The 72,089-nt window shown below is 36.9% G+C and overlaps 1 protein-coding gene across 1 annotated transcript; it reads left to right on the top strand.

The window, feature by feature from the left end:
* Positions 1-20,704: 20,704 nt before the first annotated feature.
* On the top strand, positions 20,705-33,902 carry LOC139739178 (uncharacterized). The gene is made up of 6 exons (XM_071649793.1): positions 20,705-20,961; positions 27,624-27,935; positions 29,341-29,682; positions 30,383-30,514; positions 31,007-31,465; positions 32,344-33,902. The coding sequence occupies exons 1-6, from the start codon at positions 20,859-20,861 to the stop codon at positions 33,900-33,902; spliced, it is 2,907 nt and encodes a 968-aa protein (XP_071505894.1). The 5' UTR covers positions 20,705-20,858.
* Positions 33,903-72,089: the final 38,187 nt, after the last annotated feature.

Raw genomic sequence — 72,089 nt, 5'->3', positions numbered from 1 at the left:
AATATTTGTCCAGGTATAGATGATTAATTTGCTTTCTTTTATTTGTGTCTTTTTTGTTTCTGTTGTACTGATATTTTTGTTTGATGTTAGTTGTATGTAGTGTAATGCAAAATGATTTTCAATGCCAGAGTGGACTTCACCCTGTGACATGAAAGTTCACAAGAGGAGAAACTGTTGCATAATCAAAGACAGTGTACAGATGATAAAGAGGATACTTGAAAATTGATTCCTTCAGAAATTTGCTATGATTACTATGATACAATAACTGACGATGTTGATAAAAGAAGGGTTATTTGTTTTATGTACCAGATACACTCTGTATGTTACAGGAGTGAAAATAGAGAGTGAGAGAAAGCAAAGCAAAAGAAAAAAAGGAGAAAGATAACCGAATAAACTACCTAAGTTATTCTTTATCAAGCCTTGTGTATTATTGTGTATTTACTCCTCCTTGTATATCATGTCCTTGCGTAAAAAGGAAATTGATCTGTGTCACGTGCGTGTGATGAGCTATACAGTGGTTTGCCGAGGTGGTAAATATCAGTTTGGAACTTTAATGTACCATGTCAAGGGAATGTAACAGAAATGAAAATATATTATGGTAAAATGTACAAGTCTTTGTAGCAAGGAGTTTAACATTATGGGCATGCTTGTCCCTTATACATAGCACATAAAATTGAGGTCCCGTGTGTGAGAAAGTCACAACTCGTGCACGTAAAAGATCTCGCTTTATTCATTCATGGCAAAGAGCAGGTTGCATATCTCGGGGAAGGAGTCCCGCCTCACATTCAACTGGACCCCATGAAAGACCAGCTAGTGCAGCTAAATATGGGCTATCCAGCCATCTCAGATGGAAAATGAAACAAACAAACATTACATAGTATCTGGCTGTGTTTTGTTCTTAACGTTTCCTTCCAAACCAACGTGGAAAGATTGACAGAAGAAAAACGGAGAAAGAGAGACAATTATAGAGACAGATAGACAATTAAATATGAAGCAAACAACAAAACAAAATGCATTTCAGGAGATGAATGCCTATCGTCATTAGTCGTCATGTGTACGAGTGGCAATACAGTTACAGCTGTATCTAAAAGACACCCGATTGTGCGCTATTTCTGTTTTCGCTCTGCTAAAACTTGTGTTACAGTATAAAACTTTTTACAGACATATCTGCGATGTATGAAAGAATTCCTTTTGCTATGATTTTAGGAATACTTGACACATATTCGAAAGCATTTGAAACATGAAAGTACTGGGGAAAAATCATACTTTCATTTGTCACAAGTAGATTGTTATAAGGGCTTAATTTTCTGGTCTACCTAACAATATTAGATGAACTACAAGGCACAGAATGCATGTGCTACACTGCAAAAAGTTCGGTCTTAAATATGAAACACCGAGCTGGTGTTAAATTTCCGGTGCTCCTTCATGGTGTTAGATTAACACCTCTGGGTGCCATTTCAAAATATAAAACTGTTTTTTGAATAGTTTCTTAGTTACTGAACTTCTCGTTAATTTGGAACTTAGACAAGACGATAAAGATTTTTCCGATAAAGTACTTGATTTTTGAAAAAAAAAAATGTGTAAACACATTTACACCACAGTAACACCAGTTGGTGTGGTCTCCTATTGAAGCTGGACAGGTGTTATACCATTAAAATTAACACCACCAATATCAAATCAATACCATGCGGTGTCATTATTGAATTAACTCTAGCGCAGTGTCAAAAATATCACCAGCCACAGTGTCAAATTAACATCACAAAGTGCCAGGTGAACACTATTTAACACCATCACAATGCATTTTCTACACCTGTGGGTGTGGTCCTCTATTGAAACTTGATCGGTGTTAGATTATGTTTTTACAGTGTAGATTAGTTAGCGATTCTCGTCTTTCTCATTGACCATAACGTCAGTTTGTTACTTTTGAAACAGAGAACTTAAAACTTTAGTACACTGTATACAGTCAGTCTAGGGATCAGCCTTGCTGCGTGAAAATCCTCGCTTTTTGCGCGATTACTTTCCATTGCAAACATGGTGTATACAATGTAATTACATTTGCTGGTGTTTTTGTTCGCGACACTTAGCATGACATTTCATAATCATTGATGCATGCTTCGCTTTTGTGACGCCAATGTAGTGTTGATTCGTGTGTTCAGAGGATATTTCTTTATGGGTGTAATCTAAGGATTTAGGTCCTTTCCTGAAACTGTAATTCATCAAGTTGTTATTGTTCTGATTCTTTTTAGTACATGAACACTGGACTCTGCCCTACAAGCCGCTGCATGATTAGGCTATATTTTAAGAAATGACAGTGCGTGATATCTAACTTTCTCACAATCATGTTTTTATTACAGTGTGTCAGGCGTATTTTGAAGAGGGTTTGACATTCAGAAGCGAAACAAAACCACTTTACTTCGAAGGTTCCATCTCAAAAATTTTGCATTTTAAGCTTTGTATTACAAGTTTACTTTAGTAACAATGGCTGCAGAATAAATATCAGCGTTTAATAGGTCCTACTAATGGGCTTTGTACTTATCACAATGACCTTCACTAATGACCTTTGTAGCTATCACAATGACATTTAACGACACTATAATATTGTCTAGGAAAACAAAACTTGGTTGTGTTTGTAGATGCGAACGAGCTCTCTAGTTAAGTAGTTTTGTATGCTCGTTCTAGAGACCCAAGAATACAAAATAATTATCTATTGTCCTCTGCGACGAGATAGTCATGATAGTACGAGAATGGCGGAATAAGCCCTTGCGGTTTCTTTCCATCATTTTTTTGTTTTGTTTTGTTTTATTGTCAGCTGTTTGCAAGCTGTTTTGAGCACGCGAAGACTTACACAGAGTGTCATAAACGTAAACTCTTTCCAGAATGGGCAATGCCTATTCCGGTAAACAGAAGAGGACTGTTGTGGGGAAGAAGCATTTTCCGCTTCTTCCATTTTCGTCATGATTTAATCTATGCACAAATTAGGAGCGTATATGTATACTGGTAGGAGGAGTGTAATTCGTTAGTAAAGGGACTGCATATTTAGTCATTATCTTACTATGTTAGTAGTAATAAGCATGACGTATTCATTATTATTATGATTTCATTGCTTTCTTCACAAGCCTGTAATGGCATTTCTCCATTATTGCACACGATGAAAAAGCAACAAAAACAAAAATCTGTTGCTACAGATCATTTCAATATTCAATACCTTAACTTTGGAATCAGCTCCCCAATGATATCAGAGAATGTTCATCATTAGATCAGTTCAAGTCTTCACTGAAGTCTCATTTGTTTGTAAAGTAACCATTGTTCTGTAAATTGATTAATGATGTGTTTTAAGTTGATATATATGTACTTTTCTACTTTGTATTGTGCGTTCTTACACATGTGTAATCTGTCTTTTCTCATTTCTAAAAGCGCTTAGAGACTTGAATGTAATTTGCGCTCTATAAAAATGATTTATTATTATTATTCTTATTATTATTACAGAGGCATATTTTTCTTTATTTCTATTATCCCATATTTATTAATTTATTCATTAAATAATCTATTTATTAATCAATTAGGTAATTAATTTGTTTATTTATTTTCTCTCCATGTATTTATTTCTTTAGTTATTTATTGATTAATTACTTTATCTATTTATTTATTTACTTATTTCAGCGTTTAAATGCCTACGTATCTTGTAAGCGTGGTATGGAGGGCTCGACATTTGCGGAGACCCTGTGGGAATATGACACGTGCCTTCATAATTAATGTCCGTCACTATAATGCCAAAGAAATCCCAACAAGCCCACAATTTTATAATAATCACTTGGGGCCCTTAAATTCTTTGTAATTTATTGAAAATGTAAACGTTCTTCGAGTCTCATTATAGACCAAAAAAAAAATGTCATTTGTAGTATGAATTATTATTCTTTTTGAGGGGGGGGGGTCTTCTGTCTGGAGGAAGGGACTAGAGTGACAAATTTGATACTATTATGTAATCACAGCTTCTCCAATGAATTTTTATTGTTTCTGTAGATACATTTTATCATAACCTTTCGAAGTTTGCGAATATGTGTGTAAATTGTTTTACCAAGGCCTCTAGTGTTCTACTCACCAAATGAAGTCCACCGTGTGAAAATAAAACAATTTGATAGACTAATACATGAAATAAATATATTAAAAGAATGATTTTCAAAACTAATACTACTACATTCACTGTATAATGAAAAGTAAACTTGCTTTTCATCTCTGCTCAGAAATATAACAGACTTCTATCAGATCTTAGAAATATATTCTGCAATATATTCGATAGCATTGAATTTAAACGGTGTAAGGAATATTGTCTTAAACGGTTTCTTATCCAGACTTCTGATTATGAAGTTTACACATTTTATGGGAATTTTGAAGCAGCTGAGAATATGCTCGCAGAGGTCTTTGGAGCACGGACATTGCCCTTCGGGCTGGTGGCTTGGAATTTGTCCGCAATGGTCGTATGCTTAGCTGTTTACCTCCGATTTTGATAATTACGAAATAGTCAATATGAATCAACTTTAATATCTTGTCACTGAAGTAGTTCAACAGCTTTATCAGGATTTCTTTTTCTTCCTTTTAAGCATATCTCGGTATGAATACAACGCAGATGTGTATATTTGAACCACTAAGATTTTTTTTTTTCGAAGGTAGAATTTGCGGTAACATTCTGGAAATTATGGTCACATTTTGCAGGATAAATCATGTCAACTTTTAACATGGAGTTTATCTCTATGATGCTTAAATATTCTTGTCTCTAGGATATATATATTTGTTTTTTTGACAAATCAACGTTTGTATCCAAACAACACCAATTATTGATAAATGCATCAATGATCGAGATAAAAAATGAAAGAGAAAGGTTTAAAACATATGCAGGTGTATTGATAATTTGATAATGATTTGTTTAAGTTCATTACACCGGCACTAATCAAAATGAAAAACGAAGAAACAAAACACATTTGAATTATATACACGTACCACGGTTGGGATAAACTACAGTATAGAAAGCCTATATAAAAAATAAATATGAAAAAAAAAGATTTCTATGTGACGCTTTTTTATGTCGGGCGGCTAAATAACATATTTTGGATATCAACTTTTTAATTTAATGATTTTGGAGGCCAGAAAGAGCACCAAAGAAAAGGAAAAAGTGTATCTTTGTATGTGTGTATAGTGTGCATATATTAATTTTATGCATAACAAAGAGAACAAATTGCATGCATTGTTATTCATGGAGCATTAAATAAGGTAGACACACTGATATCTTTCTTATACACCTTATGAGATTTGAATGCAATTATGTAAACTGTTACACCAGAAGATTTCGTACTTTTCGTAAAGTTAATTAAATTCTATGATTATTGAAGATAAACCACACCATACAAATGTACATTCATAAGGCTACAGTACACACGCGAAATAGTTTACAATTGTCATGAGTTTGCTGGTGTATGGTGGGTTAGTATCAGCGATCAAGTCAAGATAGCTTCCGTCCAATACCCAATACAATACAATACGGAATGCTATTTAGACTTAATACATGCATGATTCCAATAAAACGATCATGTCAGATTCAGGCTTTGTATATTCAGTTCGTACGTTCAAGAACAAGAGGTTATTTCTGCAACTCTACGAGTCAGAGTTCTAGTGTTGGCAACATTTGGGAGTGAAAATTGAAAGATGCGGGGTTGAAAGCTTTGTATGAAAACGTAAACAATCATCTCTTTGCTACCACCAGGTGTGTTGGGGACTGCAGAATATCCATCTTCTCGGATTCTTTTACAGTTTTACCGATGTACTTCCAATGGACATTGCTTCTTATCCGATTAATAATATTCCTTGTTCGGATCACGCAAGTTTGTTACATCATTGGATTCGTAGAGTGGGTTGACGACCACTTCGTCGTCCTCGGCGAAAAAGTCGTAGTCGTACAAGTGAAGATCGATGTCATCAAGCTCTTTATCCTCGTCCCCAAATGATGTTTCCTGCGATTGATGCGGGATTCTTTCGTAAAGGTGAGGGTACTGCACTGATTTAAACTGCTCTGTGTCATCTAGGAGTGCTGCTCCCGGTGAATGAGCAGGGATCGTTTCGTAGAGGTGACCCTGTTGATTAAGAGATCCACTCGCCGCTGCTCCATCGCCCAATGGACTTCTCTGATTCCTACCACCTTTGATTCGGCATGCGTGTTTCATGATCTTGTGTCTGCTAATCAGGCAAACAAGGACCACTAAGATTAATATCACGCTACCGATGATGACTCCAATTGAAGTAGCGGGAACTGGTGAAGTACCAGGAAAAGGCGAAGTACCCAAAAATTGCGAATTAGCGGGAAATGACGAAGTACCCGGATTTGGGGATGTAGATGGAAATGGCGATGGTGGTGATGGTAATGAAAGTATATCACACCAGATTGGAGTGGCGTTCGAAAAGGGATCAAGTGTAATTCCTAATGAACGATATGTCGAAAACTCTTGTCTCATTGAAACCATAAATGACCCAGCAGACAAATTCATGTTTACTTCGTGATGCAGTCTAACTGTCCAGTCATACTCTTCACTTCGTAACCCAGTAATGTTACAATTTACGGCGTCGATTTTCAGGTGTTTGTGGCCGGAGCGTCCATCAAAGAAACAAGTGCATTCAAACACACGAACATGAAACGTTTTCGTCGTTGCATATCCCATGCTTTTCAATGATATTGAACATGTGTAGTTACTGGAGTCACTGTAGGAGATATGAGTGAAAGATAAGTACAGGGAACCAGTTCCGTTCACATCTTCTACGTATGTGCTGATGGTATGGTCATTCATCCTTTCTCGCTTTGGCAAGTTTTCGTCTAACTTGGAGTAAAACGCGAAATAGTCGTCGTCTTCGGTATTATCCATTTGGTGTTCTGTTTTGGAAAATCGAAAGCTGTCTGTTCCTTCATAGCCATTGCATTCCAACGTCAAATTACTGCCTGCGTTGACAGGTATATGGACAACGTCCTCTCCATTGCACAACATGCAGACCTGAGAGAACACCAGAGATAATACCACAAGAAGAAAAATATTCCAATATAACTTGCGGATGACATTAAGGGACTTCATCATGCCGTTTCATTTCTCTGTGCGACTGATACAAACAAGGCCAATATAGTTCAGTCTTGGTGAGTACAATTTTTCTCATCCAATGAATGTACAGGGCATTAAGTCGAACGATTCATCACGACGCTATAATTCCTAGTACGAGAATATAATACAAATCTTGGAGTATTTCCTTTTTTGTTTCTGTCCGTAGCAATATCTCAAAGAAACGCAACAGCAAATATTACTTATGAGGTTTGTGATAAGATGTCAGCGAGTCTTGATCGTGAGCTCCTTTTCAGAAGTCCTCTGCGCTCTGTTGTTACTCCTAGATGATTCGTTCACAGAGAGAAATGAGGAAGCTATATCCTAACATTGTGATGAAAGCGTCGAAGGCGTATTTATTGTTTTCAGTGGGTACATCTGCCAGGGTCGCCTTCCTTATTAAAAATGTTCAACCCCTGCATTACTGGATTAACCCAACTACCTTTGTATCTGTAGGCGACTGAAAAGAAACGTACAGACTCTTTGCCAGGTCGAACGTTATCATTTATGAACATGAGTACTTACGATTGAAGAAACAACAGTTGGTTTTGATATGCTCCTTCATTACTGGTGATTGTACTCAGTACGCCTTTCAGAAAGTACTCCCCTTAAGTACCATCTTACTACGTCTTACGTTTCAGTTCCCAATCATTCTTCCTTGACTACTTCAGGCGTCTATACTGGAGGAACGCAAAAAGTATATTCTACACACCAAAAAATGAGAGACCTTCCATCGGGCTGAAAGGGTGGATGCAAATCTAACATACTCTCAAAACCAAACAGGAATAGATAGAATTTGCCCGAAAGCCTGCACGCTATGACATGTATGATCTCTTAACTCTTTCTGTGTCAGGGACTTTCTGTGTCAGGGACTGAAACGTAAGACGTAGTAAGATGGTACTTAAGGGGAGTACTTTCTGAAAGGCGTACTGAGTACAATCACCAGTAATGAAGGAGCATATCAAAACCAACTGTTGTTTCTTCACTCGTATGTACTCATGTTCATAAATGATAACGTTAAACTTTACTGAATTTCTTCCACCAAACTGCGACAAATCCCTTTTCTTTACCCCAACAGATGAGGAAGAAATACTGGAGATTGTTAACAGATTAAAGCCAAGTAGATCTAGTGGCCATGATGAAATAAGTGTTTATATACTGAAGAAAATCATCAAACAAATAACCACACCTTTATCTTACATTTTCAATCTTTCACTGTCTTCTGGAATATGCCCAAACTCATTAAAAATTGCGAAAGTAGTTCCAATTTTCAAAAGAAAAGACGACCCTTCTCTTTTAACAAATTATAGACCAATATCGTTATTACCTAGTATTTCTAAAATTCTGGAAAAAATTATTCATAAACGCCTGTACATTTTTCTTCATGTAAATGACCTACTTATACCTAATCAGTTTGGATTTAGAAAGGGCCATTCCACCGATTTAGCTATAATTCAATTGTTAGATAAGATTACTGAATCTTTTGCAAATAAAAAACATTTTATAGGAATTTTCATGGATTTATCAAAGGCTTTTGATACCATAGATCATGATATATTAATTTACAAATTAAAAAGATATGGTATTCGTGGTTTAGCACTTTCTTGGATTATTGATTATTTATCCAACAGAAAGCAATATGTACTATTTAAGTCATCTAAATCTCCGAATTCTAATATTGTATGTGGTGTTCCCCAGGGATCAATTCTTGGCCCCCTACTGTTCCTTGTATATATTAATGATATAATAAATACATCAAAAACTCTTAAATTTATACTTTTTGCGGATGATACTAATATTTTTTACTCCCATGAGAACCTTGAAACACTGTTTAATACTCTGAACACGGAAATAGACAAAGTCTCCCGATGGTTTATATGTAATAAATTATCCCTTAATGTCTCTAAAACAAATTTTATACGTTTCAAACCTACTGCTTCACAGAACATTAACAGCAGTTATAATATCAATATTGATGGATTATCTTTAACTGAAGTAAGATTTACTAAATTCTTAGGAATCACAATTGACTCGAGTTTAACTTGGAACGATCACATTCATAATATCCACACGTCTGTCTCAAGAACTGTAGGAATTTTATATCGACTGAAAAACTTCATTTCTCAAAATTCCCTGACTATTCTATACAATGCATTGATCTTACCACATATCACATACTGCAATATCGCTTGGGGAAACTGTGGCTCAACTAAAATTAATCCGATTTTTACTCTCCAAAAACGTGCTGTACGTTTGATTACCAATTCCCGTTACTTATCCCCATCCAATCCCCTATTTCGTCAACTAAAAACATTGAAAATTGAGGATCTTCACACCTTTCAAACTGCTGTTTTTATGTATAAATATACATTTAATTGTCTTCCAAAAATTTTTGATGGCTTCTTCACTCCAAATTTCACCGTTCATTCATATCCAACACGTCAGTCGTCCGATTACCATCTCGAAAACCCCAGAATCATTTTAGCTCAAAAATCATTAAACCACAATGGACCAGATATTTGGAATTCTTTACCCCCTAATTTAAAACAACGTACGTCGTTGAACATTTTCAAACGAGAACTAAAAAACACCCTCATAATCCAGTATACTTCTGACACATAAATATTCATATCACCTGGTCAACAAACACCCTAAACAATGAGTTCACGGCCATAACTGAAGTAACATTCACCTCATCACACTGATACACAAAATAACACTCAACGTACAAACCAAGATTCATCCCAACACAATGCACACCGCACTGCACCGCACGCCCTTCGCACAATTACTTCCCACTCAGTGAGTGGCAAGATTTTCTTTATGTATCTCTTCGTTGAGCCCATCGCACAATTACCCCCCACTCAGTGAGTGGCAAGATTTTCTTTATGTATCTCTTTACCTGGGGCCATCATCCTCGTCAAGCTTAGCTTATGATGATGGTCCCCTGCATTTCATTTTTATCATTTCCTATTGCTTCCTTTCATATATGATATTCGTTCTTGAAAAAAAAAGAAAATGTATGTAAGATCCAAACGTTACGAATATTAGCTGTGTAAATGACTATGTAAGTATTTTGTTGATTTGTTGATTTGTATTGATTTTGAAATGCAGAAATAAAAACTGAACTGAACTGAACTGAACTGAACTGAACTGAACTTTGGACAGTGTGTACAATGCAGTAGGTTTTTTGAGTCAATCGGCACTCAAGCACACAATGTACCAGAAACAATTTAGCTATGCAAACTGTGTATCCATTGTCAATCCCAAATTGTCAGGGAATATTCTCTCTCTCTCTTTTTTTTTTAGTCTTCAGCTTTCACTTTCACGTCAAGTGGTCGTGATGCACTAGTTAAATGACCAAAAATGTTTTATGGTGTAGTGCAGTGACATCCAAAGAAGTATCCCGCTAAAATTCTTTGACTCTCTCTCCCTCTTCTCTCTCTCTCTCTCTCTCTCTCTCTCTCTCTCTATATATATATATATATATGTATATGTATATTATATATATATATATATATATATATATGTATATATATATATATATATATATATTCATTATTTTTCCTCTCACGCACATCAATAGGCTAAATTGAACACATGCTAGTTTGGAATTGTGAATTGTAATATGATAATCTGATGATAAGGATAATAACATGAAGAATTTGTATATAGTGCCTATATTACAAAAAAATATATATATATCACAGCTTGACATGGTAAATTGAGAGACATTCAGAAAACGCCACATTTTTATTACTATTATTATTGTACTCTTTATTCTCTTCAAACAAAGAATTGTTATATACAATAAGATATTTCATAAAAACACGCAGATGCTCAGGTACAAATATAATATATCAAACAACAAAAAGAAAGCACACACATAAATTAACAATTAAGTATCTGGATATAAGAACGACCCAAGTCCATGGAAGACCATTTCGAGTAAACTTTAAAAAACTTCATATTTTTGTTTTATTTGTCCAATAATATTCTATTTAACTGTGATAGGAAGGCAACATAGTATATACAAATTAGAACATATATTATTACGACAATTAACATTTACACTAATTGTGGAGAGGCCATTTTGTGTGATGGACTTGGGTCGTTCTTTGAATCATATACATGATATTCTGCTATAGAGATGAGAGAAGGATGAGAGAGGTTGCTATAATATGAATGCAAGAATGACCCAAGTCCTTCATTCTTATATTCATATAAGATTTAACTCATTCATTTCAGGCACTTCCGGGAGTAATCAGGATTTATCATTTATACACAAGATGAGTCCATGCAGAAGCTACAATTTCCCACGTCAAACTGAATTTGGCCAAAACTTGGACTTGGGTCGTTCTTATATTCAGGTCTTTAATTAAAAAAGAATAAAAGCCAAATACATTAACAAAAGCGATGCAAATAGGAGGGTCCCTTTACAGGCAAAATGGATAGATAGAGAAACCGTGAAGACTTCGGAACATAGATTCACTTTCAAACACGCACGCAAAAGGCAATATCAAACACACAAACAAACATGTATCGATTACTAAACTACATTTCAATCTTATTGCTTATGAAGGAAGAATAAAACAGGTGAACCTAATATCATAAAGTTCACACATCTTGTGTTTGCATACAAGTAAACTCTTTTTCTGACATGCCTATAAGCTGTTTGGATTATATGCGTATCTTAGTGTATATGTATACTAATGACTAGTCAAACCTGTCCTCGCTAATTCCAATAAACCTTCACGTGATCGACTTCATGGACATTCAGTACTTATTATAGCAGAATGTAGCTCTTTGTGGCGTAAGGTTTTGTTTTGTTTTGTTGCTTTTCGTAATATTAAAATCTCGTCTGCGATAATGTAATAAAATACAAATCATTTCTTTTTTGGTTTCCATCTAAGCGGAATATCACAGAAACGTCGCGGCAAAAATCAGGTAATGTGAAGTTTGTGACAAGATGTCGGCTAGTCTTGATCCCGCACGCCCCCACAGAAGTCCTTTATTTCTCACTGCCGATACTCTTAAATGATGCGGTCGAAGAAAGAGGAAGCCACATTCTTCTGTGACGAAGATGACAAATACTGTACAATTTCTCTCCTAAGTGTAAGTAGGCCAGTCACCGCAAACAATATGCACGAAAAGAAAGACAATAGAAGTAGCTATATAAGTCCTGGTTTCATGTCCTTCACGAAATTATAAAGGGATAAATCTCCAGGTCCAGCCTTCTTGAACATGAGTGCTTTCTATACTGTTTTCGAAGACATATCAGTTGGTTTGGATGTTGATGTGGTGTCTTACTTGTCACGTACGCCATAATGTACATGGTGCTTGAATCGAATGTAGAAAGGGATATTACCTCTGCATGATGCAACAAGCAGCCCGCATTTTCCACTACAAGATTTTTGAAGTGACTTGCTCTAAGTGTTGCAGCGATAGTTAGTATTTTATCACAAATCAAAACACCGATCAAGACAAAATTTCAGAAAGAAAAAACATGCAAAACAGTCCTCTGATATAACACAGATGTATAGCATATTACTTGATAGAGCGGACAGATTCTTATAACCATCTTTTAAACGAAAAAAAAATGATACGACTATGATTTTATGATGCCATCGCATTCTGATTTTACGAGTCATATTCATTTCTAAACAAATATTCCTTGACCTAGCTCCTTTAAGGTTATCGTACTCGAAAGATACCAAAATCTAATATTTTCCAACAATCAAGTGATACATCTCTTTTAACTTAGATCTCAGATACTTCAGCGGCCTGAAAAAGATCTATAATTTGCCTGACGATATACAGTAGCAGCTTCTTTCAATATCAAATTGATTATGCTGTTGTATGTTAAAACTTTGCCCGAAATCTTTCACCATCAATTATTTCTCATTATTCAAAACACTCTAACTAAACATGCAGCTTGTGTATCAATCGCCACCACGGCACTTCAAAAGCTCATTTTCCTTCATATTTTTTTTTCTTTTACAGCCTACATCTTTCACTTTCAAATCGAGGAATAGTGACGCTTAGTTGAATGACCAAGATATATTATCTTCTAATGCGGTACAGCGATATCAAATGAAATGTTCTTATACTTATTCTTGGCTTTTTCTTCTTTGTAACAATTCCTCTTGTCACTTACATCACGTGACGGAAACTATAAGCACATGCTAGTCGTGATACAACAAGATGTTAGGAATATTGTAAATGCGATCAGATGTTTAAAACAGGACTGGTTTAGAGAGTACAGGCATGACAATTAATATTGTTTATGTTTTGGGTTGAGATTCTAAGGTACCCAAAGATAGAAGAACATGATAGACAGAAAGAGAGAGAGAGACATAGATTTACATATACACTCTCGTACACCCAGACGCATAACGATATTTCACTCAATTTACACTCTAATAGATTTCAAGGAGACAAAATGAGTAAAACCAATAATACATAAATTAATGACAAATCAAACATTTTCGCAGAATAAGTCAACACGTTTTTTGTTTGTTTTGTTTTGTTTTTTCTGATGTGATATTGGCCTATACAGGTGGATGGATGATAGACATGTTTATCTTACAAGAAATAGGCTTTGGACAATCATGGCCTCGCTGACTTAAATTTAATCGTCCGAAGGACATTGAGCTGTTTGTCCTTCGATTCGATTTATTTTTATTTTTTAATACGATGAACGCGTACGTGGCTTATTAGTCAAATCCGTACCTTAAAGGTAGGGAATCCCATTTGCATGCCTTAAATGAAGAGTTGTGTAAATACAGTGGTATGTTGAAGAGAGTATCATTTTAGAAACTCCCATAAAGTATTGAAAGTGGAAGATAACATTCAGTACATTTGTATTGATCGTTAGATTTTGAATTGATTTTTTTTTCGGGGCTCACCGTAAATTCCAGTACATTACTAGGCTACCTTTGCAGACCCATGCACTGCATGTGTGTCCATCATGTATATTTTGTGAAGAAAGTTCATCAAAACTTACAAACATTTCTATATGTACTTGCCACACACTCTATATGTTATTACATCAGCTCTTATACTTTAAGATTTGTGTTTATAGATAAAACAAATACAGAGGACTGCAACAAAAAGGCTTAAGTGTGGCTGACACACGGAACTACTGAGTAGTTGAGTTTTGTGCATTATTCAAATTGCAGATAACTGTTGACTTCCAAATTTCTCAGCAGTGGCCGAAACAAGTCCCCTGAGGTTCATATTTAATGTTTTGCTGCATTTTGGGAGGTCTGTAAAAGGTATCCCCTACCTTTAAAGGGGATGGCTAGTAACTGATCAGTGGGAATCAGTGGGAATGCTGGGGGATGATTTTCAATCCTTGTGGGATCCATTTAAGAGTACATTATATATCTATTGTTGTGTGAAAATTATTTGATTCAGATTGGTCTCATATTCAAGGAATGTGCAGTTCAATGTTATCAGGTTAGCATGACTGTACAGTATCGACTGTTAACGATTGCCCCGACATTGTACTGCAAAAAGTCCGGTGTTAAATAGACACCGAGCTGGTGTTAAATTTTCGGTGCTCATTTATGGTGTGAAATTAACACCTCCGGGTGTCATTTCCAAATTTTAAATTGTTTTTTTGAAGAGTTTCTTAGTAACTGCATTTCTTGTTGATTTTTAATTTAAACAAGACGATCAAGAATTTTACATTAAAATACTAGATTTTTGAAAAAAAAAAATGTGAAAATAAATTTACACCAAAGTAACACCAGCTGGTGTGGTCTCTTATTGAAGCTGGACGGGTGTTAAACCATTGATATTAACACCAACAAATATCAAATCAACACCATGTGGTGTCATTTTTTAATTAACACAAGTACAGTGTCAAAATAACACCAGGTACAGTGTCAAATTAACACTACGAAGTGTCAGGTGAACACTTTTCAACACCATCACAGTGCATTTTTAACACCACACTCCTGTGGGTGTGGTCCTCTTATTGAAGTCTGATCGGTGTTAGATTTAACACCCGTGGTGTTGAATCTAACACCGATTAGTCATGCTAGGATAATTCCTGTTTTCTGCAGTGCTACCCTAGCTGCATGATCTGAATTAGATTCACCTTGTGACAGGAACAATTGAACATTGATAGCAAAACTTTTAGATATGGATATCATTACTATGTTTCAGGAGCAAGTAGTCCAAATTGAAATAAGTGTGCACTTTTAAAACTGACAAAATCAACAAAAGTAATATCCAATTAGTGTCTTAATTAGGAAAAGGCAATCTGATCTGCCATAAAAGACGCTGGAATAAAGGGAGGGAAAGTAAAATACCCAGGTTGGGTGTGTGTGTGTTTGTTTGTGTGTGTGTTTTGCCAAATTGCTGCTAACAGTCTACATTTACATATGCCGAACGCTTTGGTTTTCTTAAGGAACTATTGGTATTGCTGGTAGTTTTACACTATGTTGGTCCTCGATGTGCATTTAACACTGGATATAGTACCCTATTATATCACAAAGGATAAACTGAACAGTTTTGCGACGTTTCACCGTCTGCGCCACCGAACACCAGGAAACCTTCTTAAAATAACGTACTTACACTCACACAATCATCACTTATGGACAATATATGCTGTTTACTATCGGTTAGTGAATTTCAAAGAAACAACACAAAAACCAAACTCACACACGCACACACACACAAGCATTAAACAATAGTACACCAAAATATTACTGAGCTCCCATTTGTGTATTGATATAACGACACCCGCGTTCACCAGCACTTATTATTATTAGACAAAGTGTCCGTTGTAAAAATTGATGCTAATTGCAGCAAAAATCGTCAAGCTAAATAATCAACTTAAGAGAGAGGTGAATTTCATCTAAAATTGTAATGGTCTTCGTTCTGCTTCGTTTTTCTTCACAAAATAAGGACACATTATTCACTAAATCATGGGATGATCATGGTCTTAATGATACAAAAGAATCACTCAAGTTATGTTTTCCCCCTTAAAATTCGTTATTCAGAGTTGAAATGCATTTTATCTGAGCTGTGGGTTGGAGCAATAGGTGAGTGATATTTGTAGAATATATTCTATGTGTGCGCTACCTGGCATGGACTCAAATGGATGTGACTGAAAGTGAAAATAAAAGGCTCTGTTTGGTATGGTTCAGGGGCTTTGACTGATCTTTCACATTCCGTTACATGTTCTTAAATGTCCGCATCCAATTGTGAATGGCATTATTGTTTCATGGAAATTCTATATATATACAATACCTTCCTCCTATTAATTCAATATTATACCACCTTAGATCATCCACTCTTTTGTTGGGTTGATATTAGTATAGTTGAGCAATAAATTAGATAGGCTACCACAGATTTATAACATCGTGGATTCATGTGACCACTGACACGACTCTGAAGCATAAATTGAGAACAAAGGTTAAAATGTGCACGCTGTTTGTACGTGTGTTTGATGAGGTCTGTCTGTTTCTGCGTTAAGCACAAAGTCCATCCAGATTATGGTATTGTATGAATTATGTATACTTATCGAGCTAATGCAAACACCAAGACATTTTCGTTCATGCCTTATCGTTTTACAAACTTATTATTCGACACTTCTACATTGTATAGATATGTCACACTGAAGACCTCGTCGGATCGTATTTTTTACACCTATCATGCCTGTAGGATACCCAAATGCAAAAGTATTTCTGTGAATTATGTACATAATTATTATGTACGTAATTTTAAAATAGATAAGTGTCATCTTACTGGAATGGATTGGTGATAAGTTTGTATACTTTACATGCTTTATCTAAAAGTCACCTTTTCGCAGATAGCAATCAAATATTAGTCTTAAAAACAAAGCACACTTACACAAAAAAAAACCAAGGGGTATGTCGATTGTTATTAGATTTAAATGAGACATACAAACTTTGTTGTTCATAAATATTTCCCCCTCGCTTCATGCAATACCGACAAGACATGTTAAATAGTCAGTGTCACAATAAAGCCATTTATTCGTGATGACAGTATGAATTTTATCAAATTTAACAAAGTTTGATAAACTCTTCAAGACAAACGAGGTTAATCACAAATGTCTACCCAAGCTCAAAACTGTGTAACATTCAGATGTTATTAACTGCATCAGTTGTACTCTTTCGATTCATATCATAATTCCAATGTTTAATTCACGTAAAACTCAATACGACCAAAATGAAAGCAAAAAGAAAGAATGACATTTTTTTTAATCTTTTGTCTGTTTATCCCTTTAGTAGCCCTCTGAATTTCGCACATCAGTGTATATCAAATTTGTAGGGAATAGTAATAATGGGTGATGCTTGTTATTCCGAAGGTCCGTTATTCCAAAACGCACAAATTCCGTGTTCCACCATGTTTGCTGATCCTCAAACTAAATTGGGTTCGTTAATCTGATTATCTGTAGTCTTATTCCCGAGATTTGCTACTCAGACGTTTCGCTGTTCTGAAGGATATACTATTTGGAATTTCGAACCATGTTTTCTTTTTTCTTTTTTTGGATTAATAAACCTTCGAAAACCGTTAAAGTACAAGAACACCAGACACATGGGTAAATCTTTGCCTGGGAGCAAGATTAAAGCTAAAGTATTTCGGATAGTGGTATATCTATTCTTTTGTATTACTTGTGTAACGCAAGGTCCATATACGTGCCCTTTTTATTTATTTTTTTCCGCCGCGCAGTTATAACGCGATCATCGAAAAACACTGCGTCGTACTGTTGTATCTGTCGATTTGACGCAGTTGTTTGGGAGATTACATGAACAACACCAGCAATAACTGGAAGCAACATGTTGTGCTTTTGTCAATTTTTCAATATGTTGTCGTCATTTCTTTCTTTTTATGGTGATATCAGCATATAAAGTAAAATAATAGAAATTCTACCGTAAGACACTACTATCGTAAAGTTTGCAAAAAATAAGGACAAAATAGATGAGGCATTAAACATTGCATTAAACTGTTAAAATTAAACATTATACACGCATTGTCATCAATGTGAAAGCCAGGACCTGGTTCCCTGTTACATTACATGACAGTATTTCTCCAATGCATTCAGATAAAGGTCCTGATATATCATAATATATCATATATATATATATATATATATATATATATATATATATATATATAATGAGTATATGAATATAAGAACGACCCAAGTCCAATTTTTGGCTAAATTCAGTTTGACATGGGAAATTGTAGCTTATAGTGCATGGACTCATCTTGTGTGTAAATGATAAGTCCTGAAATAAATGAGTTAAATCTTATATGAATGTATTACTTGGGTCATTCTTACATTCATATTATAGCACCCTCTCTCGTCCTTCTCTCATCTCTATAGCAGAATATCATGTATATGAATCAAAGAACGACCCAAGTCCATATGAATCAAAGAACGACCCAAGTCCATCACACAAAATAGCGTCTCCACAATTAATGTTAATGTTAATTGTCATGATAATATATGTTCTAATTTGTATATACAATGTTTCCTTCCCATCACAGTTAAATAGAATATTATTGGAAAAACAAAAAAAAAAAAATATGAAGTTTTTTTTAGTTTACTCGAAATGGTCTTCCATGGACTTGGGTCGTTCTCATATTCATATACTCATATATATATATATATATATATATATATATATATATATATATACACTGGACAGCAAAAGAAAGTTCCCACTTCTGTCAAAGGCCGCGCACAAAAACTCACCCCCTGGAAGTATACAATTTTTGTACACAGGTGTGCTACAATGCCCCTTACTTATCACATGCACATAAGCAAATGAATGTCTTCATAACAACGAAGAACTTGACATGCACAGCAGCTTGGTCATTGACTCAAAAGTCCCACACAACAGCACTTTCCACCATGCAAAAATGGCCACTGAATGGATAACATTTTTAAACAACCAATATGTCAAAGTGAACACCTGCTTTGTCAAAATTATGTTAATGAGTGTATTCTGTATTTAGGGATGCTTTCCTTCCTGATTATGCTAATTCCCAGAATAAAATCAGTTAGCTCTCAAGACTGGACATTACTTTACTTTGGTCTAAGGAAGCTTCCATTAGGAAATTTATGACAAGTCTTATTCGGCTTGTAAGGCTCATTCTGTTACATTTTGTGATTTTTGATTCAGTGACCAAGATGCTGTGCATGTCATTTTTCCTTTGCAATAAAGATAATCACTTGCTATTGGGTATGTGATTTTCGAATGGATATCGTATCATACCTGTGTACAGAAATGGTTTATTTCTAGGTGGTGAATTTTTGTGTGCAACCTTTGACAGAAGTGGGTGATTTCTTTTGCTGTCCAGTGTACATATATATATGAAGAGTTTGTTCACAAAAACCGGTAAGTGCATATTTGCCAAATGGAGATATTTGCGATTACAGGTCAAGAAAAATAAAGAGAATGATAAGAAAATTTTTGCCCCTTTTGACCATTAATTCAAAATATACCTTTATGTAGTGACCAATATACCATTTAAAAGGTATTATTTTGTACTTTATGACAGAGACCGTATATTTCAAAAATGGACTTATCGGTTTTTGCGAAAAAAACCTCTTCATGTATATATATATATATATATATATATATATATATATATATTATGCGTGTGTGTGTGTGCGTGTGGGTGTGTCTGTGCGTGTTTGTGTGATAGTGTGCGTGCGAGTGTGTGATCATTCAGTGGAGCCCTCCAAAAAGGGTCATTCCAAGATAGTAGTGCTATACCCACATTCATATTATACGGCAGGCGAGCTAAATATAGAAAAGAAAAGGATCCATTACTCATGCACCCACGAGTTATACATCCTTACACAATAATAGACTCATCCTGCTCACAAGCTACACATCAGATAAAACAGATCCCTAAGTTGGACATTTCTAATGTCAGGCTCGTCATAGGCTCGTTTCCAATTCTTTGGGACTTATTTTCCTAGTGTCTAACTCGTGGTCTGTATTTGCGTAGTATCTAGCTTGTGCATAGAATAGCTCGTGGGCTTCATTCATTTTATTGTCGAGTTTTTGGGCTGTTTGAAAATCGAGCTGTACCACTCATGGGTGTCTAACTCGTGACGTACACCACTCGAAAGTACCCAATTTGTAACGTGCTCATAACGGGAATTATACACAGGAAAATACTATGGCGCGTGCTTTAGCAGTTATCTCAACTAACACTCTTCATCATAACTACAACTGATGTCGGCCATGCATTGATCTGAAGACTGTATGATTATTCTCCAATTCTATTGTACAGGTAGCACTCCTTAATTATCTTCAGGTTGGTCTTTGGCCGCGGAAAAAAAAAAAGCAGAAAGAAAAGGTCAAATACGTTTGTACGTGTTGTACAAATCATTATTATACACGATATGAGCAAACAGGCAAGTTTACTCCTCCTCACTGAACCTTGGACTATGTCCCCTCCGAACAAACAGTGCCAACATAATGTTGTTTGCTACATAATCTGGAAATATGAAAATTTTAACAACCTCATAAGAATAGCAAGCAAACGACCGTGACGCGGGCAGGAGCGTCACATTTACTTCCACGGGCGCATAGACGAATCCATTTTGTCCCGCAAGGGTTTATTACTTGGGATGTATTCCACTATTTTCATTTTATTATGATTATTGTGATTGCCTGACAGTATTTTAGGACATACGTATCCAAACGTGTATTCAATTTATTCTTTATGAATCACCTCAGTCTCAGACTACCAGCGATGGATAGAATATACGACCTCTTTCTCCTTTTGACACTGACTGCTACTATGTTCTGTGACCAAAATATAAAAGGTAAGTGAAACTTTGTTTTCGTGAATCTGCACTCAATTTTATCGTTGCCGAGTAATAACCGATATATCGAGTTGGTTCAAAACGACAGATCCGTTCAAAAAAATTACACAATTCTGAGAATGTCTTAAATTACTGTTATGAACAGAGTCGTTCGTTATTGTTGCTGTATCTCTTTCACTTAACCCGTTCCATACTGAATTTTAAAATGTCCATATATAGACGTAATATTTAATTCAACTTTCAATTCAATTTATTTGTTCAATTCCACCAAGAAAACATATACTAGTACATGAAGTGGAAAAGATAGGAGTCCTGCTGAGAAGCAAAGCTTGTAAATTGCAGAAACTCCTATTTACAGATACAAAACAAAAAACAACAACAACAAAAAAAAAAATACCAGATACACAAAACTGGAAAAGTCAGCCTGAAAACTATGTACAACATATACATAGAATATGCGAAAATGAAATGACAATTGTGGGGGGTGGGAGGAGAAAGCACACTAACGGATGTTAAAAGAAAAAAACATGTACTTAAGAACAGAATAAGGGATTGAATAATGGGAAGAAAAAAAATAACTTGGACTTGGACACACAGTTACAGGGACAAGAGTAAAGAGGGTGAAATAAAGGCAATGAATTACAAGATATCCAGTGCTTAACTAAGATGTAGCTCAGCATTAATCAATGAAAAAAAAAATGTAAAACCAATAAAGCAGATTATATCAAAAAGCCTACATATATCTAATTATTCATAAAGATGTGAATTTAACACTCAGCCCTATTTAAAGATTACAATCTATGGAACTTTATCAACAGTGGAAACACATGTATGTATTCCCTCTGACAAATTTCAGAGTGTAAATATATATGTGACCCTGCACCTCAAAACAAACAAAAAGTCGCCAGACATGAATTTTTAGTTAAGACCATATTATGAAAGAGCAGAATTTAAGCTTTAAAATGACGTATAACTCAGATCAAATGGACTCTCCTAACCTATCTAGATATTGGAAAGAAAGCACAAACTCAGGAAAAGTATGAACTGAGAAAAGAGGCTCTGAAGTACAGTGTCTATTCAAGCGCTTAATCTTTACCAAACCGTGCTGGCTGTGCGATGAATGGGACAAAAAACAGGAAGTAAACCACCATGAGTAACAAAAATGAAGGGATTATTAGATTAAACTGAAATTAAACACGCCTCATTAACACATTCTGTCCATAATGAATACCAACTTTCACAGCAGTAGCCCTATCCTTTCAAAAGTAATTCGAGTTGAAAGTGAAGAGTGTAAACAAGGTTTTTTTCAGAAATGAAAAAGGGATTCTGAAGACACACCTATTCACACTATTCTACCAAAAATATTCGAGATAAACTACTAAAGAGACACAATTTCCTGCCCGTTGTATGATTCCAAATGTTAGCATAATGTAAAAGAAGACCCGCTCTTTCAGAAAATATGAAAAAGTCAAGTTCAGCTAGGTTGACTCATTTCACTTATTTTCAGTCCTCACGCAAAATCAGTGTGTGCGACTTTATGTTCGTTTTGAGGTGCACGGTCACATATATATATATATATATATATATACAGGTTCAAATGTCAATACACAGAAGCAAGGTCAAAATATTTGACACAAGTTGTATGTCACACAAATCTTTTGTACAGTAGGACCTCAGTAAACAACAATTTGAAAAAGGTCCCAATTGCTATTCATAAAACAGACTAACATTATGCACAAAAATTTATATTTATAACTATGCAAGTTATTTCATCTCAAGTACAGTAATATAAAAAAACACACAAAAAAAAACACACACATCAGGATTCATTGTATCTGTCAAGAAGATAAGATTTCATTTTACGTTTAAATCCAGATAGGCTAATGGCCTGTCTAAAAGAGGATTGCAGAGAGTTCCAGTATTTTGGGCCTGCCAATGCGACAGTATTATTTCTGAGTTGGGTTCTGACTGATGTGAAATGATATAAATCAGCCTGTCTTGTACAATAATTGTGTATTCTATCATTCTTAACAAACATGGACGCTATTGCGTGGGGCACATTACCATTATTGATCTGATACATGAGGGATGCCAAATACAATAAATAAATATCTCGTATTTTCAAAACATTATTCCCATAAAACAGCGAATCAGTATGAGCATGTGGATTTGCTGCTGACATAATCCTAACAGCTCTCTTTTGAAGAAGCAATTTTTTTTTTTCTAAGCGAGTTTTGGCTGTAGCACCCCAAGCTAATACACCATAGTTTAAGTAAGGCAAAATCAAAGATGAATATAGCATGGCCAAAATGCTATTTTGAAGAAAAGACTTTAGTTTGTTCATCATACCTACATTTCTAGAGAGAAGATTACAAAGGTGAGTTGTATGCATTTTCCAATTCAACTTGTCATCAATATGGATGCCAAGAAATTTGGTTGATATAACTCTTTCAATCTGAACATTATCAAAAATTACAGGACCAGACATAAAGGTGTCTCTATTACTAAATAACATGTATTTTGTTTTAAGCAGATTCAAGGATAACTTATTGGCATGAATCCAATTAGTTAATCCATGTAATTCCATATTTACTGTCTCCAACAGGACACGCAGGTCTTTGTTAGAGCAAAAAATACTAGTGTCATCTGCAAATAACAAGAAAGAAAAGACATTTGATGATTTTGGAAAGTCATTTACATAGAGAATAAATAACAGCGGTCCTAGAAGAGACCCTTGGGGTACTCCACAGGTGACAGACTGCATACTAGAACCAGTATCATTTAGTTGTACAAACTGTTTTATAATTGTCTGTTTCTAAGATAACTGTTAAACCATTCAAGTGCTGATCCTCTTATACCATAGTAATAGAGCTTATGCAACAAGATATCATGATTGACAGTGTCGAACGCTTTAGAATAGTCTAATTAATATATACCAATAGTATGAAGATGATTATCTAGGGCAGATGCTATTTTCTCTACTAACCACAAGATAGCATGAGATGTTGTGTGTCTTTCACGAAAACCAAATTGAGAAGTAGAAAAAATAGTACATGATTTAAGAAATGCAATAAGTCTAGAGTATACAAGTTTTTCAGGAATTTTAGAAAAAAAAAACTGTAAGTAACGATATAGGTCGATAGTTACCTATTTCTGTACGATTTCCTTTTTTAAAAATAGGAACAACTTTTGCGATTTTCATTTTATAGGGCACAATACCATAAACGATGGACAAATTATAAATGTGAGTAAGGGGTCTTACTATATATTGTATAATTTCTTTTAGCAAATCATTGCTAATTCCATCATACCCAGGACTCTTTTTCCTCTTTAGGCTACTTACAATATCAAGCACATCTGTTTCTACTACAGGAATTAAAAACAATGTTTTGGGGTTTGGATTATCCAGAAAATCTTTGTATGTGTCCTGCATGTCTGGAATGGCATGTGATAAATTAACACCTACATTAGAAAAATATTCATTAAAAGCTTCGCATATATCTTTTTTGTCTTCAATTTCTTCTTCATTCACTACAAGCTTTGGAATATCCGAAGTTTTGGGGTTTACATTCAAAACATTCCGAATAACTTTCCATGTTCCCTTTACATTATTGCATACAGAATTGAATTGAAAGAGATAGTAATCTTTCTTTGCCCTGCGCAGTAGTGATGTTACAGGCTTCCAGGCTCCCGTACGGAGCAGCTAGGTTAAGCCGTTTGAAATTTAGCCAAATAAGGTCACACAACTCTCGTGTTGTAGACTCGTGTTGTAGACAACGTATCAAATCTAACTTGAATGATGAGTGTGCTCACTTCGATTCTTTACCAAGTATCAGTCCTAGATATAGGCAAACAGCAATCTATCCAAAGTTACATGTTTATCACTATCGGGGCCAAAGAATATGGGAAAGAGGGACATTCACGAAAGGGTTAATATCATTAGCATAAGCTGCTAATGATAATCATAAGGGGAACAATTAGATTTGAATGCTATTTAATTATTTTCAGGTAAACATCCGTGGTGTTTCGACGGAGGATTTTGACATTATTTTCTTTAATTAGGATTTACCTGGTACAATGTAAATAACGTCAAGACTTTTTCTTTTTGTTCGGACAATATTTTGAATTTTTATTGGGGACACTGTTGGTTTATTTCAAAACGTGCAAGAGTAGGATGGTAACATGACTATCTGCTTGTAATGTTATTTGTGTCGTATTATGCTTACATCTTATCTTTATGACCATTATTGATTTTGATTAGGATTTTCCTGTTATCATTTTAAATGGAGAAAAGAAAACAATTTTATATAGGTTCCCTTGGACAGCATTGATTATTTTGATTTAAGCTCAGAGTAGCCTACTAGTTGTTTCCCATTTTTTCGGACAAACAAAATAATTTAACTTCACTTTAAAAATAAGACTCAACTCATCAACTCAACTCAAGTTTTAAACCTTCAGTTACGTATGTGGAAAAATTTATCATCTGCATAGCCTTTACATTTCAATGATCATAAATAATAAAAATAATGATAATTATACAATACATTCATAAGGCGCTTAATACAGTTGTTCCTAAGCGCAGAGTTCACCGGAAAAAATTAATGTTTATACCAGAATTATAAAAATATACCAAAATACAAGTACAAAAATACCAAAAAAGAAAATTGATACAGTGTATAAATGTGATAGATAATGAAAATCACAATCAGTTTGCACCTCCATCGACCGACCCACAACTGGACCATTCCAAAGGACTATCTACTAAAAAGATAAGTCTTCAGCAAAGTCTTAAACTGACTAACGGAAGTAGCTTGATGTATTACAGGCAGGTAGAGAATTCCAGAGAGAAGGGGCAATTGTAGAAAAACACGATCACCGTATTTTGTGGAAGTACGTGGTCCAGGAGTCAAGTGCATTGTAGAGGATAAATGTGCGTAAGAAGGACATTCAGCGCACAGCTTTTCGCTAGTTATACCAGACAAACTGCGGTATCAAAATAATAGTAATGATAATAATGATAATAAAAATCAGTCTGATCTCTTGATTGATAAATACTTTATTTTCTGCAAATCAATATACATAAGTTACATGACCATGAACATTTAGGAAATATAAACATTTAAATCTAACACAGAGTCGTTGACTTGTATAAACAACGATATAAAAGAAAATGAATGATATAATATACAGCATGCATGTCTATGCAGCAGGGATTACAATAACAATTGTAGTTAAGAGGCGATTATGCAGAGGGCCGCCATTGTAAGCATTGCTTGAAAAGATGGCCGGCCCGAGGAAAAAGTAGGGACGTACTAGATACGTAGCAATACAACTTCTGCTGCGAAGATAGCAGGGGAAAATAAACTCTGATATGTGATGGTGGTGAAATGTGCGTGCAGGTGCTTGAAAGTGCACAAGGGCAGATAGGCTGGAATTTTGAATAAAGAATTGGTTTGATGGAAGAGGGAAGATATACGATGTTGCTATCGGGAGACCAACATAAGTCATACAAATTATTTGTTTTTAGTGCGTATTTTAAAGGGATTGTATAGTTTTGGTTGAGACCTACTTTCAGGTTTCTAACATTTTTGGGTGAGATAATGAGAAACCTCTTATGAAACATGAAAGAGCATGTAATTCTACGAGGAATTCAATGTTTATTTGATGCAAATTGGTTTTGAAATGGCTGAGATATCCAAAAAAGAGCGATTCTAATGAAGTGTGGGACCCACACTTTGTTACGATCGCTTTGTTTTACTTTGTTTTTGGATGTTTCAGTCATTCCAAACCCAATTTCATCAAATAAACTTTGAATTCCTCTTAACATGGTATGCTCTGTAGTATATCATAACTGTTTTCTTGGTATCTCGCAAAAAGTTAGAAGCCCAATTCTCACCCCCACCAATACTGTACTATCCCTTTGAGTATACTGTAATAAAATGTGCTTTGAATGAAAACAAGGAGGCACACTGTTTCAACTCCTCAGGAAGAGTGTTCCATGTATCCGGACCGTGATGTCTGATCGACTTTTGAGCAAGTAAAAGCTTTGGATTACTTAAATGAAAATCATGGGAACGACGGGTAGGGTATGAGTGTATATGGTCATTGGTTACTAGGGCATTATGAAAATATGTTAATAAATTTCGAGAGTGTCTATTAAATATGGCAGTTAGGTATAAATGTATATCATGGGCCTTTAAAGTTTTTAGGCGACAAAATATGGGATCATTGTGAACCAAGAAATTTAAATGCGTGCATATACGAAGAGCCTTTTTCTGGAGAAGAAAAATTGTGTTCAATTTAGTTTTGCTACAGTTGTCCCATACGATATTGCAGTACATTACATGATTTATGGTATAAATAAGGTGTTACATAACATTATTAAAGTTTTATGATTAATTCAGTATTTTATTCTCCTTGAAACACCAGTTGCTTTAGAAATTGCTGTTGTAATATTCTGGACATGAGTATTCCAAGTTAGATTGCTATCTAGGGTCACTCCTAGGAACTTGGTAGAATGCTACACCTCTCCCATTTCTGGGGGGGGGGCATGAAGACAGGCATCATGCATACAGGAAGTTTAGAGTAGAAAGCCATAATTATGTATGAAGTTCAACTAGTGCATGCATACAATCACGCGAATTCAAATCTCTGCCGTCTAGCGTCAGTGGTAGGCACTGCCCCCAACGTTAAAGGATGGAAAGGAGAAGACATCCTATTGCGGTGTGACATCAAAGAGGAGCCTCTCGCTGTGCAGTGGGTCAAGGAGAGAATCTCAGATCAGCAGCAGAGGACGGCGAAGGCTGAATTCGTCGATGGAGAATTTTTTAGCAGGGAGGAACGGTTCGACATCGACAAGAACTTCAGCCTCGTCATCAGCAGCTTGGAGGTGGTAGATGAGGGTCGTTACTATTGTCAGGTGCTGTTGAAGAACACCCAAAGTTTGGGAAATTCCACCGTCATGACGATTAGCTGTAAGTAGCAACTGTTGGTATATGTATATAGTTTGTCACAATATCATTACATTGCAATGTCACAATGACTTACAGGGGCGGATCCAGGAATTCCGTAAAGAGGGGGCGCGTTTACAAAATTAAATGGGGGCGCACGCACCCCTCCCCCATTGTTTTCTTTCTATTTCTTTTGTTTCAACAAAAATTAAGGGGGGGGGCGTTACCCGGCTGCGGTCCTCCCTGGGTCCGCCCCTGACTTATAAAATAATGCTGTCAGTTAAGCCAATTTAACCAGAAATCGTGGTGATGAATAACTGAGACTACTTGGAATCAAAACTTTTGCTTGAAAGAAATACATCATGTCACTTAAAGTATATTAAAGTTGTTAATCAGAGCAGGTTTACATGTTGTTCATTTTCTCACAAGCACACCATTCCGTTTAGTTTCTTTTTGATAAAGCATTACATTATTGATTTCATTTGCTACAACGACATTTCTGAAACTGTTTTCGTATCACGTTTCACAGCAAACAGATAAATCAAGATAGTAGAGACAAACAATATAAGGACTTTATGTCATAGAGGAAGTTTTACATTTAAAACAATTTTTAACAAATGGACCTTGTTTTCTTATTTTTTTTGTGGGGGGGGGGACGCTTTTCCACATTGTGGTGCCATGGCAATTCTCCTATTTGACAGTACCGTTTATGCCTTAAAACAAAATTTCAGAGATGTAGACTGCGGACAGTTCGTGTGTGAACTTTCTGTATAAATCAGTCATAAATTATGTGTTGATACAAATCATATTAAGGTCTTTTTTCCCCTAAAACAGCAGTTTCTATAAAGGGGTTACAATAACAGCCACCAAAGTCAGATTTTGATGATCTAGTTTTCTATGACAAACACAATTTTCACTTGGAGAAGACATACTCAGACAGGTTCAGTCACCTGTCTCGCATTTGCATTTCGCATTATTGGAGACATATTTATTTTTACTAGGTTTATAACGACACTATAAAATGACTTTGTTCTGTTTCATTTTGTTACCCTGTTCCTTTATGCGTTTATCATGTTATTTATGCATTTTTAGGTATATTAACGGTGATTTTGGTATGAATTCATAAAGCTATATAGATGTAATCATCCTAAATTTCGAATTCAAATGTACACAGTTAAGTTTTGTTTATTCGGTGATATCATCCAGATGTCCGAATTATGTTTCTTCATTGTTCAGGTAGTAGTCTCATTTGTAAAATAGCAAGTCCAAAGAAAAAAGAAAGAAAAGAAAACAAACATGAACACAACTCTTCGTTACTAGACGCACGGTATCAGGTGGTATCATGTTATGTCAGTTATTTACCGAGTAAAGATTTGTATCCGCATATAACATTATACGTCATGTGATCATAATTTTCTTATTTTCCTAGCGATTGCATCAGGACATACGATAGAGGAGTGTGCTGATAGAAGTCAATCTCGTCAAAGCCGGTGTACATGTCAATCTCCCGCCAACACCCCTTCTTTAAATCTTACGTGTGTCGTGAGTGGATTCAAGCCTAACATTTCCATGCTATGGACCGAGGACTCGGGAAAGAGACTGAATTCCGTGGTTTCACAACAGAACACACTTTCTGACGGCACATACGAGAGGTTCGAGACAATCACTGTTTCAGCCAATCACGGGACAGAGCAAACCTTCATGTGCGTGGCTACCGGTGACTCGCTGAATGGAACGTCTACCCGAGAAATGACGGTTCTGCCTTCATCAGGTTCTTGAAATGTTGCCAATTTTATGTTTCTGAATAATAACTGGCAAACAATTATTGATATTATTTAAACCAATGTTCTTGTCGAGCTTTTCGTGTAAGTATAATTTGCTCATTCATATTTTGAGCGAAGTAACTTTCCCGCACAAAAGTGTCTATTTTACTGGTCTCCAATTTACTATTAACAAATGCACTCAAGAGAAATGTTTACCAATTTCAAAGAATAAAAAGTATGAGGACAAGAAGAGAACCAAGAAGAAGAAGAAACTTACTTTTTGTTTTGTTTTTGTTTTGTTTTGTTTTTTGCCTATGAAGTGTTGGTCTTGTTTGCCTAGTGCCGGACTCTTGACCTTTTTACCTAATGTTAAGCTGACAGGCTGTACTACAAGTCAGCTATGGATCTCGACATAGTGTCGAGGTCGTTGGCCGTATGACTCGTGGGTGTCGGTTTGATAGGATAATTAAATCATAAGTTTGTCCTTGGAGTAATTTTGTCATCATAGTGATGATATGTATTCAGGCAATCAACCACTTTGTTTTCACTATCAATCATATTTTTTTCACACACACACACACACACTCAAACACATAATACTAAAATATTAACTTTGCATTGTATATCTAAGTACTCATATGTGTTTATTTTACTGTCTTCTAAATGGAGTAATGAATGAAAAGGTGTTTCATTTCTGTCTCTATCAAGTTTTAGGAAAACGTGTTAATTTGGGTCTCATCGTTGGACTCACCATTGGTGTTCCTGTTGCCATAGTCATCCTATTTATCTCTGTTGGGAAATATCTCCAAAGCAAACATCCGGACTACCTACCGCGAAAAGGTATTGGTTTATTTTCTTTAAGTGTAGATATTTGCATTTGTTGCGTTCATGATTACGCGCGTTTGTGTCTGTGTGTGATGTGTGTGTACATGTGTTTGTGCGTATAGGTGTGTATTTCTTTTGTTTTATAACATGAATTGTCATAATTTTGATACAAACAATGGACATTATTACTAATGTTTGTCAACATTACGGAGACCGAAAAAAAACTGTCCCATGTAAGCAGAACTTGCAAATCTATTATCAACATTGATTACTCTACGTTAAAATAATATCATTCATGAGAGGTAAATACGTCCGACCCAATATCAAAGCGTAATTGCTAAAAAAAAAAATAATGATATTGCCCTGAGAATCTGGTATTGAAAAGAGAGGCAACAAGAAAGGTGTTGAAAATAAGTTGTGCCCCTGGTATACTTCATATAAGAAATGCTCATTTACAACTTGTATAGTGATGCTCTTGCTGTTATTGATGATGACACTTTTTTTCAGGATGTGGCTGGAACCCTTGCTGGCGAAGACCAAACATACCACAGCGATTTCATGAGGAAAGAGAATGCTTGAGAGGACCAAACATACCAGAGCAATGTCATGAGGAAAGTGAAGGCTTGAGAAGACCGAACCTACCAGAGCAATCTCATGAGGAAAGTGAATGCTTCATAGGATCGAACCTACCAGAGCAATGTTATGAGGAAAGTGAATGCATGAGAGGACCAAACATACCAGGGCAATGTCATGAAGAAATAGAATGCTGGAGAGGACCAAACACACCAGAGCAATGTCATGAGGAAATAAAATGCTTGATAGGAACGAACACACCAGAGCCATGTCATGAGGAAAGTGAATGCTTGAGAGGACCAAACATACCAGAGCAATGTCAGGAGGAAAGTGAATTGTTGAAAGGGCCGAACATACCAGATACATTTCAGGAGGAAGAAGAATTAATGCTGAGTAAGGAAATCAATTATGTAGATAATCACAATTGAAGACCTGAATATAAAAACGACCCAAGTCCAATTTTTGGCCAAATTCAGTTTGACATGGGAAATTGTAGCTTATGCATGGACTCATCTTGTGTATAAATGATAAATCCTAATTACCCCCGGAAATGCCTGAAATGAATGACTTAAATCTTATATTCATGTAAGAATGAAGGACTTGGGTCATTCTTACATGAATATAATAGCGCCCTCTCTCATCCTTCTCTCATCTCTATAGCAGAATATCATGTATATGAATCAAAGAACGACCCAGGTCCTTATGAATCAAAGAACGACCCAAGTCAACCACACAAAATGACCTCTCCACAATTAATGTAAATGTTAATTGTCATAATGATATATGTTCTAATTTGTGTATACAATGCTGCCTTCCCTTCACAGTTAAATAGAATATTATTGGACAAATAGAAAAGATATGATTTTTTTTTTTTGTTTACTCGAAATGGCCTTCCATGGACTTGGGTCGTTCTTATATTCATATACTCAATTTTATTCGTTGTATTGAAAAGTGCACTTTTCCGTTATGCACAGTGACATTTATATTTTCACATCATGAAATCTCATAACTTTAAACTACATTCTTTGTACAATAATACGACTGCTGCTCTATTATGTAACACTTTTTTGTAAAAAGAACGATAAATCATATTTCAGCCCCCATCGATCCCCCCCCCCCCTCTCTCTCTCTCTCTCTCTCATCACCCTCCCTCCATCTCTTTCTTTGTGTACAGGTTATACCTACGTATTGGCAGGTATTTATGTACACTCATATATTCAAAATTCTTCTTTTAGATCTTTACTTTTTATCATTTTGGTTTCTCTTCTAAGAACCCTCATCGCTTACAAAGGAACAAATACAAGAATGCAAGGACGATCTGAAGGCGTATTACTGTGTGTCACGACGCAAGGTCACGGTGGATCCACTCAACTTTATGAAACTTGTTGAACTAGATGAAATTTATACGAATTTAAGTATAATACACCAGAGTAGCAAGCATAAGACAATAATAACATACGACGATCTTCTGACAAACAATAAAGAGGGATATCTTTCAAAGCGACTTCTGATCCAAGGTGAAGGAGGTGTCGGTAAAACAACACTTTGCGCTAAGATTGTCTGGGACTGGTGCCAAGGAAGGATTCTCCAGGATCTGGACATGGTACTCCTAATACCTCTTCGAGATATCAAGAACGCAACAAGTATTGGTGGTATTGTCAAAACGTACCTCTCTCATTCAAATACGGCTACACATAAGAAGATAGATGACTATATTTCAACAAATCTGAGTAGGATTCTCATTATATTTGATGGTTTCGACGAGTTTGACGAGAAATTAAGTAAAACGAGTAGCAGTGAGGTCATTCGCATTCTAGAAACAGAGCAGTACAATTCATGCAGAGTAATTGTGACCACACGCCCTTGGAGGACAAATGAATTCATTATGGACAAGAGTCTTGTCAAAACGTACACTTTTCTAAACGTCGAAGGATTTAACAAGGAGAATTTAACAACTTATATTAGGAGGTACTTTCGGATTAGAGAGAAGGATCATCTTGCAGAAAGCTTGATCACTTTTATGCAGGAAAATGATGTCATCCGGTCGAACATGGCCCCGTTTCCTATTTACTGTGCCATGCTTTGCCTCCTGTGGAACGACTTCAGTGAAGAAAGACGAAGAGAACTGCAAAAATTGCACACTTTCTCCCAGATTTTTGGAGAAATGATCTCTTTCCTGAAAGAACACTATGCATCAAAAATTTGTGAAAATCTACAGAATAAGAGCATTCTTGAACATTTAAAGGAAGCTGGTAGGGCAATTCAAGAAATTAGTGAGATAGCGTTAGAGGGTTTGTTTCACAGTAATCTCTCATTTCCTGAAGAATACTTCAGAGAGTGTCATGATGCTATGGTCACCTGCTGCAGAGTGGGGGTTCTGACAATAGAAAAAGATGCCGTCACAAGGGAACGTCGACGCGATGTCAACATTTCATCCCTGGTTACATCAACTATTTCTTTTCCCCACAAACTGTTTCAAGAATACATCGCGGGGGTATACATTGAGTATTTATTCGACAATGATCGTGCTAAGTACGACAAGGTGAAAAACAAACTTCTTAGTCGACCTGAGGAGTTTCGCTACGTACTCTACTTCACCTCAGCATCAGGGAATGAAATCGGGCTGGATATCATTAAGGGCCTAGTGAAGTTGTATCATAACTGGAAGCTATGCGTTGACGTTGCGTTTGAATGTCACACTGAGGAGGCAGCAAGGGCAGTGGGAGAGCAATGGAATGAATACACACTAGAGTCCTATACACCAGAACACTTAGTGTCAGGAGTAGTGTTCATGGTGCGCTATAACCAAGTGGTGAGTGACACAACTTGAATATTGATATGAAATATGTCAGAAAATATAATGGCGAACGAAAATAACATTCCTTGTATGTGGGGGTGTGTGTTTGTCTGTGTGTTTCCCCTTTGTGAATTTGAGTGGATAATCTACAACCTCAACAGCTTTATCAACATTCTTTTTAGACCTGGAACAGGCCCTATTATTTCGTAGGGAAATCGTTTTTATATAACATTCTCAGCAATTGTATTAACGTTTTAAGTATTAATGTTATGTAAAATAATTGCCCTCCTCGCATGATACATTATGGTGACTTAATGTGTAAGTTTAATCTGAATTGCCATGACACTTATTTCATGTCTTGTTATCATTGGAACCTTTGGTGGTAAATTGTATGAAAAGTTTTTCGTCGTGGCTTTTAGAAAAAAAAAAAAATTATGAGGAGTCAAGTAAAATAGTAGAGGCTACTATGTAATCCCGTGAGATTTTTGTGCCAAATTGATTTTATTAGCTAACTTTGTCAATTTGGGGGTGCTGAATCCAAAAAACGTTGGTTCCATTTTTTCCAACCACGTCTTCAGCCGCCATTTTGAATTTCAAAATGGCCGCCATAGCAAACTGTATTTTGACCCATATTTCATAAAGTGAGCATTGTAGAAGCTTCAAATTTGGTGCAAAATGCATCGTTGTGATATCAGACACTCTGATATATCTTTTTCTGATATTGTGGATTGTTTTGATACAATTTGTAGGCTGCCATCTTGAAATTCAAAATGGCCACCATAGCAAACTGTAATTTGACCCATATCTTATAAAGGGAGCATTGTAGAAGCTTCAAATTTGGTACAAAATGCATCGTTGTGATATCAGACACTCTTATATATCTTTTTCTGATATTGTGGATTGTTTTGTACAGATTGTAGGCTGCCATCTTGAAATTCAAAATGGCCGCCATAACGTTTTTACCCATATCTCGGGTTGCAATTATTGTAGAAGCATCAAATTTTCAAGAATGCACATGCTTGTAGTGTCCAACATTCAAGTACAGCTGTTTTCTAATTGTGGATCATTAGGCAAGTCACCATGTTGAAATTCAAGATGGCTGCCATAGAAAACATACTGTTGTAAGCGCCTTAGATGAATTAGCCAAAATTGTTCTAGATACACCGATTTCACTTCCAGGTCAAGCAGAATGACAGCCATCTCTCAATTCAAAATGGTCGCCGTAAATTAAAAATGTAAGGACGAGGTTCCAAATTACGTCATCAAGCTATGCTGAGGGGCAAAAACTGCGTACGGGGGGAGGGGGCATACCACTGTCCCATACATGTGGGCAAGCGTGTAAGCGTTACATCCCATATAGCCAGACGGGTACAGTATATGCGGTTCGCGAACTGCACGCTAAAGCGGGTTGTTTTTGCCTCCTGGGAATCACATTATTTTGCATCGTGGAACCTCGTTAATGGTTGTATTTAAGCCCAGTCAGTAAAATATTTGTACAAAAGCAAGCATTGATACAACTGAAGGTGATCTTCAAAAACTTGATGCTGCCTCAAGAGAATGAAGACAAACAAGGAAAAGTCGCAATGGCCAATGGCAAGAAAGGCCATGGTCACCCTACCAGGTATCCAATTCGCAAGCTTGTTTGTTGGCCACAAACTGAAACAAGATTTGACAAACACTAGATATATTTCTCGAATGATATAGAATGAATACGGAATGAGTAGGCTTTTTCCTGATTGCCCTTGAGTGGGTCATCTTCAGTTATTAAGACTTCCAAATTGCTTACTGCTATACAGCCAATGATTCTAAAACCACAAAGGAGCAATAATATAGCTCAGTTCTGTGGTGCTTTGCATGCATCAGAATTCCTCCACAATTTAGAAGACCATCACATGAGGGTAATCTCAAAAATTGTCACTGCCTTGAAGCTGATGAATGTGGTGTTTGGCAATCAGCTATCGGAAACATTCAAGGGGGATATTTCTAGAAAGAGATGAAAAGGGAAGTTTTCATGTTCTGTAATAAGAATTTGTATCTAGGAGAATTAGTAGGCCCTATATAGTTATTAATCTCTGGGAGAGTATGAAAACGGGCAGACATTCAACTTGTGCGATCAGAATACACCATGTAAGATTGGATCCAAAGTCATTAAGCTTAAGAGGATCACTAACTTCTCATAACATTTCTACTGGCTCTACAGTCTGATAGACCTGTCATTATCCAGTCATTGCTGAACAATACAATTATCGGAAGGTATAAGTTCCAAGTAATTCCACAATCACTCTTCATCTCATAATTTCATGGCCTTCTCCTCATTCTCACTAACAAAGGTTCATTTTTCATACCCATGCCTTAGAAACCCACAAAACTGAGCCATAAATCAGCCTGAAAGTTGAAATACTGAGCAGTCATTTCTATGTGACACAGAGACGACATCACGGAAATAATAGAAACAAAGGGTTCATCAAAGATGCCATGGGAGCTGTCACCCGTCACTCACAACGAGGAAACAGAGTCCCATTCCATTGTATGTAGATGCTATACTTCAAGAGCATAGGGAAAATCAGAGATATTGATGATTAATACGTAGACACTGACATTTCGATTCTCCTCATGGATCTTGTAAGTTTGTTTTACTTACTGCATTGCATGATATCTGCTCCATCACTGGAAAAGGAAATGATAGAAGTACAATTGACATTATTGAGAGATTATCTTCTGCAGTCCGTTGCGAAAAAACAAAGGTCTGCTTTTTCATGCCTTTTATGGTGCTGGCTGAAGTTGAAAATTTGAGGATGTCTCAAAGAGCAGATGGACCAAGAAGTATCTAAACCTGGAATCATGCAGAATGTGCAATGACACAGTCCATGCATCCCAAAGTTTGGCGTGGATGACTTCAACCAGGACAATCTCCCGCTTTACCCTCGTAGAGTCTTGATAAAACAAATCCAGAGAGCAAAGCTCGTAATCTCTCACAACCTAATTTGTGCCTCTACTTCAGGAAAATATGATATATTACATTGTAGTTATTTCCAGAAGGTATGCATAAAATGTTCAATTAAATGCTTTGAGCTTCCCACACCAACGGTGGCCACAGAATTCATTATCATGCTCATAGCAAGAAATGCAAAAGTCACTGTTTCTGGAAGAATTTTATAAAACCAATTCTCCCTTGTGTACAGCCTTAAAGTGCTGGTGACTTCAAAAACATATGCAGGGAATGAGAATAGAAGACATTATCTATTAAAGTGACTATCCCATGAATTTTTAGAATGTAGGGCTAATGTTGTAAACTCTACAACCAAATCGTCTAAATGGGGCATTTAGTCACTCAGACACAAGAGGTTCTTTTGAAATTCATTTGTTTTGACGTCAGAATAACATGATTTCCCACTCACAATTTTTACCCAAATGCAATGCTTTTAAAGGAATGTTTCCCATTGCAGCCATTTTGCATTTCAACATGGTAGTGTACCTATAAAATAGGACAGGAAGCAGTCCCACCTACGCAATTCACTGAAGTGATTGACTTACACATGAGTGTTCCAGCATGCTTGGGTTTGCAGTTTAAAGATCTTACAGCACCAAATATAGTCGAAATCCATCTTGAATTTTAAGAGTGGCGGCCAATGCGAATAATCCATTGTTACAGAATGTATAGGCCCTATGTGTGTTTTTTTTAAAGAATGTATACTGTACGCCCCCTAAACATTCATATGTCTAAAATTTGCTTGTAACCAGAGATATTAGCTGAAAAGCAGCCATTTTGATTGTTAAGATGGCCACCTCGAAAGTGATCTGCAATCTAAGGGAGGGGAAAAGTGCATCTGAATATTCAACATCATGAGCCCGGTTTATGCCCGAAATGTGAACTTTCTTTATTACTTACAACATGAGATATGGGTCAAAATATACGTTCTGGTATGGCGGCCATTTTGAATTTCAAGATGGCCTCCTTCAATATCAAAGTTGACCATCGTTTCAGAAAAAGATGCTTCAGAATGTCTGATAGCATACGCATGCTCTTTGCCCCAAATTAGAACCTTACACAATGTATACGATATGAGATACAGGCCCAATTACATTCGTTATTGTGGCCATTTTGAATTTCAAGATGGCCGCCAATGAAAATGATCCATCATTTAAAAAAAAAAATGTTTATGTTAGCATGTCTGACATCACGAGCATGCTTTCTGACCTAAATTGATACTTTCCACAATGCTTACAACCTTAGATATGGGTGAAATATATTTAGCAATGGCGGCCATTTTAAATTTCAAGATGGCTGCCTAAAAACTGTATCAAAACTATCTACGGTATCAGAAAATGGTGCATTAGAATGGCTGACATCATAAACATGCTTTTTGCATCAAATTTGAACCTTCTATGATGCTCACATTATGAGAATTGGGTCAAAACACAGTTTGCTATGGCGGCCATTTTGAAATTCAAAATGGCGGCTGAAGACGTGGTCGGAAAAAATGGAACCAAAGTTTTTTGGATTCAGCACCCCCAAATTGACCAATTTAGCTGAAAAAATCAATTTTGGCATGAAAATCTCACGGGACCCAATATTTCGACATAGTAGACTGTACTAAAATGTTCTTATTGCAAAATAATTGGACTCCACGGAGTTTCAACGTCTACTGAAATGAGACCCCTTTGCGAGAGTTGCAGTTGTCAAACTGCCCTTTGTAGTAATCACCCAACCTTGCCTATAATAAAGACGCCGTGTATATTAAAGGGAGATGTCAAACTGAGTATCGTGTATAGTGTTTTGAACATACAGCTACTTAGGGCACCTAACACGTGTATTGATGTAATGCAATCATATCCATCGCCCCTCTACCTTTCTCATCAAACTGAAAATGCATTCTTTCCTTCCCGAGTTGTGATCAGTGAAATGACGATATGAATAGAACCTGTATAGAATGATCTTTTTTTTTTCCTCTGCGAGTTTCAAACCTCCAGTCACTACTTAAGGATAGGCCCACAGTCAGGACGAGGGGAAGACATGGTGAGGGTTAGGGCGTAAGTTACTCGGTCTAACGTTAGACTAGAGTTCTACACTAGCTTATCTAAACTGGGTTTAATTTGAGCCTTGTTCATAATTATTAGGCAGCTAGGGTTAAATTGGGGGTTAGAATCTGATTTCAGGCTGAAATCTAACTTTGGGTCGGCAATGGATTCAACTTTAGGGTTATGATTTGGGTTAGGGTTAGGGTTAGGTTAGGGTTAGGGTTTGGGTTAGGGTTAGTTAGGGTTAGGGTTAGTTAGGGTTAGGGTTAGTTAGGGTTAGGGTTTAGGGTTTAGGGTTAGGGTTAGTACAGGGTTAGGGTTAATAGGGTTTTAGGATTAGAGTTTTAACAGCTAGGGTTAAATTTGGGGTTAGAATCTGATTTTGGGCTGAAATCTATTTTTGGGTCGGCAATGGATTCAACTTTAGGGCTATGGCTAGAGTTAGGGTTGGGGTTTTGGTTTGGGTTAGGGTTAGGGTTTGGGGTTTTAACATCTAATGTTAGGGTTAAATTTGGGGTTGGAATCTGATTTTGGACTGAAATCTAACTTTGGGTCGGCAATGGATTCACCTTTAGGGCTATGGTTAGAGTTTAGGGCAAGGGCTCCTTTAGATATAGGACTACACTTGTTTACTAGTGGTCTGACTTACCCCTTAAAGAATATTTCCATATCTAAGCTAGCAGGTACCATGGCAGTAACCCCGGGAACCTCCCCGTACACTCTGCACGCCGTTTGCTGGCGAGAACATCGTATTCTAGCAGACGACTCTCATGCCCACTGCCTACCAGTCTCACAGTATAGGCCCCACGCTCCTTTTCCGGGCTCCTATAGAAACCTGTGTTAAATGCAGCATATTCCATGAATCATTAAAAAATAATCGAATCATAGATTTTTTTTAAATTGAAGCAGATGAAGGGAAATTTTCTCTGCTTTCAAGCAAACTACATATTTTGGGATGTTTGCCAGCTCTGAAAAAAGTTAAGAGCCTCCATACTACACTAGTCATCCAGTCACTCTCAAAAATGATAAAAATAGCAAATTTTTATCAATAAAAATTCATTTAAAATACAAAAACCCTGATTCATTCAACTTCTTCATAACTTGCAGAAGCTCCTGTCCTCAAGCAATGTCAAACACTACCAAAAGTGGCAATTTTCCACTTGACTGATTTTTAATGATTTTTTTGGTAAAAAATAACATTACCTCATCTTTGTACTGCCTTCCCGGTAGGCAATGCGCGAGTTGAATTAGGAGCGTGAGGCCTATAGAGCAGTCAAGTGCTTCCAAACACTTTTGTAACGCTTTCATCTTGTAGAGATATTAATTCCGACTACAACGATTTACAACTTTCTGCATTTCATGCTTGTTTTCAGCAGAGTGGACCCCATCAAGCTATAATGCACCATGTACTGAAATCCAATCAATGCACCCTTACTGGCATTATACCTTGGGTTCGGTGAAATTGGATGTAGGGCCCAAATAGACAATAATTCAATGACATTCATTCAGTCCAATTTGAAGGTTTAAATGATGGATACCCTGAAAACATCTTAAGATATCAAAATGATTATTCATAACATATTATATCCAGGTAAATATTTCAGTTTAATGAGCAAGAAAGGGAAGTTCAATTTCACTGTTCCATGGAGCATTTGAGCCCACCACCAGGTCATATGATGTACTTTTACAATATATATCAATGTAAAACTAGACATAAGGATTAGAGTTCACAGAGGTTAGGTTATGAAGGATAGAATAAGATGGGATGGGAAATGGGGGGGGGGGGGTTCCAGGACATGCCTACAGAATAGCCCTACATAAGGGCAACAACAGAGAGCATGAGTACAGGTTTATACATTAAATGTTTTGTGGGGTTAGATGCTTGACTGCTTGGATCTGGAATCAAAATGCAAGTGTTCTTTATTTACTGTTCTCCAGTATTTTTATTCCAACACATTTACATGGTCACAGCCTTATTGACTCGGCCTGTGAAAAGCCAGCATACCACTGGATCATCACCCGCACTCCTGTCCGTCTTAGTTTCTAACTGTTTGGAATAATGTTTGCTCCACTCTTCCGCATTCCGAACTGCGAGTACTTTATCAACATTATTCTTCTGTGAATAATTACTTTCCTCTACTGTCAATTCATGTTCGTTCTATCAGCAAAGGCTACATATGGAAGACGTGAAGTGCGGAAGAACTGTGTCACGTGACTTGGCGGAGGGCATGTGCTCCAGCAGTGTCCTCCGTAAAGTACTGCTATGTCGCTCACATTTTCACGTGGAATTCTACAAGATCCTCGGGGCAGAGGCTTCACACTGTCTGGTAAGAACTTTCATGTATTATCATGATCTACAACACATGTCTTTATGTACAGACTACAGATGAAGTGTTACTAAGATATTTCAAAGAGGAAATACATTACGGATGATAATAAGAAATGTAAAGAAAACAATCTTAGGTGCAAACAATGTTTCCTTGCAAAAAAAAAAAAATCTTCTCGAACGAAAAATCCAAGTTACATCTGAAAACATATACTGATCATGTTATAGTAAGTGTTTCCAAAAAAAAAAAAATATATATATATATATATATATTTTTTTTTTTTGTGTGTGTGACCATCATCACTGATTAAGAGGGAGAATCCTTAACCAGTCACGAAGAACACAATGCGATCTAAATTATAGTGTGCAAGTTTGAGTGAAATCAAGGTCAACTTGTATAGAATAAAAACATCGGTTTTTTTTTTTTTTTACAATAATTGAGGACCTTTAGTAATCATACATTGTATAGTAAAAAAGAAACAGAAGTGATCGAAATGAAGTACATGTATACCGTGCGAAAAATGGAGGGACCCACTAAAAAGACAGAGCTTGTAGTGTGTGGGCCCCTCTGGAGAAGAACATTGATGGAATCGAATCATCGTAGATACAAAAGATAACAAAGTGGAAGAAGTCTGAATACAAAAGATAATAAAGTGGAAGAAGTCTGGAAGCCCACTAAAAATTAGATTACCATATATACACTTTCATAGACGCGAACAAACATGAAGCAGGACTAGACAACGAGACAACTACTGAAAAAAAAGGTTGTACAAGACAAACGGAATGGACAAGACTGACAAACTGAAGACAAAATAGCAGACAAAAATGCACAACAGAAACAGAAACAGAATAACAGAAACAGCGATCTTCGGCAGAAGCATGCCAAGAGAATAAGAGGATAGTTGTAGGGGAAAAGTAATATTTTGACGCCTGAAATAAGACAAGAAAATAGAAAATAGAGGGACGTATGAACAGGAGTCACATACGGAAAGTCAACTTCAAGACGCTATGGGCAAAATGGCATAGGTGACAACATTGCGAGCATCCAGGAAAAAGATACCATTAATTCTTTGAAGAGGGGACAAAGTGAGCAGGTAAGTGTAACTGAGAAAAAAGGCCAAATGGTTAATTCGGTATTGTAGAGTCGTACGATTGCAATAAAAAAGACTTCAGTCTCCTCTTGAAAGAACATATGGATGGAGCGTTTTTTATGTCTTGATTCAAAGAATTCCAATAATTTGGGCCTACATAAATAAGTGTGTTTTTAGCAAAAATCGTTCTTAAAAGAGGTAAGTGAAATTCATTGGAACGCCTAGTAGGATATTCATGAAATGATTGATTTTTTAGGAACATAGAGTCAAAAATAGACGGAAGCAAGTTATTACAATACTTGTACATAAATTGCCCTAAATTAAACAAAAACAAATCTGCAATTTTTAAGAGCTTGTTGGAGGCAAACAACATATTTGTATGAGAACGTACAGGGGAATAACAGATAACACGTAGAGCTTTCTTTTGTAAGAGGAACACTCTCTCTAATAAATTCTGATGCGTGTTGCCCCAAACTAATATTCCATAATTAAGATGAGGCAATATTAACGACGAATATAGCATAAGTAATGATTTTTGTGGAATATGAAATTTCAATCTATTTACAATGCCTATATTACGTGAAATTATATTGCAGACATTATCAACATGTGATTTCCAGGAAAGTTTTTCATCCACAGTGACACCCAAAAATTTGATATGTGAGACTCTTTGTAGATGAGAGTCATCTAATACTATATTTGTACTTAAACTATCAACAATATTACTAAAAAGCATATATTTTGTTTTTTGAGCATTGAGTGATAGCCTATTGGCCCTGACACAATTTGTCACTTTTTTCAATTCAATGTTAATTTTATGAACGAGAAAATCAATATCATTATGGGCAAAAAATACATTAGTGTCATCTGCAAAATGAATAAAAGAGAGGTCGTCGGATACGCGACAAAAATCATTGATATAAATAATAAACAATAACGGCCCTAAGAGACTTCCCTGTGGGACACCACATTTAACTTCTCTGACAACGGAATCATTGTTTTTAATTGTAACGAATTGTTTTCTATCAACTAAATAACTCTTGAACCACTCCAAGGCCTTCCCACGTATTCCATAATGCGATAACTTATAAAGTAAAATATCGTGATTGATAGTGTCGAAGGCCTTGGAGAAGTCCAAGAAAATACTAACTAGATGAGAATGGTTATCGATTGCGTGAACAACTCTATCAACAAAATGCAAAAGAGCATGCGTAGTACTATGTTTCTCACGAAAACCAAACTGAAAATTCGTAAAAACGTCGTGTACCTTCAAAAAATTGATCATTCTCTTGTAAATAAGTTTTTCTAAAACCTTAGACAATGACGATAATAATGAAATTGGGCGATAATTGCTGACTTCGAACTTATCGCCTGCCTTAAATATTGGGATTACTTTAGCTAATTTCATTTTATCAGGGAACACACCATTAAAAATTGACAGATTAAATATATGAGCAAGTGGATCAGCAATCGAGGAAATAACACCCTTAAGTATGAAATTATCTATCTCATCATAACCAGAACTTCGTTTATTTTCAAAAGAAGAAATTATATCAATAATTTCAAATCTGTTAGTTGGTATAAAAAATATGGAATCAGAATTACGCTGACCTAAAAATTCAGTAAAATGAGAATCTGTTGCAGGAATGTTTTGAGCATAATTTTCGCCTATTTTTGAAAAATAAGAATTAAAAATATTTGCAATATGAAGAGGATCATTAATCGATTCATCATTCAATTTAATTTTATCAATGTCAGAGTGTTTACTCGGAACATTCATGGCCTGTTTTAGGACTTTCCAAGTATTTTTCATATCAAACTTATATTTCGATAATTGCTTAAAGTAATATCTTTTCTTTTCAGAACGTAAAATCATTGTCAAAGTATTTTTATATGATGTATATCTATTCTTCGATCGCTCAGTTTTTTCCAATTTGTACTTGTAATACAAACGATTTTTCCTGTTAATTGAACGAAGAATTGATCTGGAAATCCAAGGTAATCTAGGTGTCTTTTTATACTCTGTTCTATTTCTTTGTTTTGGGATTACATCATCTAAATGATGATTAAAGGTTTCCATAAAATTACAAAAGGATATATTAACATCATCGCTGCCAAATACTCCTGACCAGTCAGCATTCTCCAGGGCCACATCAAAACTAGCTAACTTTTCAGGTGAAACTCTACGTCTAAACAAAAGAGGTGAAATAGGTTTAATATTAGCTGGTGTTTTAAGAGTAAAACAAGTCATTATTGGAAAATGATCAGTCATATCTGAAAGGATTATAAAAGAGTCAGGGAGGGGTAGAATATTACAAAACAAGTTGTCAATGAGGGTGGCAGAGCGATCTGTAACACGTGTGGGTTTAGAAATAAGAGGAAGAAAGGACGAGGACAGAAGTGTGTGAAGAAAATCACTAGAGATATTATCATGCTCAGACTTCAGCAAATCAATATTGAAATCACCGAGTAAAAAGCAATCCTTATTTCGGAAAACGTGTGAATTATCAAGATCTGAAAAATAAGTTAAAAAATCATTGGCGTTTGAATTAGGAGGTCTGTATATAATGCCTACCATAAGATTTCTACATCCTGGGATAAGAATTTCTATAAACAAAGATTCAACAACATTGTCCATTCTAGAAATATCTTCATGAACAATAGTATCAAAGGAACGTGATATGTACAATGCAACGCCCCCTCCATTCTTATCAAGCCTATTGTTAACAAACAAATTATAACCCTCAATTGCGAAATAATTTTCTGTATTGGAAGCTAACCATGTCTCACTTAATCCGATAACGGATAGCGACTGGCTTGCATCAGATTCTAATAGAAATTTTAAATCATCAAAATGTTTATTCAAACTCCTTATATTTAAATGTAACAAAGAAAACGTGTCCTCAGAAAAATTATGAATCATATCTTTGCATTGATTCACTGTAATATAATTGCACAACATATTTTGAGTGAAATCATTACTAAGATCATGAGGCAATTCATTTGCAGCTGTATTCAGGCTATCGGTAACAAAATCATCGTAAGGGGTGGTTCATGTACTGGTTAACCCACTAACTGGGTCAGAATCTAAGCTTGTGTTCCTAAACAATTCAAAAAAATCATCGTTCGATACGGAATGAAATGGAGCATTCAGAAAATTAGCCATAATTTAAAATACGAGACGAATTTTTAAAAGTCTGCGTTATTAACAAAACTAGGATGTCGTGAATAAGTGGACGATACAAGAAAATACCCAGTCGCCGGGATGTGGCAAGACGCTGGAGTAATCTACGAACATGGGTGACGTCAAAATTATGATAAGCAGAAGATCGCTGAAGAGACGTAGAACGTGAAACGAGAAAGGGCTGAACAAGGTAAGTAAGAACACTGAGAAGCATGGACAGAAAAAGACATAGAACACACACAACATAATAAGAATAAATCCAGTCTCTCTGTGGGCTTCCGAGACGACAGCAAAAACATACATACACAAAAATTTGAGCCGACATTAGACAAGGACAAACGTGGCTTGGCTATTACATTCGATCAATTTCCGGATCATCAATAATATACGATAAGTACAGAATAGCTCCAAACACCCCAGGCCAATAATGTACCTTCTCGGGCACTTGTTAGCACACCGCAGGTCTGAATACGAAACATATTTTCACACCAATGCCGCCAATGGCATCATTATAACAGTGGTAGTGTGTGTATGCATGGCGTGTGTAAGCAGTGTTTTAACATGCGAGAGTATGATTGTGCTTGAGAGTGTGAGATTTGGGTGTGTGTGTGCGTGTGTGTGTGTGTCTTAACGTGTGTGTGTTTGACGTGGGCGTGGCTGCGAGTGTAGGCAGATAAGCAAAGGGTTCGGTTCAGTGCAGACGATACTGGGACCGTACAAGTGAACAATTGCTGTACAAGCAAGTACTGTACTTCACATTACACCAGTTTGGCAGAATGATGAGTACGCAGGAGTTGTGCGCATATGAATATGCAGACAAGCGATAAAGATCTAACGTACGGATAAAAACTTGTAACTTTTCCAAAAATTGTCACAATTAAGAGGGGGATCAGACTTGTAGTAATAATCATCTCAAAAACAAGATGGATGGGGGGGGGGGGTCGTTTATAAAATGCAATATATTCCTCAACTGGTCAAAGTACAACCCAACAAGGATTACACATGTATTGAAAATATGATACAGACAAATGAAGTTAATACACACTACAGACACAATCAGTCGGAACCCCTGGAAATCTTTTGTTCCATTGTGTAAATATGGTGGGGGGGGGGACACTCGCAACTGCATAGCCTTTCGGCACTGAAAAAATGAAATTCACTATTGTCGTGTACAAGATATCACTGCAATATTCATGTATATCATTCATTACATCATAACATCAAGTTTGCGTAATTCCCCAACACCAACAAAAAATAAATAAAAAGAAAGAAATCCGAACAGTTACATAAATCTAAATTCGTAAATCCAATTCATCTCTAATTTTACAGGATTTTCAATTAAAGCATACCACAACATATCATATTGTTAAACAAAACAATATTTTGTCGGCATTACCTTATATATGTATATATATTTTTTGAAAATAGAGGAGAAAACTTATGACCAGTAGAATTATCTATCCTGATTGCACTGTTATGTTTTGCAAAATAATCAAAATTATATGGATATCCTCATCAGACCCGACGGCAGTTGCTATCAGAAAAACAGTCGAAAACACAACCGCAAACAATATCATATTGTTAGACAATAACATCACATTGCTAAACGACATATCCTATTGCTAGACAAAGCAATACTTTGTTGACATTTCCATATACATTTTTTTTTTTTGGAAAAAAAATAAAGGGGAAATAACTTGTAACCAGTGAGAATATTCATCCTGATAACATTTCCATATATATATATATTTTTTTTGGAAAAAAAAAATAAAGGGGAAATAACTTGCAACCAGTAACAATATTCATCCTGATTACACTGTAATGATTTGCAAAATAATCAAATTATAGGTATTCTCAATTCAGACCTGACGGCAATTGTCGTCAGAAACACGGTCAAAAACACAGCCGTAAACAATATATCATTTTGTCACACTATACATCATATTGCCGAACAACACTGTTAGGCAAAGCAATATCTTGTTGGCGTTTCCTTACATTCTTTTTTGAAAAAGGGAAAAAAACTTATAACCAATAACATTGTTAATCCTGATTACACTGCAATGTTTTGCAAAATAATCAAAATCATGGATATTCTTACTTCAGACCTAACGGCACTTGCTGTCAGAAACACGGTCAATGACACAATCGAAAACCATACATTTTCATTCTAATATCAATAAATTCCATATATATTATTTTCATTACACAAATTAATTGATCTTCAAGTGTGTTCACACGAGAACGAAACATTACAAACGTGACAGTAATTTTCCATGTAATGTCACATTCATAACACTCTGTAAAGTTGTCTATCTGATCACATCAAACACACAGGGAATACATACTATATCAAAATGAAAATTTGAATTCCATGATCACAAAACATGAGTTTTCATCTATTAAACCATAGCAAGTTGCGCAATACAAATCCTGCATTACGCCAAAATTCATTTTTGTTATCATAATATACTCGGATTCTTTTTCAAAACGAATGTACTCCGGTTAAAAAAAACAAAAACAAAAACAAACAACAAACAACATTGCATCCAAAGTCATATCGTATGACATAAAAACGTGTCATCCTTTCATTATATTGATGTGCAACTGTTCAGACACGTTTTGTATTCAAGTAACATGCCCCCTGTATTCATTTTGTTTAACCATTCACCATAATATATATTTCACCCATCAATTATAATTCTAATGAACTTAATATACTTCCATATCAAAACTGCACCATGCATATTATCCATGATAAACCAAAGATTACTCTTAAATAATCTTCCAAAAAGACCGAAAGCAACACAACACTATAATTGGGCTTTAGCACATCAGGTAGTTTTCCCAAAAAAGAAATACACACTTGAGAAAGTCTATTACTTAATCAAAGCTAAAAATAATTTACACAGGAAGTTCACAATAGGTTCTGATCCTTTTCAACAAAAAAAGTACACTACGGCCTCTATATTACCCAATAAAAGAGTGTGAACATATTTGTGGAGGCCAGCCATACAACGAAAATACAAAATCCACATTATTACGCAACTAAGTTGTGTTGTAACCAGCAGATATGCGACCATGAACACACAACCAGAACGTAATACACTGTAACGTTGACTCTTGTTTTGTCAAGTTCCTAATGAACTGCAGTAGAATTTAAACAAACAATGTCCTATATTACAAATTCCAGCATTTCGGGTGAGAGTCACCTTCCTCATAATCTCGGATCCTTTTCTGAGAAGAAAAAAAAAACACACCCTAATTCATGTTCCATCCAGTTGCCTCATAGACATAAAAACCAATTTATACATTCCAGAGCATGACCGCATCACTTTGCGACTCTCAACTCAATGTTCTGTTGTTAACTATATATACATTCCCGTTACTTGGCACATAATGCCGCATATACACAGATATGCATTCGTGTTGCCACCATTTCTTTACCAAATTTACCCCCTACAAATGACCTTAACAAAACACAGTGTTACAAAATACAGTGTATCAGTTTGACCCACTACAGATGTCCATTACACAAAAACTTTGTATATTTGTGGAGGTCAAACCAAATAAACAACGACAAATATTACCCCCAAAAATCAGATTGTTTTACAGCGTTGATTGAAAAAAAAAAATGTCTCGTCCTTTATTACTAGCTGATACACAACCATAAGCACACAACCAGTACATTAAATGTGAGGTCGATGCTTGTTTGCAACCATGAATACAAACCAGTGCATGATATACATTCCAGAGCATGACCGCATCACTTTGCGACTCTCAACTCATTGTTCTGTTGTTAACTATATATACATTCCCGTTACTTGGCACATAATGCCGCATATACACAGATATGCATTCGTGTTGCCACCATTTCTTTACCAAATTTACCCCCTACAAATGACCTTAACAAAACACAGTGTTACAAAATACAGTGTATCAGTTTAACCCACTACAAGTGTCCATTACACAAAAACTTTGTATATTTGTGGAGGTCAAACCAAATAAACAACGACAAATATTACCCCCCAAAATCAGATTGTTTTACAGCGTTGATTGAAAAAAAAAAAAATGTCTCGTCCTTTATTACTAGCTGATACATAACCATAAGCACACAACCAGTACATTAAATGTGAGGTCGATGCTTGTTTGCACCCATGAATACAAACCAGTGCATGAAATACCTGTAAGGTTGATGCTTGTTTTGGCAAATCTCTAATAACCTCGAACAGAATAAAACGAAGGGCTTCATACATACTAAAATCTAAGTATTCAGCAGAGGTAAGAATCGCTTTCCTCTTTAACTCTTCTCCTTATTACAATGAATACACACTAATACATATTCAGTTCCGTTGACTCGTAACCATAGGAACCAATTTATGCACTCCATGTCTCAGCTGCATTGCTTTGCAACTTTAGAATGTCTGATCCTTCTGTTGTTATAGTTTGGGTGTTTCACATTCCCGGAACGCCGCCTGTAAGCACCCTGCGCACAAGATGCCATTTATAATGAAGTCGTGTTGCTCTTATCAGCTCACCTGAAGAATACAATGCCCAATTTGTTTACTACTAGCATTCCTGCTGACGAAAGTTACAATCATTAGCTACAACAATAACGCAGACATTGAAGACAAATTCCGATTTCCGTTTTCCAACACAGATAGGACTCGAAGAAAATTATGAATTCAAACTTGACTTAATCATTTTACTGTGTATCGCTGTACAAAGGGAAGGGAGAGCAAAACGATGGCCGCGTTTCATTTGGCAGAAATCAAACTGGTCCTGATCAATCTGAAACTCAATCTCCAACTACCCTCCATGCCGATAGCGAACCCTTTTCTCTGCATTCCAACAGAACTTTCACCCCGACCACTTTTATTCTGGTTGATTTATTTTCATTCTTCCTCATGTGATAGGCCTTTTGCTCCAACTGAAAGCGTTTCTTTTTGAGTGACGCTGGTAAGTCTGTTGCAAGCCGGAAGTTAGGTCGAGCAGGGGCTTGACCTCTCGTAGTGGCGGGACGCATATGCATTCTCTGGTACGCATTCCAAACCGCATCTCGATCAAACATGGCGCCAAACCTTACAATAATCGGGTCAGGGCCACGCCTGCTCTGTTCGTCACTACCAGCCACCGGACGTCTAGGGAGGCGGTGCGCATTCACCACAAACATTCCTTGCACTTGTTGCTCAGAAAAACCAAGCTGTTTAATTACATCTCTCACAACTTCAACAGCCTTTTCGTTTTGCCGATTTTCTACTCCATAAATCAACAAATTAAGTTTCCTGTCATGCAATTCCATTAAAAGTATCTGTTCTTTCAACTCAGCTTCCATCTTCACTCTATCTCTTTTCATCTGGGGTAAAGTGTCATTCTCAATGGTAGTAAGTCTTGCACTCGAGTCTGAAACAGCAGTTTGCAACTCAGTCAAGGTATTTCGTATGTCAGATACTTCAGTACGAATTGCATTAACGCTCACTGAAAGCGTTTCCAGTTTATCCATAATTTTTTCAGTGACCCTTGTGAATTCGGAATGGCTTAACGTACCTTCAGTCCCAGGCGCCATGGTACTGCACGACGAATGGTGCGTGGGTTGCTGCGTATCCGCTACAGAGTTTTCTTTAACCGGTTCAGTCCGTTGGCTGAGCGCGGAGGTTTCGGGAGGTGCGTCTGCTGCAGTAGCCTGTTGTAGATGTGCCCTGCCGGCTGTTGAAGTGTTGGAACTTAAAAGCTGAGTTCTGGACCTGTTTCTCAAACAGTATGGTTCTCTCGATGGTTGTAGGCTTGTATTACGTTTGCTCATAGTAGTAGTTGACGGGGAGGAGCAAGGTAGACATGTTAGACCCAGAAATAGGTCAAAATCTTAGCCAGCGCCAACACTGAACCGCCCAGTCGACTCCATGCGATAGATGGAGTTAAAAAATATATGGAATGTTTCTAGATAATTTTATGCATTTCACCGCAAAAGTGATGTTGAGGGCATCATAAATCAACACAAATTAACATGGATTTAGATTTCAGGGGCCCTTTAAGGTGAAGGATTATCCCTTTTTTTGGCTGCAGCTCTTCAACTCTCTCCCCCCCCCCCCCCCCCCCCCAAAAAAAAAAAAATGCGCTCTAAGCATCGCGGTAAACTATGACTAAGTATGTAGTCACTTCCTGTAGACACAAAAGGCAACACAGAAAGAAGGCTGCAATAATATATTATGGTCAATAAAAAGGCGCACTTGGCATCCTTTTCAATGCCATCGTCTTTATCGTCAACTAAGCTTGTTATTAGAATTAATTGAGTGATATGTTGTTTTCCCATCTTCTTTGTGACCGACAGCAATAAGCCCTCAACATATTCTTGTCCTCGCTATTCTGCTGAGTATCTTTGCCAAGACATACACGAAGTGGATACTATAAGATTAAATCTACTTTATTCATTTGCGTAACGAATGACAATCATCCCGCAAAGTCAATGCAAACCAGGTAATTATATGCAGGGATCTAGAGGAGCCTTTACAGGAATTTTCACTCAATATAAAGCTGCTACAAAGATGGGGAGGAAGGAAGGCTTCTAGATCGGCGTCAGGGGACATGTAGGCAAAGGTATCATCTAAGAGTGCCACACAAAGTTGACAATTACATTCGAAACGCCTGACATATATTCCGCCTTAAAGCATATATACTTCAGGCATAATATTACATAGCGACGAATGAACCCCATGATGATTGTGCACATAATTATATATGCGATTGTTTACTATCATGATTAGGACAACGGATGTTCTACTACAATGGGAAGTTATATCAGAAACCGAATGGATTATGACGTGCAGTGAGTATTTCTTGGGGCAATCATGCATTGGTAAATACCTCTTGTCGAAATGGAAACTAAATCCTAGCCTCGCCACTGTGTCCGTGTAGAAGTGAATGAGTGAAAAATAATCCCCCACCCCCACTTACCCCAAATGAAAGGCAGAGTTCAAAGCCTGACGTTAATGGCGAACGATAAAGTCAATATTAAACCAATGGGCGTTTATAAGGCAATCCAGGGATAAGACAATAATATGCACAAAGTGTCCGTTTTGGAACTAAGTCATTTGGCAAATAGTTATAAAAATGACTTTCTTATGGGGGACTTTGATAAAAAAAAAGAAAATATAAAAGCAGTCACCTTTTATCATATGTTTTTGTTTTATTTATTTTCCGTATAAAAACAACAACAAAACAATAATCGTACAGTCAACAGAATGATTTTTTTAAAATACGGCTGGATTGCCCTACTCAGCTGTGCCTACATGATACAGCTGTTCTACCGAGGGGTCCAGGAACAGCAGAGCTACCAAGTCTGACGCATTCTGCGTGAGACTCAAGCATTTAGGGTCTGTCTCACGATCTCACGCATGGCACCCATTTTTCTCACGCATCTGGTGAAGTCTGCAATTTGGGCCAAAAATAAGGAGCATAGCTCAAAGGATTAAAGTGATAGATGCAATTGAAGGTATATTTCCCTTTTGCCTTTCAAAATTAGTTTAAAAATAGTCACTTACGTATGTACCAGATCGCATCATTAAGAGCTAATAATTTAAAAAATCTCCCTACCATGGGAGGGGGACACCCCCCCCCCCCCCTCGTTCACGCGCGCATGCGCGCGAGCGCCGAGATGCCGAGTCATAAAAATCTCACTCATAAAATATTTTTGAACTTGGCATCTCTGGAACAGAGTAAATTATAAATGCAATAGAAAACATTGAATGCGAAAAACAAAAACCCCAAATCAAAAAACAAACATTAGTATAACTTTACAACCGTATCCGGGCACTTACCCCCTGGGCAACAACCCTCCGGATAACTACCACCCGGATAATTACCCCCCAGGTCTATTCCCCCTTAGGGCAACTACCCCCCGGACAATTACCCTCCTAGGGTAATCACCCTCCAGGGCCATAACCCCCTAGGACAACTACCACCCGGTCATCTACCCTCCTAGGGCAACTACCCCCAAGGGTAATTACCCCTAGGACATCTACCCCCTGGATATCTACCCCCTGGGTAACTACCCCCTGGATGACTACCCCCCGGATAACTACCATCCGGATAACTACCCCCTGGATAACTACCCCCCGGATAACTACCCCCTGGATAACTACCCCCCGGAGAACTACCCCCTGGGTAACTACCCCCCGGATAACTACCCCCAGGATAACTACCACCCGGATAACTACCCCCCGGATAACTACCCCCAGGATAACTACCACCCGGATACTTACTCCCTGGATAACTACCCCCAGGATAACTACCACCCGGATTACTACCCCCCCCCCCATAACCATACCCCGAACCCCCCCCCCCCCCGCCCCCTCCTGATACTTACCTACTGGACAACCCTCCCTCCCCGCCCCCTGAAAGTTACCACCCGTTGTAATTTTTCCATAAGTTCATAACACCATATCAGAAGATGCACCTTTCTCTTACATTGTCATCATTTGTGACCCTGAACCTCAAAACAAACAAAAAGTCGCCAGATATGAATTTTTAAAGTTAAGACCATATTCTGAAAGAGCAGACTTTAAGCTTTAAAATGATGTATAATTCAAATCAAATGGACTCTCCTAACCTATCTAAATATTGGAAAGAAAGCACAAACTCAGGAAAAGTGGGAACTGAGAAAAGAGGCTCTGAAGTACAGTGTCTATTCAACGTGTTCAAGCGCTTAATCTTTACCAAACCGTGCTGGCTGTGCGATGAATGGGACAAAAAACAGGAAGTAAACCACCAGATTTACAACAATGAAGGGATTATCAGATTAAACTGAAATTAAACATGCCTCATTAACACATTCTGTCCATAATTAATGCCAATTTTCAAAGCAGTATAGCACTATCCTTTCAAAAGTTATTAGAGTTGAAAGTGAAGAGTGGACAAGGTTTTTCAGAAATGAAAAAGGGATTCTAAAGACACGCCTAATCACACTATTCTACCTAAAATGTTCGAGATAAACTGCTAAGAAAACACACTTTCCTGCCCGTTTTATGATACCAAATTTTAGCATAATGTAAAAGAAGACCCGCTCTTTCAGAAAATATGAAAAAGTCAAGTTCGGCTAGGTTGACCCATTTCACTTATTTTCAGTCCTCACGCAAAATCAGTGTGTGCGACTTTATGTTCGTTTTGAGGTGCACGGTCACATTTACTCTTTTGGCTTGTCATTTTATACCGTTATAACACATTAGACGATAAACATAAGAAAAGGAGAGTTGATTTCACTGCAATTCATATTCCGTTAACATTAGCGAGGGACCCTTCGATATAAAGCCATAATTTCTGATAGGATCCGGGCACGGTTTTATGAAAGTTATCAGTCCTGACAAGCTGTCAGTTCCACACAATTACCAATCGTTGGAGGTCGATCAAAGCAGGACCATGGTAACAAGTCAGTGACTCGAGCTTATCAATCAAGCAGAACCCATGGTTTTATTGAAATTATTAGAGACTAACAAGATGTCATAACTGGCAACTTTTATCAAACGGTGCCCTAATCTGTCATAAGAGTAAAATTACAGCTTGTTTTACATACAAGTACAATTGTGCTAGTTTTCAAATTAAATGTTCTCGACACTTTAAGAGGAAATCCAGTTCAAATATAAGTTAGTCTCATTAGAAAGAGTAAAATATTACGAGTTTAACGGTATTTCTCTTTTTTTTTTACAAAATATCGCTAGTTGTTAACGAAGTCTTTTGTCCTGCACCCTCTTTTTGAATAGATCTATAGAGAGTTGTAGTTGACAGAATCCTTTTTACATTATAGGGCTGCTCTGTTTTATCCCGGCCATTTCAAGAGTATTTTTTTTTTCACAAAAACTTGAATCCTTCTTGGAATAACATGCTCCTTAATATTTTGTAAGGGGTTTCTGATTATCTCACCCAAAAGATGTTTAAACCTGAAGTTAGGTCTCGACCAAAACCAGATGATATGAATTTTTTTTTTTCAATTCAAATAGCAAACGTTGTTCGAAAATAACAATGAGAGACGTACTTTTCTGGGGGAGAGTTATTGTAAGAGGGGTGATTGTTTGGAGCCTAATTTTAATAAGGAGTAATTGTCAAGGGAGGTAATGCTCTGCGGTGATCATACCAAGGAGGTGTCAATCTCTTCCCACATCCTTGATATACTAGTTGTTAATGCCCAATAATGCAGTACAGCAATTCTGAAATGAGCGTTAACGGTATAACAGTAAAATAGTTACAAAATTGATGAAACAATACAAAGAAAGCACATTAAGACAGAGACGAAGTACACAAATAAAGATACAGTGCACTCCCGTTACAACGAACACGGTTATAACGAAATTTCGTTGTAATACTTATAATATATAATCATAATAATCTCTGCATGAGCGAACGCATCATTGAATGTTCACTCCCGTGTATCACGCACAGTTTCCGAGGGGAACTTGCGTTATTGTAATTCAATAATCTGAATTCAGATAAGGTTTGTTTCATTGTTCCGAAGTCCTTTAATACAAAACACACAGATTCTGATACAACTAAATGTCCGTTAGTTCGGAAATGAAAGAGGGTTTGTTATTAAGCACATTTTGGCGTTATTCCAAAGGTTCGTTAATCCGATGATAAAATATGGTCCTTATTCTTATTCTTATACGGTTCGTTAGTCCGAAAATGACAGGAATTCAAAACGTTCGTTAATCGGAACATTACAAAAAGTATCGTTAATCCATGGTGGAAAAAGGAGAGTATACTAACAAAGCTTAAGAATTGCAATTCTTATAATCGTCTTAAGATAAATAAATGTTCGAAATAACAAACCTTTCTCATTTTTTTTTTCATTAACAAAATTTCTTCGGAATAACGAACCTTATTTCATTTTCGGATGAAAAAGCCTTCGGAACAACGGACTTTCTGAATAGTGAAATTTTCTCTTTTTTTTGATTCATAAACCTTCAGAATGACGAACCTCATTTCATTTTCAGATCAACGAACCTTCGGAAAATGAACAATATATCATTTTGATCTAAATTATGAACTCTCGGAATAATGATTCTGCGGAAATGCGAACCTTCACATAAACAAACCATCGGAATCCCGGGGATGGCGAAACTTCGGAATAAGGAGCCTTCGGAGTAACGTACTTTAGTAAGAAAAGAACCTTTGGAATAGCGAACTGTAACCAAATCGTACACCGTCATTTTCTACACATGTGTGACAACACAAACAACTTTATGCTCTTTTTAAAATGTAATATTTAAACGAAATTAAAAAGGTAATCTCCCATTTCACATAGCTTTCCAGCGTATGATGAGGATTCAACAAAAAGAATTTTTTATGCGTGGTTTCCTTCTTTTCGTTATACATTGCATATTATATTTGTTCGGTTATAACGAAATTTCGTTAAAACGAAAAAAACAAACAAACAAACAAACTGCCGGTCCTGAGCATTTCGTTTTAACGGATGTGCACTGCACATGAACACACACGAGATAAATCCCTTGTAATTAGAGAAAGAGGAAAGGTGAGTTATGAATTACAGGAATAGACTACCTTCACGGTGGACAGAGAAAAGCGAGAGGGAAGAGGAAGATGATGGGTCAAAACCAGGGCACGTGAGGCATGAGATATAAGCGCCTCAAAATAAAGAAGTGTTACATGGAGTTGTAGTAAACGATAGACGATTGTGGTTAAAAAAATATTGCAAAAAGTTTAACTCATTCTGAAGTGTGACATTTCTTCAAAATGTCTTTAGTTCAATGGTAAAGGCATTCAAACTTAAAACTTTTTTTTTTATACTATACTATCAAGAGAAATCCAAGATTTCGGAACAGTAAAAGAAAATACAGATTTAGCGAAAATAGTTTTGGTTAAAGGCATTGACATTTACTGGATTACCGGGTAGGATATGAAGGGACAGCTTCGTTTTTTATGAACATAGAGTCAAAATACAGAGGGAGAAATTAAGCTTGTACATAAATCGTCCTAAATGCAAACGATACAAATCGTAAATCCTTAAGATGTTGTTTTCATAAGATGATGTATCATTATGGCATCTCCGTGATTCCTGGCAAATAATACAAAGAACTTCGTTTCCTGTAGCAATGATATTCTTTTTATTAAAAGTAAGATTGGGGTGGGAGGGGGGTGGGGGCAATGACCCGGGAGGTAGTTACCCAGGGGGTAATTGACGTGGTGCACTGTCTTGGGGGTAATTTTCCTCTTGATAGTTATAGGGGAGGGGGAGTTGTAGGCCTACTTATCCGGGGTAATCATCCATGGGAAGTTATCGGAGGGGGTAGTTATCGGGTGGAAGTTATCTGGGGTCTAGTTTTCGGAGGAGGGGGTAATTAACCTGGGGATAATTATCCTGGTGGTAATTATCTGGGGGGGTAGTTATCCGGGGGGTAATCATCCGGGGGTAATTATCCGGGGGGTAATTATCCGAGGGGTAATTATCCGGGGGGGGGTAGTTATCCGGGGGGTAGTTATCCTGGGGGGTAGTTACCCAGGGGGTAGTTCTCCGGGGGGTAGTTACCCAGGGGGTAGTTCTCCGGGGGGTAGTTATCGAGGGGGTAGTTCTCCGGGGGGTAGTTACCCAGGGGGTAGTTCTCCGGGGGGTAGTTCTCCAGGGGGTAGTTATCCGAGGGGGTAGTTATCCAGGGGTAGTTATCCGAGGGGTAGTTATCCAGGGGGTAGTTTTCCTATTAAGGGGGAATTGCCCTAGGGGGTGATTGCCCTAGGAGGGCAGTCGTCCGGGGGGTAGTTGTCCTAGGGGGTAATTACCCTGGAGGGTAATTGCCATTGGAGGGTAGTTGTCCGGGGGGTAGTTGCCCTAGGGGGGAATTGTCCTGGGGGGTAATTATCCGGGTGGTAGTTATCCGGAGGGTGGTTTTCCAGGGGGTAGTGTTCCTAGAACCCTTTACAACAATTTCTAAAAAGAAGGGAGCAAGAATAAGGTCTAAGTACCTCCCCAACCTCCCACCCTATTTTGTAAGCTTGATATTTATCTTAATATGAACATTATGAAAAGGGAATACAACTTGCAGGTATAGTTTATTTTACGCCACATTTCAATCAATGGTATTTCAGAATAACTTTAATCATTTTATTAAAGCTGGTTACACTCAAACAGCCCTTGGGCTCTAAAGGTAATTCATTATAACTGAAAGCACCTCTCTCTCTGACAATATTCGGTCCTGCGTTTTTGGCAGTGAAGGGTACCATTTGAGCGGAGAGAGTAATTTCGGGACATAAAGTTAAATGATTTTTTAAGATATTGAGCACTGTAGTCATGGAGACATTTGGAAACCATGGAATTTAAATGTTTTTGAGCCTTACGTTTAAAAAAATCCCAGTTAAGAATTTGGTGAATATCATGATTTGATACGTGTTTATATGGATTTATCCCAAGAATTATCCTACCCGCCCTATTTTGTAACTTTTCTATTTGCGAAGTATAATTTCAGCGAGGCCAAGTCATAAAATAAATCGGCATAATCAAACAGAGGGAGTATAAGAGAATGATATGATAGTTTTCAGCATGTTTCATTCACAATATGACGAAGTCGACTAAAATATTTTACAAGTTTACCAGCTTTACCAAGTGATGTATTGATGTGAACATCCCACTTTAATTGCTGGTCAAGTGTAACTCCAAGGTACTTTGTTTCTTTGTGTTTGATCGCCTGCCCGCATAACTTTATGCGAAGGGAATTGCGGCGTGATAATAAAGAGCGAGAACCAATCAAAAAACTCTCAGTCTTTTGGTGATTTAGACGAAGTTTGTTAACGCACATCCTATCATACGTTCTTTTAAGATTGTTGTTTAGAACGTTTTCAATATGGATAGGGTCACTTTGTGAAATATTATAACACTGTATCGTCTGCATACAAGCGAATGCGACAATTCTTTACTTGACTGACAATGTCATTAATATAAATCACAAACAGATCTGGCCCCAGGATAGAGCCCTGTGAGACACTTTCGAGTATATCTGAAGAATTGAAGAATTGCAGAATTCAAAAGTGTTCCGACTTTTCGATTTGTTAAGTAGCTTCTAAACCAAGCAAGACAAGCGTCAGAAAACCCCATTTGCTTTAGCTTTTGCAACATAATGAAAGGATCTACCGTGTCGAACGCTTTCTTCAAATCAACGAAGATTAACCCTGTGTAAAGACCTCTGTCGATGGCGAGCAACCAGTCATCCGTGACTTTTAGCAAAGCAGTGGTGGTAGAATGTTTATCTCGAAAGCCTGACTATGCTGTAGATAGCAGATCGTTTGTTGTTGTTGTTGTTTTTTTTTTCAAATAACTTGTAAGCTGCTTTCGTACTATTTTTTTCAAGATCTTTTGAAACACAGGGTAAAATCGCAATGGGGCGATAATTTGTAGGACAGGATTTATCACCTGACTTGAAGAGAGGAATGAGTTTGGTCATTTTCCACTGAATGGGGTTGATTGATTGATTTTATTTCTAAATTTCTTTGTCATATATAAATGAAATACAAAGTCAATTGAACAAACTAATTGAATACAGTGTAATTTGAATCTTACAGTTAAAACAAATGACTAATTCAAATATTTTACTTTTTCCCCTTACACGATGCAAAATAGAACTAAACAAACTATTTTGTGCATACATTTATGCAAACATACGTTACAGTATAATTATTGCTCAAAAACAAATTATGCAATTATTCATGATGCACAGAATTCAGGAGACCATTATCATTAAAGCAAACGCTTGACGAGGACAATAGCCTCAGAAATTATTGTCTATTTAAAATACAACATTAAGAATATAACATATAAATTACAACTTACTGAGTGGCGATAAAGAGAAAGAAAGAGAAGAATGAGGGGACAAAGTGTAGCGATGCATTGTCCAAGATGTGAAGTGTTTGAAAAAAATATATATATACAATTTATATGCGTTTTTCTCTGATACTTTAGGAACGATAGCTTGTGCGTTTACATGCCATCGTCTTTATCGTCAACTAAGCTTGTTATTAGAATTAATTGAGTGATATGTTGTTTTCCCATCTTCTTTGTGACCGACAGCAATAAGCCCTCAACATATTCTTGTCCTCGCTATTCTGCTGAATATCTTTGCCAAGACATACACGAAGTGGATACTATGAGATTAAATCTACTTTATTCATTTGCGTAACGAATGACAATCATCCCGCAAAGTCAATGCAAACCAGGTAATTATATGCAGGGATCTAGAGGAGCCTTTACAGGAATTTTCACTCAATATAAAGCTGCTACAAAGATGGGGAGGAAGGAAGGCTTCTAGATCGGCGTCAGGGGACATGTAGGCAAAGGTATCATCTAAGAGTGCCACACAAAGTTGACAATTACATTCGAAACGCCTGACATATATTCCGCCTTAAAGCATATATACTTCAGGCATAATATTACATAGCGACGAATGAACCCCATGATGATTGTGCACATAATTATATATGCGATTGTTTACTATCATGATTAGGACAACGGATGTTCTACTACAATGGGAAGTTATATCCCCTATAAAACAATCCCGTATTATACGAACATAACCCTACGGGGAGGGGGTAGTACTACATCACGTACTCCTCATGTATTAAAACAAAAACACGTCTCGATTTCGTGCAAGAGCACTGGACTTGTAAAATCATCACACGCATCCGTTTGTATTTCGCCACTGACTCCCTTTGTTGCTCGTATTTTTTTTTAAATCTCGTTTGATGTATCAGTATGGGATTAATTACTATAAACAATTATATAGAGGATACATAGAAATTAAACCTCCGAATGACAGGTATAAACTCTAGGTAGTCCCGAAGATCAAATTCTTCGCAGGTATATTTGATAATCACAGACCTACGAAATGCCGGAAGATATTACGTTTCTGATATATTAAAAAGAAAAAAGACAGAATAAACACGCATGCATTGCATGTGAAGAACACAAACACCAAAATGGTCGCGGAAAGAATGATGGGAATAGAATACGAACTTTCCAAAACATCTTTCTTCTTGAGGGACAGGTCTGTGGATATGTTGCATGTGTGTGTTTGTTTGTTTGTGTGTGTGTGTGTGTGTGTGTGTGTGTGCGTGTTGTGTGTGTGTTTGTGTAAGAGTTGACTTGTTTGTCATTTATACTATTAAAAAGTAATTAGTTGAACGTCCATATGTATTGATATTGATATGCATACTGCTATCTCGATGACATCAAGCTGTTTTTGTTAAATATAATATATATATATATATATATATATATATATATATATATATATTTATATATATATATATCATATGTGTGTGTGTGTGTGTGTGTGTGTGTTTACTGGCGGTTTGTCTCTCATTAGGTATACATTGTAGCCCAGTGTATAGTTTTGTATGATCTAAGATTCCGTGATTATTTTTTCTCCTCCATGATCGCTCTATGACTCTTTATAATTAGTATCTCTCGAAATCTTTCCCACTGTCTAAGTTTTTTATTCACCGTCATGCTTCGATGTGATAAACTCCCAAGTTTCCAAACTACATGTGTAATGTCGCGGAAATGATTTCAATCTGTGTTTTCTTTAAATCCAGGAAGAAGGAATATATTAGCAGCTGTTTTCATCGAAGTCCTGTATGAAGTTTGGGCAGCCAGAGACTGCAGCCAAAAGATAATGATCGAGAAGGCTAGAGCCAAACGATTGGGAAAGCTCGATCAAAGAGTGGAAAGGGCTGCTGCGAAATGACCAAAAGGGCTGCGAGATTATGACTGAAAAGGCCGCAGCCAAACCCACCAAAGGGCCGCGGGAAGAGCGCAATGGGGTATAGAATGTAATGCCAACCAAATGCCTATAGAATTCGGCATATGCAAAATAGGTGGTACAGGTACAATAGATTTCAGACACCCCGACCTGTCCATAGTGAGATCTCCGATCCCATTGTTATGTCCGGAGAAGATGGACACTTCCGCGATGGGCACCGTGAATCGATCATTAGCCATTGTCTTTCTCAAAAGAAACCTTTGTTTTGATAGCAACGGAGGCTGAAGCACTGCGTGATTGGTCAGCTCCGTGTTGCATTTCCAGCAACATGCAGATTACTTCACAACCTCTATTTAGAAGTATTAAAGCTCAATAAATACCCGAAAAAGTTTCTTCTCCTCTGTAGTTTAACATATCATCATGGATAGCAACACTTCAAGCAACAGCGATAGTTTTCATCTGCATCTCAGCGATTCTGAAGCATCTTCGGATGACGAGCAGTCGGGACTCGTTCAAGGTCGGGAACGGCATGACTCTGGATTCTGTGCAGAAGAAGACCTTTCCAGTGATGCTGACAGTTTTACAGAAGATCGAAGCCGAAATCAAGTTGAAGACGAAGAAGATGGTCATCGAGCGACGGTGTCTTCCCTGGCTGCTGAAATCAAAGCACTCCGTCAACAAGTGGACTCACAGCAACGACTCCTCAAAGAACTTCACGCTGTAGTCATCGCAAAGTCCCGAACGGCGCAGAGAAACGTCGTAGAAGAATTGCAGGGCAACAACACGAGCGTGAGGATCGGTGATGATGAGCACGGCAGTGTGGTCAACAGAAAGAGATTCCTGCATGTGCTTGCAAGAGCAAAGTGCGGTCAATCTCTTCTGTTGAAGACAATGAGCTTGGTCTACGAAGGCGATGAGTTGGCCGGTTTCAGCTTCAACGGTGATCGCACTGTTGACCCACCGCTTTCTGCCCTCATCGATGACCAGCGTTTCAAGGCTATCAGCAGCCAAGTGGCAAAGTCATCCCAGATATGACAGTCCTCGCGAAATCCGCATTTTGCGAGACGCGGTGAACGGCAAATGTCGTAAAATCCGTCGAAAGAGGAGGATTTCAACGGCGTGAATTCGCCCTTCTCTATCGAACCCAAACGGCTCTTTTCAGAGCGATCATATGATCAAGAAAGAATAATAGTCCTATATGTAACAAGTGCAAATAGAATGCACATAGAACGCTCTCACACGTGTTATGTATATATAGACGCACCCCCACGCAAAAACATATATTGATTCCATATGTATGTGTATATACATATAGTACATAGTATATATATGTAATCATGCAACACGCAACTAAAAAACAGCACATACTAAAACAAACAGCACATCACATAAAAAAGATAACAGAGTCTTAATAGTGAGAGAGAGTGAGAAATGGTATATAAGGGTGCACTGTATGTATTCTGCATCTGAGTTCAATGTATATTCATTAAATTCTGATTACGAATACTCATATCACTTTGTTGGTATCAAAGGCTCTTAAGATCCACTTCGATGATCAACATTAATCCCTTTCAGCGATCTCATCTCTAAAAGCTGTGGTCATCATGTATATATATCAAGCTGTCTAGCTATGTCTCTACTTTCTATATAACTATAATATATCAATTTATCAATCGGTCTTACTTTCTTTACTCATTCACGAGACGTTTGTTATTTGTTGTTTCATACATAGCAACTACGGTATGGAAAAGATAGTAATAAAAAAAAAAGTGATGGATAGTGGTAGTAGTTGTTGTAACAGTATAGTCCTAAGCAGTATGTGTTGCGTAATAATAATAATAACAATAATAATAATGATAATAATAATAATAATAATAATAATAATATTTCAATTTAGAAAGCGCAAAACCTATAGACATATATTCTTCTGCGCTGCAAAAGCTTCTGATGTGCTTGATAATAACGAGCAGTTAAATGAAAATATGTGTTTTGAGTCGTGATTTAAAGACTGCTACTGTTGGGGATTTCTAATGGTAGATCATTCCAGAGTTTGGGAGCTGCACAGGCAAATGCTCTGTCTCCCAATGTTACTTTTGTTTTACATGTTGGAATCTGTAAAAGGAGAGTGTCCTTAGAACTGCGCAAATCATGAGTATGTCGATGAGATTTAAACACTAATAATTCGGATATGTAACTGGGGGCTTGACCGATAAGTGGCTTATACACAATCAACAAGATCTTAAACAATATTCGTTTACGAATCGGAAGCCAGTGTAAATCTTTCAGGAGAGGAGTAATCCTTGAAAACCTAGGTTTGTTACAAATAAGCCTTGCACAGGAGTTTTGGACTCGCTGCAGGCTCCCAACTTGAGAATCAGGGAGTCCATATAGTGGGGTGGCTTAGTGACAAATATACTGATAATCGTGACACGCCGGACAAAAGTGTCATTTTTTCCTCAGACATTTGTATATATATGAGGATCAAAATTAGGGGGTGCTCCAAGAAATCCGCTAACAGAAAAGATGAGAAAATGCCCTTAATTTGTACATAACAATAGTGTCTGAATTCAAAGACTATACACAGGGCATTCGCCAGGTTTCTGTACAATGCAATGCAATGTACATGGTTGCTAGTCTTAAAATTCAGACCCATAATACGACATATTGTGTGCATGTTTACAGTAATACACCATTTTTACTGGTTTTCCTATGGTAACAGGTGGTTAGTCTGTGTTGCAGACCTGAGGGAGGTGTGTTGGAATAGTCCAGTTTTCTTAAGCACCTTTTCATTAAATAATTTCCTATAATTTCTGGTAAAGGATTTTTTTAGTACTGTCTACCTCCTGTAGAGAAATGGCAAAGAGTGACATGTGACTCTGGCTCAGATACTTTAAATCTTGGGCAATGACTGAGCCAGGTGTAGGACTATGTCACAGTTCATTTTTTCTCCCAGAACTACTAGTTTACCAGTAGAAGAGCTGCATATTCCATTGAGAACTTAAGGTTTTGGGTATTGACCTACATATTTCCTAACAAATTTAACCCGTTTCCTCCAAGATTGTGTGAATTCCATAGGTTTAGCGCAGGGATTACCTGGTTCCCGTAAGCAATTTTTATAGTCCGCACCTCCCCTCTTTATATGTTTCTTATTTCTTGTGGGGGTTATTCAAATGTTTAAAAAGGTTAAAAGTCTATTTTCATAGATGAAGTTGAATTTAGACAATTTGAATATTTTTAAAAATATATTGATATTTGTAATTTCACTCATAAAGACTTAAAGCGGTTTGAATATTTTTGGTCTGATAGCTATGTATAGACATGTTATTAAAAAGTAAAAGCAATGTTTGATTGGTTCACATTATCCAAAGAGGGTGGGATGTAGTTGGCTGGTGAACAAAGTCTATGGGGAAGTTTAAAAAGTTGATAGAAATAAAACAAAATCGGCATAGAGCAGAATCTAAATCACAATATGATATGACAAAATTCCCGACCCCAAAGGCGGTTGATTCTATGATGCTTTATGTCAAAATACATTCCACCCAAAATACATGTGATTGATAGGAGGAAAAAGTATAGTACATTAAAAACAATATAGTTCAACTAACCCCATTAGTCGAGCAGCATAATGAAATGATTGTTAAGTTTTATCGCCTTGTCAATTGAAGATGATGTTACATAATGACAATTATCAAAGTCAGCTAGATCTACGAGTATATCAAGAAACCAAAAAGAAGGGGTGGGGTGGGGTGGGGAGAGAAGAATGAAGTAAGTTATTAGTATTTGTAGTTTTGGTTTTCAGTATATTCATTTTAATTTCCTTAATTTCCGTTAGGTCATCATGGATTGGAGCATTTGTGTACTAGTAATCTGCCAGGAACAAACACAAGAAAAACTTAAAGGTCCTATATTATACACTTTTGGGAGAGTGACGTGAAAAAAAAAATGTTCAGGATATCACATTTTATGCATAATATGTGTAGGTCTGGGGGCATTTCATGAAGCATTTTGTCCGACAAGTTGTCGGACAAATTTGCTCTCTGCCAATCAGATGCAAGGATTTCTGTAGTTTGTAACAGTTTGTCAGAAAAATATCTGACCAAACTGCTTCATGAAATGCCCCCCTGGGGGGCATTTCATGAAGCATTTTTGTCCGACAACTTGTCGGACAAAAATGCTCTCAGCCAATCAGATGCAAGGATTTCAGTAGCTTTTAACATTTTGTCAGACGAAATATCTGACAAAACGCTTCATGAAATGCCCCCCAGTTGTATCACAAGACATCCTACCATATACAGTTTTTGCAATCAAAGCAAACATATAAAGAGATATCAGTATTTTTCTCATTAAAGCATAAATGCGGACGGTTTAGTCTGGAAACATGTTATCATAGAAATATTGTTCACATTTTGTGTTATTAACAATACTTAACATTGATTATACAGATTCATTTTTTACAGAGGTTCTTTGTATCCGTAACTTACACTTAAGAATAATTTTCAAGCACTAATTTTGGGTTTTTGCCTTTAATTATCCACAAAAAGGAGGACTCAGTGCATAAAAGGTGTATGCTTTATTTTTGGAAAATGTTGAGGAGATCAGGAAAATAATATATATTGATGTAGATTTTGGACCTGAAGGAGCAGTTGAAGCATTTTTAAGAAACAATGCCTTGTGGCATCGTTCTTATCATCAAAAATTAATAATGGCAAACTCAAATGAAAATTGGAGGGGGGAAGAAAAGATGAACATAATGACATGAGACAGCTTGGTAAAGATTAAACGCTAAAATAGACAATGCAGCCTCTTTTCTCAGTTCATACTTATCCAGAGTGTGTGCTTTCTTTCCAGTACCGGTATTATTATTTAGATAGGTTAGGGGAATCCCTTTGAATTGTGTGATACATCATTTTAAAGCTTACAGTCTGCTCTTTCAGAATCTGTCCTTAAAGGACAAGTCCACTTTCATGCGCACGTGGATTCAGTGAATACAACAATATTAGTAGGACACATCACAGAAAGCTTGGAAAAAATCGTATAATCCGTTCAAAAGTTATGATTTTTTAAGGTATCTGCACAGTCGCGGCTGGATGAAAAGACTACCACAGTGTATGATGTCACATGCACACATTCTAAGGAAAATGAAATGAGAATTTCACAAAACCATACTTTTTGAATAAAGTTCACATAGTTTCTTTGACTTGCTACTTACGTATGTCAAGGGTAAAATTATTCCCCCTGCCTTCTGAAAGAGAAGTCGAGTATCCTTTTGTAAGCGAAAATAATTTATGTTGAATTTTCTTTATTCATTCTTTATATCGTTGTACACATGTGACATTACAAGGTATAGTAGTCTTCTCATCCAGCCTCGACTGCATGAGCAGAAACTTCAAAAATTCATAACTTTAGAACGGATTGTCCAATTTTCCTCAAACTCTCACTGATGTGTTCTACTATTGTTGCTGCATTCACTCAACCCACATGCTATAAAGGTGACAAATCTTTGTCTGGCGACTTTTTTGTTGATCAATTATACCAACCCTGATGGAAATCTCTTCAAATTCATAAGTTCTGAAGTCTCCTTTAAGTTTAACCAAAATCTATATATGTAGTTGCCATGGCAACATACCACTTAACACTAATGAAAAGTATTTCAAACCTCTATACATCCCGTTGATCAGTTGTACCTATTCAAATGGAATCTCTTCCAAACTGGAAAATAGCCTCCTGTAACTAACTTCAATCAAAAACCCTCGTTTTGGGTTGCCATGGCAACGCACAAATCAACAATTATATTTGACCCCTGGTTTATACTCTTGGTACCTTCTATATAACGTTCATATCAAATTTTGTGAAAATTGAATCTTCCTACCTGGAGAAATAAACAAAAACATGATTTTTAGAAAAAGTTCATTGACCTTTGACCTTTGACCTTTGGAAAATTCACCCCAAATTCAATCAAAATATTTTACTTGTTCTCAATATTCTTCCTGCCAAGTTTTATCCAGATTGGATATTCCTGACCTGAGAAATAGCCAAAAAACCTATTTCACAAATAAAGGTCATTGACCTTTGACCTCTGACCTCCTTCCCAGCATCAATTTTCTTGGAGCACCCTATTTTTTGAGAAGGTACATCATGAAGTACCTTTGGTGAAAAAATCATGCTTTTGTCCGCCGTGTCACGATAATTTCACTAAGCCACCCCACTAATATATAATAACCCATTACAATAATCCATTTTACTAACAATACATGCTTGGACAATCATTTTCATATTGTTCTCATCAAAATATTTCCTGATACGTCTAAGGTTATAAATCATATGGTATGATGATTTACACACATTTGTGATGTGTGCTTCCCTGTTCAGATGCGTGTCAAAACACACTCCAAGATTCCTAACAATGGAAGATGACTTTATGACAGAACTTCTAACCCATATCCCATCAAAAGAAAGTTTGGATATTTGCTTTGATGTTCCAATCAATGACAGTTCAGTCTTACTGTCATTTAGCATGAGTTTGTTTAGCAGCATCCATTCACGTACATAATTGACACATATTTCCATGTGAGTGACGCTTTGCTGCTGAGCATGTGCGTCAGGTGTGAACGACAAATACATATGTGTGTCATCTGCGTAGCAGCGACAGGATACACCAGGAAACTTAAAGTACAAAGTAGTCGTGAAGAAGGGATGAGAACATGTATTGCAATTTGTAGGTGTAAATGACACAGAGAAAGGTGAATCGCAGCTATGAGGAATATCTTTTACGCGGTTCCTTTCCATTGATTTTCTTTGAAAGTAAGAATTACATGCATACAATTATAGTTCCCACCAATGCGCATGGATTTTAATTGAGAAAGAATTGCTAACTATAGTTTATGCGAGACTCAACAGGGGTCGAATAAGCTAATGTCCACTCTAACCTCATCCAAACAAACAAACAAACAAACATACACTGACGAGAACACAGACAGAGACAAAATCCTGCCTGTAATTGAAAACAAAAGAAAAATCTGCCTTGTTCTGTACACTGAAAGATGATAAGTACTAAAACATGCATGTAGAGGTAGCACTTGTAAATGATGGTGCAAATTGAAGTAGGCCTTCGAGTGGTATTATGTATTACATATAAAGGTATTACAATCTTTCAGCTTAATTGTTATTTCTCCTGAATTGCTGAAGCACCGTATGATTACATACTGTCTTCATTTGTAATAGCCCTAATTCATTTTCACGAAGTCATGATTGGCACGATGTACAGCTATAGAAATTAGTATGAAAAGATTGTATTAGAAGCCGTGCAGTGTGACATGCTGTTCCTAAGCCGTTTTGTTCACGCCATCATGCGTGAACGCCTTCTCTGCTGTTTTATATTGAAAACAGATTGAAAGTAGCATTTTATCACCTTAATTGTTACGCTAATTTCCACCACCATGGATCTAAATGACGAGATGTGATATATTCAGTTCTACCAAAATCGATTTTTTTTCTCTCCCTCTCGTCACTGTAATGATGTAATGACGAGTTCTACCAAAAGGTTGCGTGAGTGGTGATCTTGGTGCTTTCAATACATTGACACATTTGTACCCAATCGCTTGCCATGGCGTATTGTTCCGTATCGAGACAAAAGGTATTGATGGAAGATTACGTGTTGTTGCTGATTTGAAAGGCGTTGATCAGCTACAAGGAAGTTTTCGCTACACGAAGGACAGACCGAGAGTACGCGGAAGCAATCAACTGTGAAAGTACCCGTACTCGGACTCCCGTCACCAAAGCAGTTTCGCTTTCCTGTACAGGACGAGGCGTTGGGACAAGATCGCTGATTGGCTGGCTGGCTGACTGGCTCACTCATGCCCAGCGTCGGGACCGAACGCTATTTTGGCTGAATCCCGCGCACCAGTGTTCCCCACGGGACGTTTCTCGGATTTGATCAAGCGCAGATGCAAATTTGCACATGGTACGCTCAAATCCCGGCCGCGTCGTTATCTGCGAAAACTCCCTCTTGAATAGGCGGCACGTATCTTTGCAAAGTTTAATAGCATAGTTTGAAATCAGTAGCAGATAATGAACTGAAGGGTACGCCTTTTTCAAAGCCAGGAGAAAGGGTTTCAAGGAAAAAATTGTCTGTATTGTGGACATGTTTCTCTGAGATCAACGACGTGCCCATAATGAACTACACAACTTCGCCAAACAAGAGAAATTACTAAAGCTGGATGTCAATATAATGGTTGGTTTTCAGTTGAGTTCAAAACAAATTAAAAATAATATGCATAACATGGGCAGTATCTTCTGATGCGTCATCACTTTTTAACCGTTGAGAAATATGTCACAAAGAAAGTACAATGTACAAGTCAAGACGAAAATGTGGATTTGTAGCAAAATTTATCCTAAGTATTCACAGGATAAAAAAATGAAATGAAGGAATGTCAGGTCAATACAGAAACTTTAACGAATGCAAGTAAACATGAAACAAATTATACTTCGAGAGTGTAACGATATATCAAAGAATCACAAGCAATAAACACGTCTGGTCACTTAAATACACCCCACATAATCACACAATCTGACAAGGGCAGACGAGGTTGTATTTGGCCTGGGGAAGGGAATTATGATAAAAGTGTAATTCACAAGATTCCAATGTTTTTCTTCAAAATATTCATTCATCCATTCCTTTGTAACTGACCTACGTTGTGTCGACCTCTTTCCAGGAAGAGGCGATTCTATTTCTTGTTTGCTTATGTTTGTTTGTGTGTGTGTGTGTGTGTGTGTGTGTGTGTGTGTGTTTGTTTGTGCGTGTGTGCGTGTGTGTGTGAGTGCATATGCTCTTTTTCGTTTTGTTAGCAGAGTAACAAATAGTGACGTTCCCTCAATCCTCTGCCTTTTCGTGTTCGTGACATCTTTCCCCAATTGAGTCAAAACAACATTCTTGATCAGCACATTTATCTTCATGTAAACCGTTATTTTCTGTTGAAAATTGATAACTTTTGAACGAATTGTTCGCTTTTTCTCAAGCTTTAAAAATGGTCTGCTTTTCTACAGTCACTGCAGTCATAGGTTACCATGGTGTCTGTAATAGCCGCAGTACAAATTTTGGAGGAACGGCTAGAATGAAATGACGGATTGACATTCGATGGGACCATATAAAAAACAAAAATTTAATGCAATTTAGCAGGTCACCCAATCAACAGCTGCAGAATGGATGAAGTTGGATATTTATGACTGGATTGAAGGCAGCAACATGAATTTACAGAACGTCATATTCTGTTTAGAGTATAAGAATTAAAGTTATTACTTGTCTGCTTTTCTACCATTTTGAGGTGGTCACATTTCTATTTCGTTGAGTTATTCAGGACAGTTACAAAGAAAGCTACAAATCTCTCGAGATCTAGGACAACAAATTAGAATCGGCTATTGGGTTACGAAAATAATTGCGTTTTTGCCTTTGTTCTGGACGAGCTGGAGAAGTTGTAGAGGAGAGCAATGAATTGCTTCGGCCTTTTGTGGGATGTGTGGCCGGCTTGGAAGGGGGATAAAGTCATCAGTGAGATGACTCTGCGTTTTCACCGGAAGAATGTTAGTGTTGTATTGGTTTAATAATAGTTACAGACACTCTTGTGTAGAGGGCGTGGTAATCTATTGAAGACTGAAGGAATTGCGATTGTGTCGACTGATAAGGTATCCGGTTAGACTTTTGCACTCTAGATACTTTACAACAAGATACTTTATTACTTTAGATGTGTATGTGTGTGTGTGTGTGTGCCCGCGCGCTTCGGTAACTGCAAATTGATAAATCTTTTTTGTTTCATTATTTTGTGTGAGGTTTTCAGGGATATTGCCCCATGTGCCCCAAAC

The sequence above is a fragment of the Diadema antillarum genome, unplaced genomic scaffold, assembly GCF_040938485.1.
Source record: "Diadema antillarum isolate AM-2024a unplaced genomic scaffold, OU_Dant_1.0 seq00000786_RagTag, whole genome shotgun sequence".
In the NCBI taxonomy this organism is placed as follows: Eukaryota; Metazoa; Echinodermata; class Echinoidea; order Diadematoida; family Diadematidae; genus Diadema; species Diadema antillarum.
This window is presented reverse-complemented; position numbering and strand designations above follow the sequence as displayed.

Excerpts from the sequence above, each read along its gene's own strand:
- LOC139739178 (XM_071649793.1), top strand. The coding sequence starts at position 20,859 with ATGAATCACCTCAGTCTCAGACTACCAGCGATGGATAGAATATACGAC. Across the intron at positions 20,962-27,623 it reads CTGTGACCAAAATATAAAAG|CGTCAGTGGTAGGCACTGCC; the intron begins GTAAGTGAAACT and ends TCTGCCGTCTAG. Across the intron at positions 31,466-32,343 it reads GGAAGAAGAATTAATGCTGA|AACCCTCATCGCTTACAAAG; the intron begins GTAAGGAAATCA and ends TTCTCTTCTAAG.